This window comes from Vitis vinifera, chromosome 3 (genome assembly GCF_030704535.1).
Source record: "Vitis vinifera cultivar Pinot Noir 40024 chromosome 3, ASM3070453v1".
Lineage (NCBI taxonomy): Eukaryota > Viridiplantae > Streptophyta > Magnoliopsida > Vitales > Vitaceae > Vitis > Vitis vinifera.
Genome location: NC_081807.1, coordinates 15898879 through 15970967, shown reverse-complemented (window position 1 = coordinate 15970967; position 72089 = coordinate 15898879).

Here is a 72089-nt window from a genome sequence, read left to right as displayed (position 1 = left end):
GGCACCAAGGCTTGTGGCAATGCCATTCCGCACCATTTTTTTTATTTTATAAAAAGCTCCTTAGTTTCCTTCAACATTCATGTTTTTCATTAATATTTACTGATTTCTTCGCAACTAAAAATCATGTCCACATATTCTCAAAATTATTAAAATTGATATTTAAAGAGTATAGAATTTAACATAATTTACTTAAGCTCATTTGAACATCCATAACCCCCTTGAATTTCCTCAAACTTTGGATTGGTTGAAATAAGATTGCTTCATTGATCTTCATGTGACTTTGATCCTTTAGTGTTAGGACAAAGCCCTTAAAAGCATGACATATTTTAACATTTTTATACATTATTATTTATTTAATACGATTCTAATTTCTCTTATTATCTATCCATTCCATGCATTACACTTTTTTAGCATTCTAGCCTAACATCTTTTGTATCGTACATGACTTAGGAGCATTAGGAGTTGAATAGAAGATCCAAGCCATGAGTCCTTGCAAGTAATGGATTAGATCATAATCGATTCATAGACTTAGACAATCCATTTGAGGCATAGTGCACTACCTACTACTTAGGGGGATGATTGACATTGTCTATTGGGTAATCATGATCTCACCAACCTACTATATTATATAATCTCTCAACCTTGAGAGGATACTAAGCCTGTGTTAAAGTTTGTAATGTGTTAAAGTTTGTAACAAATTTGGCTTATGGGTGAGATCCTAAGGTGGTCATAAATTCCCTATGATTTGGGTCACTATTGATGGAAGTTAATGGCAACAAATATTCTCAATAGAGGCACCATGATATCTCATGGGACTGAGATAGTATGCCTTCTCATGTGATCTTAAGGATATGTGATCGAGAAAGTTATGGTTGTAGTAATTCCTTGATTGGAGTTTGACATATGCTCTTAATAAGCTCAAGTATGTTCGTTGATCACATAATAAGAAGATTTATAACTCAAGGATAGTAGAGGTAATCTTGAGAGGTAGATAACATTCACATTGTTAGATTATAGACACCAATTCATAGGGAACCTACATATAGTGGATAGTAGGTCATGGACCTGAATTCTTGTATCTCATTGTAATATACATAGGATATTGAAGTGTAGTTGATTCTCTATAGTAGGATATTAAATCGACTTCAAAATTGGATTCTAAGGGAGCCAATATTTGTCTATGGGTCCTAATGGTCCCCTTTCGAGCTTATATTCCTTGATTGCATGGTTTATGAGGGTTAGTTAAGTTTTTTCTTCTCATGTACGCATAAGGTTGTTTTAGTAAATACCCAATGTTGAACAAGAGCTTGTGAATGGTCTATTTAGATTGGACTAATTGATTAATTGGAGACTAACAGGGCTAGTTAGTCAATTAGGACCCAAGTGGAATAATTTAAGTGACCTAAGCCTAGGATGGACTCAAAAATAGCATATTTTAGATAACAATTCTCATGAGTTTCACATCTTTTGAGTAGTAATTATGTCTAAAACACTCAATTAACATGTGGTTACCCTTACAAGAGTTACTAACAAGTTTTTATGAAGTTTTAGAGTCATTTCAAGGTATGATTTTGATAAATTGGTAACAAAAGATATGAATCAAATTGAAAAGAACAAATAATGTTGATGATGATTCAAATGCATAATGAAATAAGTAATGCAATTGGTTTGGACTAGGATTTGAGTTGATTTAGAGGTAGTTGAAGTGGAATCAGAAGAAGGAAATGGAAGAAATGAAAAAAGAAAGCTTAAAAATCAAATATTTCCATTTCGCATGATTATGCGAAATGGGCCAGAAGGTGGAATTGTGTTGCAAACAAAGACGAATTGCCAAGCTGATTTCTCATGACTGTGCGAAATGGTCTAAGAGGCTATAACTGCTACTGCTGAATTCTTGATTTTGCACAACCATGCGAAATTGGTTGAGGTTGTGCGAAATGGTCATTTTGTTGTTAAACTCCAAATTGTTTGATGAAGAAGCTTTCGGAAGAGCTCTTAGATGATGCCAAGTGTCCACTTGACCTTGGCCTATAAATACAAAATTGAATTTCTCATGTAAAGAGCTTTTGGACACTTCTAACTGTAGAATTTTTTAAATTCTCTCTCTTAATAGAATTCTCTATTTTCCTTCATTTTCTCACTAGCCAAACATACCTTATGAGACCAAATCTCCAAGCATGAGTGGCTAAATCTCGTTTTTCTCAAAGGAAAGAGGATCTAGAGGCAAGATCTATAGTGAATTAGAGAAATGAGCTTTAATTGCAAAGGTAATTTGATCCAATTGATTGATTAATTGAATTTTGGAGATTTTTCTCTTCAATTTGTCTTGGATGACTACTACAATGCAAACTAGGTAGATTCATTAAATTCTTAAAGCTAGTTTTGATGAGATTGAATAATTGCATTGTGTGAATCATTTGAAGATAATTTAAGATGAATTGAATATATGATTTGAATTGATCTCTTAGATTAAATAACCTAATTTGAAGATAAATTAGATCTAGACCTAAAGCTAAGTCAAAAATCTGTTTAGATGAGAATTTAGATTTTCAATCTAACTTGATGAAAAATAGATCTCAACATGTATTCACCATAGAGATTGTTTTCTAAAAAATCCTAACTTCGAGAGTTTTTTTTCTTATTAATTTCCTTTTATTTTACATTTTATTGTTCGTCACAATTTGAAATCATTGTTATTTTCAACTTTTATCATGAATTGTCAAATCAATTTCACTTTATCACAATCACTTCTTTTCCTCCCATTTAAGCCTTAATTACCGAGAATAATCCATCCCAGTGGATGACACCTAAGACCGCTATACTACCATAACTTTTGCTAAAAAAACCTTTTTGATTGGGCAAGAGTTACCTTAGCATAGTTGAATTAGGTTATAAATTTTATTTTGATCCAATAAATGATGAAAAATCAATTGATCAGGGATTAAGGCTTCAGTCTTGTGTTCCTATTCACATTGGAGATAAGAACGCACTAGCCACCAAGCCTTTAAGATTACAACCCTCTAGTTCTCAGATTCAAGGAGAAAGAGACATTGTGATAGAAGTTCTCTAGGTTTGTGAGATCTACAATGATTTTGATACTTCTACTTCTTCACCAACTGGATTTGATCTTGGAACATTTAAATCTAAGTTAATACACTAATTTTCTAGATCTAAAGGTTTTAAATGTATATTTGCTTCCGTGAAAGTATCAAGAGAGCCCTAGGAAGATTTGCATGTACCCTAATGGTTTAAAGATAAGGAATGGTGATTACTACTCAAAAAGTGCTATTTCATAGCTTGTAATTAACTCTTTTAAACATTTTTGAGTAGTAGTTATTGCCTTTTAACCAAATTAACATGTTAAGGACCCTTGCAATCAATTCTAATCAAATTGTGTTAAGTTTTGGTGTTTTGATAGCTTTTTGATCACCAAAGCAATCCGAGATTGAGGAGAGTTATTTGGAATCCATGGCAAAGCAATGGAAAGCTCAGAAACATGAAGAACCGAAGCTTTGAAGTCCTTTTCCATAAGCAAATCTGGAATGCAAGGAGGGAAAGCAAAGAGAAATCTGCCATGAAGTATTTTTTATGACAGTCATGTCAGCCACTTTTGGAGCACTTCCTGGAGCCCAATTTATGCATGCTATATGTTGTTTCGAAGCTCAGGAAGTCAACAATCCAATGCTTCAAATGGTGTGCGATTCGGAGTTGAAATGAAGGAGTTACAGCCATTGGAAGGCGATCACTCCAAGCTGAAGGAAGAATTTTGCACGGCTGCGAAATGATTTCGCAGCCATTTTGCACAATGCTGTGGAATTTCTCCTGAAGTTTCCCGATATTTGCGACCGACACTTTTTGATATTTTGCTTTAGATTTTTGATGTCTAAATCCCCATTTTCTCCTTGTAACCCACCAATTATAGGATTCCTTAGTTATTAAGTTTGGAAAAGGGGTGAATAACCTTAGATATTTTGTTTTGTAATTTTCTTTATATATAGCTCTCGGGAGCCTGTTCTAAAAGAGAGGACGAGGAGGATGAGAACCTTTTGTAATAGTAAGGAATATATTTTACAGAGCACTTGCTATGCTTTTCATATATATATTTTTGTTTTCTCGTTATTTTTCTTTCTAGCCAATCAAACTCTGAGGATTTTTCCTCAAAGGATGAGAGGCTAGGCTTTTCGTCTATTGGAGTGAGGAAAGCCGGGTAAGTTTCCACATGCATAATTTGGAAGTTTTGTTGTTTTAGTTTTTAATGAAGAGAAAGTGTGACCCGTTAATGATTTTTATCTTTTTAGTTAACTTAAAACGCCTTGAAGTCACTTGGGCCAACACTTGGTAAGGCAAGTGATCTCCGTCCATGGAGATTGACTAGTTTATCTCTTGCGAGCCTTTGGGAGGTGAATTGAAGGTAGGATTTTCTAGAATAGCCAACACTTGGTAAGCTTTTGGACTCCAAGGAGACATCCATTAGTTATCTCTTGTGAGCTTTTGACGGGTAATCCAAGGTTAAAGATCACCTTGAATGGCAAATGCTAAGTGAGAGGCACGAGCCATTGCAAGATGCATCAGTGAGAGGGATTTAGTGTTTGAACCCATTAATGGGAAGCATCTATACAACACCGGTTAGAGAATTAACTATATGTTAATTCTCTAATACGAGGAAAAGAAACAAGTGACCAGAACTCCTTTTTTGTATGAGGAATCTGAGCCTAGTGATCTGAAACTCCAAGAAACATTTTTCTTTGTAAGTAAAATCAGTTACTATTTTTGGTTAGTTTAAAACCAAACCTTTTTTCATTCAAACATCTTTATGTTTTCTTTTAAAGCTAACCTTGAAATGAAAAGGCACCAATTTAACTTTGAATTAATATCATTTGTGAAGTGAAAACCCATCCTAGTGAACGATCCTAGAGCCACTATGCTGTAGTAGCTTTGTCTTTGCTACCCTAGTTCATGGTGTAATAGGTTATAAATTTTGTTGATTACTTCCTTAATCAAGGAGCACCAGCTGGACATGAATCAGCTGATACACCAAGTGTGCACGAATCAAATGGCGTCGTTGCCGGGGATGGTGCCACTTTACAGTGATATCACATTTTTAGAGTACTTGTGATCTTCATCACAAGTTTGATGACTTTTCTTTTCTTTTTACTAACTCTTATTATTTGTCTATTTTCCTTTGTTCATATTTGAGTATACTTTTTATTTAGTTTTTAGTTTACCTTAATTTTATTTTTTTCCTTTGAATTGTTTTTCTTTTGTTTTCTTTTGTTTTCTCTATTTTTAATTCACAAATTGCTAGTTGTGCATGCCATATTGAATATGAGATAGCAGAGGAAGCCATGAACTTTGATCTACCCACATACAAGCTAGAGCATAAGGAAGAGAGTGAAACAGAGAAGGAAAAGAGGGAGGAAATCAAAGGAAAGAAAAAGGGGAAAAGCATAGACGAAGATGACTATGATTTTGATATAGATGAAGAACCACAGATGATAGTCATCAAGGAATTGATGAAGAAACACATGCCTCCATCTTTCCCCCAAGCTTGGTATGGCAAAATCATACAGAGAAAGCCCCAAGTGAGAAATGCAAGCTTCATATGGGATCTGGGCAAGCTAAATCAGGATCAAATTTTTTGATGGACTTAGTCTTTTTAAAGACTAGCTAGTCCATATCTTTTTGTTTTGTTTTTTACTTGTTTTAATTTTGATTTCAATGCTTTAATTCTAATTTGTTTTGATGTAATATAGGTTTTTGGATGATCAAAATCAAGAGGAATTGCAAAAGAAATGAAGGAAAGTCGTTTGGAGCAAGAAAAGTGCAAAAACAGGGGAAAAACAGGGGTCTGCGAGATTTCGCAGCCTCTGCGAAATCGGCACTTTGCTGCAAAACCATTTCGCAGCCCCAACAAGTTCGCTGCAGAATCGCCACTTCGCCGCGGAATAGTCATTTTGTTGCAAAACCATTTCGCAGCCTCAGGCCCCTCTCTACGAAAATTTTCGCAACTGCGAAACCATTTTTGGCACACGAGTGCCATTTCGCAGCACAGTGGCCCTCATTTTGCAGCTGCGAAACGGCTGCAAAGTCCCAAAATGTGAAAAATCCCAATTTCGCAGCCAAAGCTCCATTTCGCAGGGTATTTCGCAGCTGCGAAACCAACTTTTGGCACACGAGTGCCATTTTGCAGCACAGTGACCCTCATTTTGCAGCTGCGAAACGGCTGCGAAGTCCCAAATCGTGAAAAATCCCAATTTCGCAGCCAAAGCTCCATTTCGTAGGGTATTTCGCAGCTGCGAAACCAACTTTTGGCACACGAGTGCCATTTCACAGCACAGTAAACCTCATTTCGCAGCTGCGAAATGGCTGCGAAACCAACAAAAAAAAAAAAAAATCACAGCCAAAGCCCCATTTCGCAGGGTGTTTCGCAGTTGCGAAACCAACTTTTGGCACACGAGTGCCATTTCGCAGCATAGTGACCCTCATTTCGCAGCTGCGAAACAGCTGCGAAATGCCAAAGCGTAAAAAATCCCAATTTTCGCAACCAAAGCCCCAGTTCGCAAGGAGTTTCGCAACTGCGAAACCACCCTTTGGCACACGAGTGCCATTTCGAAGCCTCGTACACTCATTTTCGCAGCTGCAAAAATGGCCTTTGGCTGCGAAATCACCTTTAGGCTGCGAAATGGTCTGCGAAAATGCCACTTTGCTGTGAAATCATCTCCAAGCTTTGAAATGGCTGCAAAATCACCTCCAAGCTTCAAAATGGCCTTCAAATTGCGAAATTGACTTGCGAAATGGAGGAAGGTTTGCAAAAACACCTTGCAAAGCCAAGGGAAGTTGCTAAAATGCCATCAGAGCCCCGTGACCATGCATCTGAAGAGGAGAGCCCCACGCACCCTGGGATCACACACACCAAGCCTCTCACTCCATTTCTGACCTCCTAAAACCATCAGATCCCAAAGCTCCAACTGAGGAGACTATGCCATCTAAGGAGACTACCAGAATAGAAGTCAAAGTCCTGATCCAGCCCACTCAAGAGGCCACCATAGATGCATCCGCTCCACAGGACCCTACCATTACTTGATCATCTCTTTATTTTTTGTCTTTACATATTATATTAGTATAGATAATTCCATATTTTGATGTCTTATATTCTGGGATTGGATGTATTACTGATGATGCATCATATATAGACATCATTTTTGTTTAAACTTGCCATTTTTCTATTTCCTCTACTAACTAACTCTTTTTTTTTTTTGAAACATGTGGTTTCTCCTATACGACTCAGACTCCATGTCACTCAAGAGGTACCACTTCCTCCCTATATTTTCAATCGCTTTTGTCACATTGAGGACAATGTTCAGCTTGGTTGGGGGGAGAGTTGAGGAAGTAAGTATTGTTAATAATGCTCAGTTATTTTGGTAATTTAGTTGTTTTTTGCTTAATTTTTTAAAAAAATTTAAGTTTTTATTCTACTCTCCATGGTTATTAAGGAAAAATTTTCAAAATGAAATGGGAGAAATTGAATTTTTGTCTTTTTACTTGACTTAGAGTTTGTATTATGCTTACTAAAGTTGATGAATTGTTGAAACTTCTATTGAATTCAACCTCAGTTCTTCCACTTTAAGCTATTCACACACTGTGCACAATAGGTTCCGAGTATAAGATGAAAAACTATTTCCCTCTTGACTTAGGAAAATTTTAGACTTGGTACTTTTGACCTCATTTAATAGTGTTGGGACACCTTATAAAAGGCCAATGAGCCTTTGAGAAGAAAAAAAAGAAAGAAAGAAAAAATGTTTGCTTGCTTTGAAACCCGAGCAAGGTCTGAGGGGTATATGGTGAAAATCTTTAAAACCTGGTGCCCTAAGCCTTCATTGGTTGGGAGTCACCGACCTCAATGCTCGTTACAAGGGTGAATAGGTGGAGTTTAACATACTGTAGGTGCTTAGGTATTAAAATTTCATTCTCAAAAGTCCAGGGTAAAATCCGAGGAGTTAGTGGTTGAAAGATCCTTAAAACTTGATGCCCTAAACCTTAATTGGTTGGGAGTCATCGATGGACCCTCGTTACATGGACAATTTAGAAAAGAATACCTTTAAGCCTTGTACTCCTACAATGAAAAAATTGTGAAAAAAGAGGTGCGTTCTTAGCCTATTGGAGGTTGATCAGTTTGCTAAGCTTTGAAAAAGAACTAGGATGGGGGGAGAGATTAGTTTAACATACTATATTCGAAAGCTAATAAGTAACACTTAGATTTTTGTGGAAGAGTAAGGTTTGGTCCTTTGGAAGTGGAAATGATTTTAAAGCTTAAATTTGCATAATGCCTTCTCTATAAGAATTGTGATTAGACAAGTTATTTGATAACTCTTGTTGAAGTTTGAGTTTTATTTCTTTAATGTTCCATGTGAGAGTTAGATCATCATGCCACTTGAAAATTGTTTTTTTGATCAGCATAATGTTGTAAATTATAGTATTGTTTATTTTTATTTTTCTCTCCTTCATTGCTAAGGGACTAGCAATATGTTAGTTGGGGGGAGTGATTAATACTCAAAAAGTGCTATTTCATAGCTTGTAATTAACTCTTTTAAACACTTTTGAGTAGTAGTTATTGCCTTTTAACCCAATTAACATGTTAAGGACCCTTGCAATCAATTCTAACCAAATTGTGTTAAGTTTTGGTGTTTTGATAGCTTTTTTATCACCAAAGCAATCCGAGATTGAGGAGAGTTATTTGGAATCCATGGCAAAGCAATGGAAAGCTCAGAAACATGAAGAACCAAAGCTTTGAAGTCCTTTGCCATAAGCAAATCTGGAATGCAAGGAGGGGAAGCAAAGAGAAATATGCCATGAAGCATTTTTGATGACAGTCATGTCATCCACTTTTGGAGCACTTTCTGGAGTCCAATTTATGTATGCTATATGTCGTTTCGAAGCTCAGGAAGTCAACAATCCAATGCTTCAAATGGTGTGCCATTCGGAGTTGAAATGAAGGAGTTACAGCCATTGGAAGACAATCACTCCAAGCTGAAGGAAGAATTTTGCACGGCTGCAAAATCACCCTTTTACTGCGAAATGATTTCGCAGCCATTTTACACAGTGCTGTGGAATTTCTCTTGAAGTTTCCCGATATTTGCGACCGACACTTTTGGATATTTTGCTTTAGATTTTTGATGTCTAAATCCCCATTTTCTCCTTGTAACCCACCAATTATAGGATTCCTTAGTTATTAAGTTTGGAAAAGGGGTGAATAACCTCAGATATTTTGTTTTGTAATTTTCTTTATATATAGCTCTCGGGAGCCTGTTCTAAAAGAGAGGACGAGGAGGATGAGAACCTTTTGTAATAGTAAGGAATATATTTTACAGAGCACTTGCTCTGCTTTTCATATATATATTTTTGTTTTCTCGTTATTTTTCTTTCTAGCCAATCAAACTCTGAGGATTTTTCCTCAGAGGATGAGAGGCTAGGCTTTTCGTCTCTTGGAGTGAGGAAAGCCAGGTAAGTTTCCACATGCATAATTTGGAAGTTTTGTTGTTTTAGTTTTTAATGAAGAGAAAGTGTGACCCGTTAATGGTTTTTATCTTTTTAGTTAACTTAAAACGCCTTGAAGTCACTTGGGCCAACACTTGGTAAGGCAAGTGATCTCCGTCCATAGAGATTCACTAGTTTATCTCTTGCGAGCCTTTGGGAGGTGACTTGAAGGTAGGATTTTCTAGAATAGCCAACACTTGGTAAGCTTTTGGACTCCAAGGAGACATCCATTAGTTATCTCTTGCGAGCTTTTGACGGGTAATCCAAGGTTAAAGATCACCTTGAATGGCAAATGCTAGGTGAGAGGCACGAGCCATTGCAAGATGTATCAGGGAGAGGGATTTAGTGTTTGAACCCATTAATGGGAAGCATCTATACAACACCGGTTAGAGAATTAACTATATGTTAATTCTCTGATGCGAGGAAAAGAAACAAGTGACCGGAACTCCCTTTTTGTATGAGGAATCTGAGCCTAGTGATCTGAAACTCCAAGAAACATTTTTCTTTGTAAGTAAAATCAGTTACTATTTTTGGTTAGTTTAAAACCAAACCTTTTTCATTCAAACATCTTTATGTTTTCTTTTAAAGCTAACCTTGAAATGAAAAGGCACCAATTTAACTTTGAATTAATATCATTTGTGAAGTGAAAACCCATCCCAATGAACGATCCTAGAGCCACTATGCTATAGTAGCTTTGTCTTTGCTACCCTAGTTCACGGTGTAATAGGTTATAAATTTTGTTGATTACTTCCTCAATCAAGGAGCACCAGCTGGACATGAATCAGTTGATACACCAAGTGGGCACGAATCAAATGGAGTAATCCATATATTCCTTAAATTTAGCTCTACTCATACCATGCTCTTGCTTTTGAGATGTTCTAAGAGAATTCTAAGACCATCATTATTCATTAAAGAAGTTTTAAACATTAAAAACTACTAGAAAATACAAGAAAACGAATCATATGATAGGTAGCATACAATTAACTAGTTTAGGAGTGCGTTTAATATTGAAATTAAGCTTAAGAAATGATTTTTGTTCCAATTGCCATGAAATTTATGGCATCAATCATAATAAAAAAAAAAGGCATGAAAACAATACTTAACTAAAAAGTAAAAATAGAGCGCTCAAACTTATATAAAACTAAATTGTGTCAATAGTAACATCCAAATATCATTGAAGAGAGTTTAAAACATTAGAATATTACAAAGACCATAGAGGTAGTAGCAATTCCTTAATGAATGTTGAATCTCCCCTAAGGTTCTCCAAAATACTCCATTCATTTGCTCAATAAAAAAGTATTTGCATGTGCTCATAGTTGCCTTAAGTGAAAGTATAAAAACAAAGTAGGAGATGCTAGGGTGAGATGCTAAGGTAAGGTACGAATTATACAAAATAATGTACCCCATGCTATCAAAATGAAATGGCACTAAGGTGGCACAACCACTTGTCTAATTCCATCCTAGAGTGCCATTTTACCTAAAGGTTGCATTTTCCATAGAGGAAGATGGCACTAGGTGAAAGCTAAAATGGTGTTAGGAGCTATGTAGCTTTATCTTTGTGTTATTTTTCATAAAGAGTTAATTAAGCTATCATTTACAAATTCCACTACTAATCCATGCTCCTTCACTTTTCTTACATGTCTTTCACCAACTCTAAAATGCCTTAAAAGCTACATAAAATACCACATTCCAAGCATAAAGTTAAATAATTGGGCTTTCTAAGGTTAGTTCAAAGTCAAATGATTTTAGGAGTGTGCTTGTCACCTATCATGCACCTAAGATGTAATTTTAGTCTAATTAGATATGCAACTTATGACTTTAATCGATTATAAATATCATTAAGCTAATGATAAGTTGTTTCTATTTGAAAAAAATTGTTTTATCTTCAAATATATAGAAAGAATTATGTTGAAGACTATCTTGATGATTTCAATTTAACCATTATGGTTTTAAGGAGTATTGTTGTTAATGCCCATGCAATATGGTAAAGATACTTTTTCCATGGAGAAAGTGGAGCCGATTAGGTGATTTTAGTTGCTAAAGGGAGAATATAAAAGAGTATTTATGGTAACAAAGGTGAATGTGGATACAATATGATGTATAAGAGAAACAAGTACTTTAGTTGTTATAAAAAAAGGTACATCATGGAAAACTATTTAGAGCATAAAGAGCATGAGAAGGAAGCTCAATCAGTTACATTGAAGAATCTTCTTACAAGATCACATAATTTTGTCCATATAAAATATAGTACATCTAAAAAAAAGGCACAAAAAATATATAGGTATACATAGAATTCAAGTTTTGAACTTGAACCTTAAGTAGCAGCTTCATAATCTTCAACTACACCATTATGAGACCAAATATTTTAGCAAATGAAGTTCATCATTTGAATAGTGCAATTTCATAAATATAGATGCCCCAAACAAAATGCTTGGATCTTCTAGTTATTTATGAAATGAATTTCAAATGTCTCTCTTCACACACCTAAAGACAAATCCATGACTACCGAGTTAGATGTTGCTACAATGTTTAAGGATTTCATTTGGTTACTCTAAAAATCGATTGTGAGAATTTCATGTCTCTTTAAAAAGAATCCTTTCTATGTCTTCTATCTCGAATTGGAAATATAAAAAAATAATAATAATACATAAAGGAAAATTACATAATTTTATTTCAAATTTGATAATTTTAGGAAAGTTTTTAATCTAAAATAGAACTTTAGATTATCGAAGATTCTAAAATTTGCAATCAATTTAAAATGGCATGAATTAGGAAGGTTCTACCATCCACTATCACATTGGTGAACTCAAGTTTCTTGCAAGATCAACAATGAAAGATAGTCATTAGTCAAATGGTAAAATCAAGATCAACAATGAAAAATAATCATTAGTCAAATGGTAAAATCTTTTATTCTACCAATCTAATGAAAGGCTTAATCAATAAAGGTTAAGTTTTTATAATCTCATTTTCATTTATCCTAATTTAGTTCTGTTTAATAAAGGTTTCTTTATTAGAAGAGGTTGACCACATAGATATTGGCTTTAAGAAGAAATGTGGTGGACATTGCATTTGCCCTACAGACAATAGTGATTCCATCCCTTTTTGAATCTGACCAAAGGAGGTCTAATGATTTATATATCATTATTTTTTTAGAAAGCTTCAAAATCTAGTCATTAAACCAAAACCCTCCAACCATCCTATATAATTAGTCGAGGAAGAGGTAAGTTATCTATCAAGATGGACCAAGACCACATTAAGGACCAAGACCACGTTAAGGACATCAAGCCTTACTACCAAGTGAGATGAAACTGAAACATTAGTTTACATGTTCATAGGCACCCTAGAAAGAAATGTAAAATATGAGCTTACCAATGAAGTGATAATTCTTCATGATCCTTGCACCAAATGTATCCCCTTGATAGAGTAACTAGGTGCTTACCTTTCATGGCCTCTTGGAAAGAATGTTAATTCATATAACCACTTTTTTGAGAAGTTATGAAAATGATAATTGAAGGAACCCTTGATGAAGTAAGAAAGTTCCAATTAAAGCCAACTAGTGAATGTTAATTGAAAGGATCTAACCTTGACATGCAAAGTACACAACTAGCAATATCTCCTTGAGGCACTTAGCATGCACAGATGGGATAGCCACATAAGCATGTCCATGCTTGACTACTTCTTCATATATAGATATATACATACACAGAGCACATGTGAATGGATGTCATGACTATACCTTTCACTTAAAATTAATTTTTTTCTTAAGACTCAAGACTAAAGTTTTAAAGATCAAATTTACAAGTAACATGATTTACCAATCATGTTCCTTAAACAACTACCCTCTCCATATATATCCATTATTGGAATGTCCATCCTCGAACATTTTTAATGAAAAAAATTAGACTTCACTTTAATGATAGTTTGTTTATGACTTATGTCAGTATGGGAAGTTGAAATCTTAACTTTTACTTGAATTCATAGTTATCATTGTACTTGGATATCTTTATTTGAAAGCTATCAAGTTAACTTTTAGATAGTTTCATGTACTTAAAAGGAATATTTAATTATATAATAGCATTTTGTTTTATTTTTTTAATAATGTGAGGAGCATGAGAATGCAGAAACATTTTTCTACCTATTTGCATTTAAACCAAATATCAACAAGGAGAGTGGAAGGAAATAAGCATACCCCACAGGTAAATATAAAATTCTATTATATTTTAATTTATAATTTTCACCTAAACTTACTTGAACTATAACTTCAATGCTTAGTCACATGAATGTGTAAATGGCTATGATGGACTTACATTTCTAAGTGTTTCTACAATGGAATACAATGATCAAATAAGTACCTTGGACTCCATAGTACAAGTGGATGATAATAAGATTGAGGTGAATTACTATGTTCAACCACTTTAACTTTACATGTTGTTCATAAACCTTCCAACAACTTACCAAAATTTGAGATATCAAATTCAAAAGAGGTTTAGCTTAAGGAAAGGGATGATATGGATAAGAACACATACTTGTCATAACACTATAGATGTCATACAATTGAGCAGGCCTATTTGGTACATATAGTGTGGTAAACAACCTATAGATAGTTGAAAGCATTTTGAGAACAACAACAATGTCCTTTACCTCTTGAATTTTTGCCATGACCTTGAAACGGGATAAATAACCTTGTTCAGAAGTATTTTATGAAGAATAGTGCTCTCAAAATTAAAAGGAATATCAACACACAAAAATGGTGTTGTGTTATTCTATACATAGTTGTTCTAAGTGTTTTCAAAGGATCATAAGTGAACTTGAAAACATTCCATTGAAGTATCATTAAAATGGTGGTACAGTTTGTAAATGTTGAGGTTATGTTCATATCGAAGACTATAGAAATCATTTGTTGAAGATTGGATTCATGTATAACTTAGACAAATCATATAATAAGTATTTTTACATGTTTAAGATAAATTCACCAAATTTTTTACTACCCTGTATTAATGCATGTTTAAAAATCACCATAAAAAAATTTGATAATTGCACATGAATAAAGTGAAAATTGGCATTCAATAGCATGTCAAATAAGTTGTGTGGTAAGGAGATCAACATGTGTAAGGATTTAGAGAGTAGTACTAGTATCTATCTAGTAAGATATAGAATTTCATTTTTTTAGGCCATGTATAGTTTGATATTTGAGTTCTTTATATTATCTTTAGATATGGTGTATTGATGAAGAGAAGAAAATGCTCTAGTAACATAGCCATCAAGGTCATAACCTTTGAGTGAAGAATTTGAGATTGCCATAGTTGATGAATTTGATAATCTAGTTTGATTGATAAAAGATATATGATGTTGTCATTTAAAGAAAGTTGATAACAAGAAGTAATAACAATAGAAACAGAGACTATTTGTTAAAAGAAAACAAAGAAGTGGAAAGGAAAGTTATAAAAATAGGGCATCTTCTTAAAATGACTTTAAATTCATAATAAACTAATAATTAATCCCAAAATCTTGAGTTTTTTAGATAATGAACCTCTTAGCTACTAAGTGGAACCCTATCTTTATGCTATTATAACTATCATATATTAAGGTAACAAAGGTTTTTCATATTATGTAGGTTGTACTTGATTGATCATCATTGTGACTTCTTTCTCTTGTATGTAGCATCAGGTCAATCGTTCGCCTTAACTTGCCTTGCTTTCCTGATAGACCCAATGTAAAAAAAAAAATGTAAGTTCTCTTTCTTAAATGTTCTCTTTTATGTCCAAAGAGAAGAGTGATTTATTCTTATGGCTGCAACAAGCCAACCTTATGATCACATCATTAGATGTCTCATTGAAGAATCATAGTTGATTTTGATGTACAGAAGAAATTTAAAGATCCTTTTGTAAATGATGAGATTCTTGAAGTTATTTGTTTTAGAGATGCATGACATGGAGATGATTTTCTTCCTTCCAAAGATCAAGGGGAATGTCTTGCATAAGTAGTTAGAATGCACTTATATTTTCCTTAAACTTGGAACTAGGCAATGTTTTAAGGTGTTTGAACTCAAGGATTTTCATAAAACAAACTTACAAATATGAAGTCTTAATCTATATTTGGATATTCATACTATAATATTAAATAAGTAATCAAATAAGAAAACAAGTAAAAATTTATTGTGGAAACCTAAAGGCTAACCAATAATACTATTATACAAAAGAAATTTTATATTTAGTGTTGATGTAATAGAACTACCAAAGGGTGTGTGAATATATAGTCCTTCAATTAATCCCAAAATTTTATTCTTAATTACCTACTTAGTTTGTCCCTTTAAATTAATTTTTTAGTGAGTAAAAATTTCAAGCATAGATAAATAAAATTGATTCTAACAATACATTAGGTATAACATAAGAAAACCACCTAACAACCTACTAAGTGTGAAAACCACAGGTGGTCTCTCAACCACAAATGATTCACTAAATTTGAAAAGATAGTACATAGTTTTACCTGACTAAATACGCCTACTCCCTAGGGTCTTAGATCCGCAACACCACCTATCTTCCACATTCCCGGTAAAGCATTCCCATGTGCTCCTTAGTGAATCCCTTAAAGCTCTCATCGAGGTTTAGTCGTTCAAGTCCAAACTTTTGTTGAAACCTAGATGAACTTTCAAGAGTGATCTTGAAAAGTTTGAGAGTTGGAGGATGAAGCTTTGAGATGGTAGTTGCTCTCTTAGGGCTCTTTCACTTGGAATTTTCTTGGAGTCCCATAATTTTCAATTAAACAAATCCTTTTATATTTGAAACACCCGAGACTTCCATTATAAAAAGTTTCCTAATTATAAAACATTCCAAAAACCCTAGTAACCAATTAGGAGAGTTTCCAATTTTTAAAACATTCCAAAAATCCTTTCTTAAATCAAACTACAATTTAGGAATAAAAATGATTTTAAAACTTCAAAAACAACTTTTGGAATTAAAAAAGTAATAGAAACCAAATTAGAAAACATAAAGTAATTTTCATCCTAATTTCTTGTATTAGTTATTCAAAAAGTTTTACCAATCATAAATACATACTTACTTAGAATTAGACGACTTTGCACCTTCCTGAACTCAATTCCATAGAAGATTAAAGTTTTCTTAACCATTAAGACAAGTTGTATCTAATAAGTAAGAATTGAATAAAATTGTCAACTAACCAAAATACACTAATACTATGCATTTATATTCTAGATTGACAACTTCTACACCCATGGTGACAAGTTAATTCTTAATTTTCAATTGAAAGACTGGTTGATTAAAATAACTTGAAGCAATTTTTTCTATTGTATATCCCTAGCTATTTAGGTGTGGAATAACTCATAGTTTGCAAGGATACACCATCAATTCAATAATCTTTATCAATAATTTTCAATTATAGAAATATTTAATGTTAATCAAATACCTATTACTCATTAATTACATGGTTTCATGATAAACAAAGTCATCTCATAGAGAAAATCTGATCCTATTTTAGTTTAGGAAATTAATCTATCCTAATTTTTATTATGTCATAATAGTGATCAAGACTATAAAGAATAAAATCTATTAAGATATGATTTATTTTTACTTTCCGATTCAAGTGGGGACAATCCGGTTTGAGCTTTACAATAGTGCAGTCAGCCACATCCATATGAGCATTGATGGGAATAGATGGAAACACCCTCTCCCCATTGAGGATGACAATAAGGTGATTGAGATTTATCATTCAGGAAAAACAAGAGTGTATGTAAATTCCAATTCAAAATGCAAATTCAAATAGCTTCATATGAGAATGTTTTAGAAGAGTTGAGTAGTATTCTCAGTTTCATGGTTTAACAATCTAGTTGAATTGCTTTAGTAGCGAATAAATATTTATATAATTGCTATGCAACTAAGTAGATGGAGATAATTGTTTTTCATTTCATAAATTTTGATGAGAAAAAAGAATTTTATTTTCTTGATCATTATTTATAGATATTTTATACTCTAGATTGCAGCTCTAAAAAACAATGGAGGGAGCTGTTTGGTTTGGGTTGGTCTTGGTTTGGTATGCTTAAATAGAGGGAGACAAATTTGAGAATCACCATTCCTAGAATGAGAAACTGTTTATGCTAGGATTTTGTGTATGTACGGCTGTTTTCACCAAATAAAAGATGCAAAAGAATTAAAGAGAAAAATAATAAAAGAAAGTAAAAAGTATATGAAAGTCATTTATAATTGGAATGAGCAATAACTTTTGTGGATGGTCCCCTTCTATGCTTCAAACCTGCAGGTTGAAGTTTCACTGCAGTGTATATATATATATATACATATTTGAAGATGGATGGTATTGGGAACAACATTTTACCGCTTGACAACAGAGTAAAGCTTCGAGAGTGAATGTGGAGCTTCTATTTTTTCCACATGATAAAAAAAAAGGTTTGTTACAAAAAGCAACACGAGAAATATTGTCTTTGCTTCTAATCAGGCACTTTGTAAAACTACAATGATTTGATTACAATTATTCAAACATACATAAAAGTTCTTATTCCGATAAACTGAAGTCAATTCAAACAAGATTTGAATAAATAACAAAAATAAAATAAAAAAACTTCTATTCAACAATATGATGAGTAGTACCATACTTTTCTACATTCTAGCAAAATAACTAACTCTTCTTTTATTTTGAGACTTACTATAATTTGTAAGGCCTATCTTAAGTAATGTTTTTGTTTTGTTTGTTATTTTTATTTTCAAATTTGGGACATGAAATTATGTTTAGCTCATTTCCCCTCCAAGGTTTATATTGTTAATTATTTACTATTTGAGATTAATGCTTAGTTTTAGAAGAAAAGTATTGAGTAAAGAAAAAACAATGTTTAAAAATATTATTCTCTTATATTTGGTTTACCATGAAAAATATTTGAAATATAAATAAAATTAATTAAAATTTTATGTATTTTCAAATTATTTAATCTTTTTATATATATATAAACAAAAATAAGTGAATTAATTTGAATCAGCATATAAAAATAATTTTACAACTAGCATATTGCCCCCCTTCAATGCAGTGCAAACCCCTACCCTACACTTAAAACTGTACCCAAAAAATAAAAAATAAAAAAATAACTTCACAAAAAACAAATTGTGAGAATAACTTGACACAGATGGAACACTGTTATAGTCATCTTCATTAGATATGAAACCCTAATCATCCAAATAGGTGATAGCACACGCTAAGAGATTAGCAGCAGGAGAGAGAGTTGCAGGGCATGTACCTGTTTGGGTCAGCTCAAGCTGTTGATGCAGAAGGCTCCAAATAATGATTTTAAACTCATTCAAAGAACGATGACAAAGAAAATATTTTGCACAGGAAAGAAATGAGAGATTTCTATCACCAAACTGAACAAAAACCTATCATACCACAATGTAAAGACTAAAACATTTAGTAAACTAGATTATTCCTTGCAAAATAATCTAACTGGAAATCTACGAACTTAATAAAAAATAGTTTTTTTATTGAAAACTCTGTATAATAAATGTATGATCTTTTTTTAAAAAATAATTCAGTTTTATTTATCTTAATTATTACAAGAGAGACAACTACAAATTTTTTAATCAAGTTATTCACTATTTATTAAAAGGTTTAAACATTTTGGTAAAACAAAATGATGAAATTATTGAATTTTGTAAATATAAACTAGTTTTAAAACTTTTTTCAAGAAAAATTCTTACTAAATTTTTAGTGAAATCAAGACTTTCATTTATAATTTTTAAAAAATAAAACTATATATTCATCATAATTAATATATATATATATATATATATAATCGGTTAGTGAACGGTGTCGATAGGTGAAACAATGCCTTTGTCGGCTTAGAAAGAATTCCCCCGATAAGCGCTGGTTAAATGGCTAAGCCCAATTCCTGAGAAAAGCAAGCGCTATAGAAAGAATAGCTTTGAAGCCACGTTTAGAATGGGATTCCAACTCAACACTTTTCTTTCTTTTTTTGAGAAGAATTGCTCTTTGGAGAGCACTGTACGATGAAAGTTGTAAGCTACAAGAACCAAATTCTTAATGTTCATAGACACTTTGATCAAAATTGTGAAAATTCACTCTTTTATATATATATTCAATTTCAAGAAAATTTTAAAATATAATAAATAAAATCTTTCTCAAAATCTATTAAATATTCAGATAGTTTTTATTTTTTTTAAGTTGCAACCATTATCTTTATTTATTTTTTATTAATTTTCATTTAATCATTATTACTTTTTATCTTAAAATTTTATGTTTAAAATTTAATTAAATCACATGTAAAAACACATAAAATATAGGGAAAATTTGGCTGTTATCCTCATATGAAAATATTATTAAAATCAAAACCTAACTATTCTTATTTCAAATTAACAACTTTATTTCCAAAAATATTTGGGTCTTCATGCACTCTCTTGGCTTATGTGTTTTTTAATGTCAAAAATGTCCTCCCTTTGCCACGCAAGACTCCAGCTAACCTGCCCACATGAGAAAAAAAAAAAAGGGCAAAACAAAACTCCAACGTTCTTTTTTCTTCATTTTATCTATTGAGCACTGAACCAAACAAAAAAAAAAATCCCCATCTCCTATTCTCCCTATCAGAAACCCAACTTCGTGAAACCCAACGTTATTTGGATGCATTGTTTTTTTAAATTATTATTTTTTATTTTGATTTTGTAAAAACATTGTAAATTAAATTTATATAATATTAATTAAATTTTAAACATAATTCACTATATAATATTAATTAAATTTAATAAAATTCTTATTGAAAATAAAATTAGTTTTGTATTTAAACAAAAAATAGATTTTAGTAAAATAGGAATGGTAATATTATTATATTACAATCACAAATTTATATATTTTTTTTATAAAAGTTATACCATTTTACCCTTTATTATGGAAATATGGATATAATTGATTTTTTATTAAAAAAGAATAACAATGTTTTAAAAACAATAATTATTAATTATATTATTTAAAATGAATTTATTATACTATTTTCCTCTTTATTATAGAAATATGGATATTGACATCTTTGTAAAATAATAATTGATTTTTTTATTAAAAATTAATAATAATATTTAAAAAATAAGAATGATTAATAGTATTATTTAAAATAAATAAATTCAACAAAAAATATTGTTTTATTTCAATTCTATTTTTCTAGTTAAAGAAATTATAATAATATAACTATGTTCATAAATAAATAATAGAATAGATCATTTTTTATCCAAAAATTTATGGTATTAATTGGTTAACTATTTGATTTAATTTTTTTTTTTTTTTACTATTATTTAGACTTGTTAATAAATCAACCGCATTAAATTTTATTTAATTTGAAGGTTATATTTTTAGTAAACAATTTTTTTTTTTTAAAGATGATTTTATATAGAAAATAAACAATAAAGTTATTAGTTTTTTTTTCATAGATTTATTATATTAATTTGATCACTATTTGAGTCAAAGGGTCACAAAGGAAAGCTCGAGGCTTGGAATAGGTAGAACCCAACTTTAATTGACGTAGTACCTAAGGTCCCTTAAGGTAATACCCAAGGTAGATTAAGGTAGTACCTGAAGGATAATAAGGTAGTACCTAAGGGCTATTAAGGTCCCAAAAAAGCAAAGGTGAACCCCTTGACCACACAAAAGAATCACATAATGGCATGGTCTAAGGGTCACAAAGGTCCGAGGATTGGGAAAGGTAGACCCCAACTTTAACTAAGGTAGTACCTAAGGTCCCTTAAGGTAGTACCTAAGGGCTATTAAGGTAGTACCTAAGGTACAGGCCTAAAAAAGCAAAGGTTAACCCCTTCCCCACACAAGAGAATCACATAATGGCATGGTCTAAAGGTCACAAAGGGAAGTCTGAGGCTTGGGAAAGGTAGAACCCAACTTTAATTAAGGTAGTACTTAAGGTTCCTTAAGGTAGTATCTAAGGTACATTGAGGTAGTACCTAAGGGCTATTAAGGTAGTATCTACGGTATAGGCCTAAAAAAAGCAAAGGTTAACCCCTTCCCCACACAAAAGAATCACATAATGGCATGGTCTAAGGGTCACAAAGGAAAGTCCGAGGCTTGGAAAAGGTAGAACCCAACTTTAACTAAGGTAGTACCTAAGGTCCCTTAAGGTAGTACCTAAGGTATATTAAGGTGGTACCTAAGGGCTATTAAGGTAGTATCTAAGGTATAGGCCTCAAAAAAGCAAAGGTTAACCCCTTCCCCACACAAGAGAATCACATAATGGCATGGTCTAAGGGTCACAAAGGAAGATCTGAGGCTTGGGAAAGGTAGAACCCAACTTTAACTAAGGTAGTACCTAAGGTCCCTTAAGGTAGTACCTAAGGTACATTAAGGTAGTACCTAAGGGATATTAAGGTAGTACCTAAGGGCTATTAAGGTCCTAAAAAAGCAAAGGTAAACCCCTTGACCACACAAGAGAATCACATAATGGCATGGTCTAAGAGTCATAAAGGAAGGTCCGAGGATTGGGAAAGGTAGACCCTAACTTTAACTAAGGTAGTACCTAAGGTACATTAAGGTAGTACCTAAAGGCTATTAAGGTAGTACCTAAGGTCCCTTAAGGTAGTACCTAAGGTCCCTTAAGGTAGTAGCTAAGGTCCCTTAAGGTAGTACCTAAGGTACAGTCCCAAAAAAGCAAAAGTGAACCCCTTCACCACACAAGAGAATCACAAAATGGCATGGTCTAAGGATCACAAAGGAAGGCACAAGGCTTAAGATAGGTAGAAACCAACTCTAACTAAGGTAGTACCTAAGGTCCCTTAAGGTAGTACCTAAGGGCTATTAAGGTAGTACCTAAGGGCTATTAAGGTAGTACCTAAGACCTTTTTGGTTCTATTTTTTGTAGTTTTTTTAGATGAATGTTAGTATGGTTCATATGGAGAAAGGTGAAAAAATTATTGACAATAATAGCCCTTAGGTACTACCTTAATGTATCTTAGGTACTACCTTAAGAGACCTTAGGGACTACCTTAGTTAAAGTCGGGTTCTACCTATCCCAAGCCTTGGGCTTTCCTTTGTGACCCTGAGACCATGCCATTATGTGATTCTCTTGTGTGGGGAAGGGGTTCACCTTTGCTTTTTTGGGATTGTACCTTAGGTACTACCTTAATAGCCCTTAGGTACTACCATAATGTACCTTAGGTACTACCGTAATGTACCTTAGGTATTACCTTAAGGGACCTTAGGTGCTACCTTAGTTAAAGTTGTGTTCTACCTATTCCAAGCCTTGGACCTTCCTTTGTGGGCCTTAGACCATGCCATTATGTCATTCTTTTGTGTGGGCAAGTGGTTCACCTTTGTTTTTTTGCGGACTGTAACTTAGGTACTACCTTAATATCCTTCAGGTACTACCTTAATCTACCTTGGGTACTACTTTAAGGGACCTTAGGTACTACATCAGTTAAAGTTGGGTTCTACCTATCCCAAGCCTTGGGCTTTCCTTTGTGACCTTTAGACTCAAATAGTGATAAAATTAATATAAGAAATCTATGAAAAAAAAATTAAGAACTTTATTGTTTATTTTCTATATAAAATCATATCTCTTTTTTTTTAAATTTTGTTTACTAAAAATATAAGCTTCAAATTAAATAAAATTTAATGCGGTTGATTTATTAACAAGTCTAAATAATAGTAAAAAATAATTTTAAAATCAAATAGTTAACCAATTAATACCATAAATTTTTGGATAAAAATTGATCTATTCTATTATTTATTTATGAACATAGTTATATTATTATAATTTCTTTAACTAGAAAAATAGACTTGAAATCAAACAATATTTTTTGTTGAATTTATTTATTTTAAATAATACTATTAATCATTCTTATTTTTAAAATATTATTATTATTTTTTAATAAAAAAATCAATTATTATTTTACAAAGATGTCAATATCCATATTTCTATAATAAAGAGGAAAATAGTATAATAAATTCATTTTAAATAATATTATTAATAATTATTATTTTTAAAACATTGTTATTCTTTTTTAATAAAAAATCAATTATATCCATATTTCCATAATAAAGGGTAAAATGGTATAAATTTTATAATATATATATAAATTTGTGATTGTAATATAATATTACCATTCCTATTTTACTAAAAACTATTTATTGTTTAAATACAAAACTAATTTATTTTCAATAAGAATTTTATTAAATTTAATTAATATTATATATTGAATTATGTTTAAAATTTAATTAATATTATATAATTTTAATTTACAATGTTTTTACAAAATAAAAATAAAAAATAATAATTTTAAAAAACAATGCATCCAAATAATGTTTGGGTTTCACGAAGTTGGGTTTCTGATAGGGAAAATAGGAGATGGGAACTTTTTTTGTTTGGTTCAGTGCTCAATAGAGAAAATGAAGAAAAAAGAAAGTTGGAGTTTTGTTTTGCCCTTTTTTTTTCTCATGTGGGCAGGTTAGCTGGAGTCTTGTGTGGTAAAGGGAGAACATTTTTGACATTAAAAAACACATCAGCCAAGAGTGCATGAAGACCCAAATATTTTTGGGGATAAAGTTGTTAATTTGAAATAAGAATAGTTATGTTTTGATTTTAATAATATTTTCATATGAGAGGATAATAGCCAAACTTTCCCTAAAATATATAGGTTGAAAACATTTGAAAGTTCCTAAAAAGACTTTTTTCTAAAAATATTATATAACTATTTTTCACTAGTTTTTTAGGACCTATTTTTTAAAAATAATTATAAAAATATTATAAAAAATAAATAAATCAAGCTCTACATATTAATATTATTTTTTTTTTTAAATATTTGGTAAAACAAAAAATAGGTTGAAAATATTTCTAAGTTTTCAAGCAAGCTTTTGTTCAAAAGAAATATTAGATAACTATTTTCTAAAATTGTTCTCACTATGTTTTGTAATATGAAATTAATTCATATTTTAAATTAAAATGTAATTTTAAATTTTAAGAGTTATTTGTTGGTCAAATTTAACCTTTAGGGAAAGATTTTTTTTATAAAGAATTGTATGATTCTCGCCATTTTGTGGACCCCGCGTTTTCACATGCGTTCTCACTCAACAGCGTGACTCGCTTTTTTATTTGTTTAGTGAAAATTTTATTTTTTGAAAAAGACTTGGAGTCGCCACTTATTTTTATTTTATTTTTTAAGGGAAAAACAAAATAAGAAAGAAAAACCCTAAGTGTGACTCCTGAATGGCTTTCTAGGAAACAAAAAAAAAAGAAAAAAAAAAGAAAATTAAGAGTAGAACAAAAATGGAGAAATGGGAGGAAGATGGGAGAAGAGGGGGGAAGAGAAAAGGGCCGCATGGTGCATATCTGGAAGTGGGGTATGGTAGAGGAAGAGAAGGAAAAAAAATGGAGGGAAAAATATTGGAAGAAAAAATGGGTAGGAAAAGAAGAAAAATAAAATAAATAAAGAAAAAAAATGAGGTGGGGGGGGGGGGGGGGGGGAATGGGGGCCGGCCAACCTTGGGAAATGGAGGGAGAAAAAAATAAAAAAATAAAAAGAAAAAAGATGATGAAGAGTGGAGATTTGGACGTGGGGGTACGGGTGGTAGGTGAGGGTAGGTGGAGAAAGAGAAGAGAGAGGAGAGAGAGAAGAAAGAGAAAATAATAAATATATATAGGAAGTGAGTGTATACACAAAAGAAACGAAGTGAACTTTGCCGAAGAACAAGAAAGACTACCAAATTTGTCCCAGTATGACATGGGCTCTCTTAAACCAAAACAAGAACAAAGAGACTCTAAAACCTTACAAAAATGAAGTAGCATGAACGGAAACTCCTAATGTGCCCCTAAAGTTACACTATTGATCCAAACTACCCCTGAAAAGTCTCCAAAAGTGGCTCGAAAATTGATATCGAAGTCGAGTAACAATCAAACCACCAAAGAGCATAGGAACGAGCATAATAGGAAAAACCATACATGCACCATACAAGGACATAGGGCGTAGGGTGTCTAACAATACAATCAAGACACAAGCTACGAGCTCAAAGAGCCATATTAAACACAATGGAGAATGACAAACTTTAGAAAATCACAACTTCGAACGCTTGAAATGCGGCTCTAAACGCCAAGACTAAGACGAATGATTTTGAACAACTAAACTATGGCTTTGAATGTCTAACTGTGAGCAATGGCTCTGAATGCCAAACTATGGAGAGATAGTGGCTCTGAACGCCTGAAACTGGAAGAGATGAGTGGCTCTGAACACCTAAAACTGATGAAAGAAATGGCTTTGAAAGCCTAAAATTGGAAAAGATGGCTCTGAACACCTATGAAGGAAAATGGTGGCTCTGAACACCTAAAGGGTAAAAATGGCTCTGGATCGTGCTCTAAATGCTAAGAATGACTCTAGGTTATAAATGAGAAGAATGACTCTAGGTTGTGAGCTCAGGACTCTAAATGCTAAGAATGACTCTGAGTCATAAATGAAACGACTCTGGGTCGTGAGCTCAGGGCTCTAAAAGGATAGCCAATCAGGATGCTTTCCGGCTCATGGTGTCAAGCCAAGGCCACTCATAAGTGGTTAGAATAATGAAAATGAAACATCTCAAGGATGTGAAAGATAGGAACGACTCTAGGTTGTGAGCTCAGGGCTCAAAATGCCATGAATGACTCTAGGTCATGATGCAATGAGTAACTCAGGGTTACAATGAATAGCTCAGGGCTATGTGAACAACTCAAGGTTATGAGCTCCAGGCTCTATGACTGATCGGTTAGAAAGAGAATGCGATACGCAAACTCCAGGTCATACCACTCATGGGTGACCAAATGATGAAGGCTCGGCTTAGGGTTGGAAAGACTTTGGGTCTTGAATGAGAAAAATGACTCTGGATCTTGAGCTAAGGGTTCTAAATGGAAAGAATGACTCTGGGTCATGAATAAGAAGAACGACTTTGGGTCTTGAGCTCAAGGCTTTAACTAGAAAGAATGACTCTTGGTCAAAGATGAAATGAGAGACTATAGGTCGTGAGCTCAGGGCTCTAAATGGAAAGAATGATTTTGGGTCATGAATGAGAAAAAAGACTATGGGTTGTAAGCTCAGGGCTCTAAATGGATAGCTGATTAGGATGCTTTTTAGCTCATGGTGCCGAGTCGAGGTCACTTGCAAGTGGCTAGAATGATGAAAATGAAATGTCTCAAGGATGTGAAGGATGCAAATGGCTCTAGGTCGTGAGCTCGGGGCTCTGGATGCTATGAATACTCTGGGTCATGATGCAATGAGTAACTCAGGGTTACAATGAATAGCTCATGGCTATGTGAACAACCCAGGGTATGAGCTCTAGGCTCTATCATTAATCAGCTAGAAAGAGAATGCGATACACAAACTTCAGGTCTTACCACTCATGGGCAACCAAATGATGAAGGCTCAGCTCAGAGCTAGAAAGACTCTAGGTCTTAAGTGAGAAAAAATGACTTTGGATCGTGAGCTCAGGGCTCTAAATGGAAAGAATGACTCTAGGTCATGAATAAGAAGAACGACTTTGGGTCGTGAGCTCAAGTCTTTAATTATAAAGAATGACTCTGGGTCATAGATGAAATGAACAACTCCGGGTCGTGAGCTCAAGGCTCTAAATGGAAAGAATGACTCTGGGTCACAAATAAGAAAAACGACTTTAGGTCGTGAGCTCAGGGCTCTAAATGGAAAGAATGACTCTGGGTAATAAATAAGAAGAACGACTCTGGGTCGTGAGCTCAAGGCTCTAAATGGAAAGAATGACTCTAAATGCTAAACTAAAAGAAAATGACAACTCTAAATGCTAACAATGTGGCTCTGAACGCTGAACTAAAGGAAACTGGTGGCTTTAAATGCCAGGCTAACTAACGACTCTGAATGCCAAGCTGACCAATGGCTCTGAATGCCTGACTGTGAACGATGGCTTTGAATGCCAAATTGTGGAAAGATGGTGGCTCTGAACGCTTGACTGTGAACAATGACTCTGAATGCCAAACTGTGAATGATGGCTATGAAAGTCAAACTAAAGATACGATGGCTCTGAACGTCAAATTGAAGATATGACTCTAAACGTCAAACAAAATAAAGACATGATGGCTCTGAATGCCGAACTAAAAACGAACAATGGCTATGAACACCAAACTAAAGATGTGGCTTTGAACGCCGAACTGAAGGTGTGGCTCTGACTGCCAAACGAAAAGAAAACATGATGATTCTGAATGTTGAACTAGAAACAAACAACGACTCTAAAAGCCAAAATGAAGATGTGGCTCTGAACGCCAAACCAAAAAAAATGTATGATGGCTATGAATTCCGAACTAGAAACAAACGACGGCCCTAAACGCCAAAAGGAAGATATGACTCTGAACGCCAAACTGAAAAGGAGGTGGCGCACAATAAGTCAGACACCTCTAACTCAAAATGCTCCGTTGGAGGAGTCCATCGTCATCTCAAATGAATGATCCAATGGGGAGTCTCAAGAGAATAGTCTGTCGGGGTAACTAGTGCGACCTCAACACAAAAATCTACTGAAAAGTCATGGATAGCGGGGTAATCAAAACCCAGAACGTCGTGCTCCTCTAGAGGCTCATCTCGGCCAATCACCGAAACTATGACCAATAATGCAAAGAAATATCCCTCGTCCCAATAATGAAGACTGTAATAGGTCTGTGAGAAAACAATCATCTCCACAACTAAAAGAGGGAAATATACCCTAGTATAGCAACTAGAGCATCCGGTTTGTCCTAATAACTCGAGAATAACTCAATGAGGATGTATAAGAGATCTGACATGTACTCCACTGAAATGATGATAAGGGAGTCTGTGCACCAGAGATAACTCCATCCAAGAATCATGACAACATCAGAAAGTATGAGCCTGACGAAATGACTCAAGAAAGGCTCCACCAAAGAATCAGGACAAAATGAAATCAAATCATCAGCTTAGTGTGTATCTCGTAACTGGGGATGATCATGCAAATCAATGGAGATCTACAAATCTCAACCGAAACGAAAATATGCCCCAATATGGCATTTGATGTGTGGTAAGTCAGAAAATCATATGGCACCAAATCATCCACCACTAAGTGTGTAATCCTAGTCATCCATGTCCATTACTGCATCATACCCACATATAAAAAAGAAGTATCCCAGAAGAAGAAGTATGATGACATCCAAATGCTGAAAAGTGTGAGTATGACTGAATGGCTCAAAAGGGACTCCACTAGAGGATCATGACAAGATAAGGAAAGATTATCAACTCAACATGCATCTCGTGAGTGATGAGGATCATGTGACTCCATGAAGATCTACAAATCTCAATCGAAAAAGAAATATGCCCCAGCATGACATCAGATGTATGGTAGATCGAAAAATCAGACAACCTCAAATCATCCATCATCAAATGCGTGATCCCAGTCATCCAAATCCACAGTTGAATTGAATCCACATATCAAAAGACGTTTCTCAGAAGAAGAAGCATGAGAACATCTAAATATAAAAAAGTGTGAGCCTAACCGAATGGCCCAAGAGATACTCCACTGAGGGATCATGATAAGACATCAAACAGGTCATCGTCTCGGTGTGCATCTCATAGGTGGAGATGATCGTGCAACTCCATGAAAATCTATAAATCTCAATCGAAAAGGAAATATGCCCCAGTATGGCATCAGATGTATGGTAGATAAAAAAAACCAGACAACATCGGATCATCCATCATCAAATGTGCAATCCTAGTCATCCATATCCACAACTGAATCAGGTCCAAACATCAAAAAGGCGTCTCCCAAAAGAAAAATCCTAATGATATCTAAATATCAACCAAATTTCAAATACCTGTCCAAGTAGGGGCTGTCGAAGACGACATCTGATCCCATGGCCTCAAAGTGGTCTTAAGACACAGGACGTAACATAGGTTAAGGTGATAGGGTAATAGAAATGAAGGGAAACTAGGCCCAAATACCCAATGATAAAAAACCCATGCCCTCATGTATAAAATGCAACATGTATTAAAAAACTCATGAGCCATGGACCTAAAAGTGCCCAATGTGAATATAATATCAATAATGAGATGATGAAGCAAATCAAACTGATAATGAAATGCGCAAGAATGATGCAAGGGAAATATCAAACCTGGAATAGATCAGTGTAAGAAAAGAACAAGGGAATGAAGCGAATGGGATGAATCATAAGCAATGACAAGGATGATAGCAAAACAATGAATATACAAAGAAAAGTGATGATCAACTCAAGTCAAACATGGAGTGAAGTCACATCAATAATGAATGTAACGATGGAAATGACAATGACCCAGAGTCCCTAGGAGAAGGTCACTCATCTCACTCTCAAAGAAATATGACAAAGTAAATACAAAGAAAATAGAATCTCAAAAAGCTCACATGCGAACTCTCAACAATAGACATACTAGATAAAATGACCCTCAGATATCAATATGTGCACTCAATGATGGAGAATACTATGCACATACACACATGTGGTTTTTTTTTTTTCTTTTCCTTTTTTTCATTTCAATTTTTTCAGTTTTTTTTTTTTTTTTTTTACATGTATACAAATGCACATGCCCTGAACATAAACAAATGAACCCTAAAGATGATATCAATAATGGATAGACACACTCTTAAGTGCTAAGGTAACAAAAACTCTCTTTGACGAGATGACCTTCTCAAACTAAGGATCTCTAAATCAGTGTCCGTGGGATAGATAGTGAAAATGATGTGACTTTCCTCTATGTAATAAACGGAGGAGGATCACCACTCAGGGTAGAGAGAATATGAAGCGACATAAGTAGTAGATAGAATAAAGAAGAAGAAATGAAGAACACGACCAATGAGATGTGATGAAATGCAGTAGTGTCATGGTAGGAAAAAATAATGAGAGAAAAATGCACCCGTAGGCCCAAGGCTCATGAAACTCCTGAATGAAGCATGCATACACTAAAGGGCCCCTATCCCGGTGTAGAAGTGTAAGCAAGATAACAAGAAAGAAAGGCTCAGATTCACATGCGAGGCTTAATGGGCTAACAACGGTTTGTATATCAAAAGGGGATAACAAGGTATATGGCTAATTGAAGTGATGGCCACCCATCCTACAACCATGGTCTCAAACATAATACTTCTTCAGCTGATCTACATTAGTTGGTTCCGAGAATCGGTTTCCATCTAGATCCATCAACCATGCAGGGCCCTCTAGGGTCAACTCCCTGATGAAATAAGGTCCGCTCTAACTGGGTCTGAATTTCTCTCTAGGATTTCTGATCAATCCCCTGATGACCCTCAATACTAAGTCATCTCTCTGTAATGGTCTATCAACAATCTCTTCTATCTTTCCCTGCCAACGGGGAATGAAGGAAGAAATGGACTCATTTGATATCTGTCTCAAAGCCTCAAGTTCTCTCCTCGACACATCTACAACAATATTAAATGAAAATTATCGCAAAAACTCCTAGGCTAAGTTGTCCCATGGCCTGCATCATGAGGACTCCAAATATGCAAACCAACGCTGGGCCACTCTACTCAGATAATGGGAATAAACTGATCATTTGTGACTCATCTAACCCATGGACCCTCATCACTACACTGTAAAGTCGGAGGTGAATGCGAGGACAACCAACACCCGTGTACCTCTCGATCTCAGAGAGGGTAGGAGAAAAGTTGGGGAAGAAAAAGAATCAGGGGGACCGACTGTTCTTGGGAAAATGGGAGAAAAGGAAAAATGGAGAGAATTGGAGGGAAAAAATGGGGGGGGGGGGGGGGGGAACGGGGGCCGGCCAACCTTGGGAAATGGAGGGAGAAAAAAAAATTTTAAGGAAAAAAAATGATGAAGAATGGAGATTTGGACGTGGGGGTTATGAGTGGTAGGTGGAGAAAGAGAAGAGATAGGAGAGAGAGAAGAAAGAGAAAATAATAAATATATATATATATATATATATATATATATATATATATATATATATACATATATATAATTGATTACTACTCAAAAAGTGCTCTTTTAGGGCTAGTTATAAACTCTTTTAAACACTTTTGAGTAGTATTTATTATCTTTTAACTCAATTGGCACATTAAGGACCATTGCAAGTATTACTAATCAGTTTTTGGCAAGTTTTGGTGTTTTTGATAGCTTTTTTATCATTAAAACAAGCCAAGAATGAGGGAGAACTTGGTATAGTTCATGGCAAAGCAAGATTGAAGCTAAATTACATGAAAAATCCAAGTTATGGAGAGCTTCGAAGCCTTTGCCAAATCAATCAAGTATGCAAGGAAGAGAAACAGAAAATGAATCTATCATTCAAGAATTTCACAACCTTTTGCGAAATATTCGCAAGCTTGCAAATTGGCCAAGAAGGAATTTCGCAAGACTTGCAAAACTGATGAATTTCGCAACCCCTTGCAAAATGTTCATGTAATCTTCAAATATTTTTGCATTGACTCCATTAGATTTTTATCTCAAGATATTTTGTGTAATTACCTATTCTCTCCTTGTAATCAGCTAAAGATCTTTTTAGATGTTTAGGATATCTAATCGAAGGGCTAAAAATATCTCTCTATATATGTCTTAAGATATCTTTTTTTTTAATATCTTAGAATCTCGGAAGAAATTCTTGGGGATCACTTGTACATTTTTAGTAAGAAATATACAGAGCCTTGCTCTGCCTTACCTACTCATTTTGATTTTATTTTCTTTCTAGCCAAACACCCTCTAAGGATGTTTTCTCGAAGGATGAGTGGCTAGGATTTTTGTTTCTTGGACTGAAGAAAGCTAGGTAAGGGATCCGGATACAAAAGTGGGAGTTTTCCTTGTTTCAGTTTTTAATGAAGAGAAGTTGTGACCCGTTAATGGTTTTTATATTTTTAGTTAACTTAAAATCCCTTATAATCACCTGGGCCAACACTTGGTAAGCTTTTCGGACTCAATCCATATAGATCCATTAGTTATCTCTTGCGAGCCTCTGGGAGGTGGTTTAAAGATAGGATTACCTAGAATAGCCAACACTTGGTAAGCTTTTCGGACTCCCTAGAGACATCCATTAGTTATCTCTTGCGAGCTTTTGAAGGGTAATCCAAGGTTAAAGATCACCTTGAATGGCCAATACTAGGTGAGAGGTATGAACCATTGCAAGATGCATCGGTGAGAGGATTTTAGTGTTTGAAACCATTAATGGGAAGCAATGTAACACACCGGTTTGGGAAATAACTATAGGTTAAATCCCCAATGCGAGGAAAAGATTCGAAATCTCCCCTTTTGTATAAAGAACCTGAACCTAGCAATCTGAAACTCCAAGAAACATTTTCTTTGTAATTAATCTTAGTTACTATTTTTGGTTAGCTTAAAACCCCTTTTTCAACCATTATTATGTTTTCTTTTAAAGCTAACTTAGAAAAGAAAAAACACCATTTCAGAGCTTTAACAAATATCATGTGTGAGATGAAAAACCATCCCTGTGGACGATCTTAGAACCACTATGCTATGCTAGCTATGCTACCCTAGTATATGGTGAATTAGGTTTATAAATTTTGTTGATAACTCCCGTCTGAGGACTGAATCAAGAGTACACCAATTGGGGACGAATCAATAATATAATATAATATAATAATAACAAATAAAAATAAAAATAAAACAATTTACAAAATAATAAAAACTAAGAATTAAAGGGTGAAAGGGCAAAAAATATCACATGTAATCAGGATTTAAAATCTGAGGACAAAATTGGGGTCAAAATTAATGTAAAAATAAAAATTGGGACAAATTTTGGGGTCTACACATGGGCTTCCTTTTTATTGGCTAGGGGCCCTCAAAATTAGGATTCAAGGAATGACATGAACTTTCTTTGGATAAATGGAAATACTTTTTTTTTTATTTAAAAGAAAAAACACTTCCACCTCTCCTTGCCATGCCTACAAAGAAGAAAATAATCTAACTCTTAGGCTAAGTTTAGTTCCAAAAAATTTTAGGGAAAATATGAGGGAAAGAAAATAGAGAGAAAAAATAGAAGGAAAGAAAAAAAAAACCAAGAAAATAAAAATAGATTTGAAGTCAATAAATTATTTTTGTATGTTTCTTCAAATTCATTTTATTTATTTCCCTCCGTAATATAAAGATTGAGTAATTTTAAAATTTTAAAATTTCTAACTAAATTTAATTAAATTTGATTTTCTTTCATATTTTTCATAATGAAATCAAACATAAGAAAATAATTTTCCTTAATAATTTTTTCTTTTCTTAGTACTTTCCGAAAACCAAAACATAGTCTTAAACAATGTTGAATAAAGAAAATCTACAAACTTAATTGAAAAAATAGATTTTTTTTAAAAAGAATTTGTATGATATATTTAAAAAAATCATATATTCCTCTTAACATTTAATTTATTTTTATTCTTTTTTATCTTCTACAATTTAAATTATCTTAGTTATTATATGAAAGAAAACTATAATTTTTTTAATTAAAGTATTAACTGTTTATTAAAAAGGTTTACACATTTTGGCAAAACAAATTAATGAAATTATTGAATTTTATAAATATAAACTACTTTTAACACTTTTTCCCTTGAGAAATCAAGACTTGTATTTATAATTTTTGTTATTAACATTATTGATTTGTTAATAAATTATTATTTTTAAAATATCTTTTAATTTTTCTATTGATTTTTTTTTCTTTAAATCATCAAAATCAATAAAACTTATATTTGTAATCTATCATTTCATAAAATTTCAAATTTTTTTTTCATGAAAAATTTTAAGCTCCTTTTTATTTGAAAACACATGTAGGTCAAATTTTTGCATTCATTTTTTATTTTTATTTTTTTGTTCTTTTTGAAGTGACATAATTTTTAATTTGAAGAGTTATTTGTGGGTCAAATTCAGTCTTTAAGGAATACTTATCAAAAAAAAAAAAAAAATTAGTCTTTAAGGGAAGAAATTTATTTTTAATTAGTACTTTATTAAAGTATAAAGAGGATTCTTTGTTGAGACAAAGGAATGCATAATCATCAAAGGCCAGTGGATGTATAACAACTATTCTTTGCTTAAGCACACAATTATATACAAAAGAATGAAGAGCTTTCCTTTCCCTGTTGCTTGTTCTTTTCCCGTCATCAAGTATGTTATATGTCTAAGTATTAAACTAGATCAATGAAATAAGAACTAAATTCTTATCAAGTAAGTTAGACACACAAAGATTCGCTAGGTTGATGAACAAATCAATTCTTGAACAATGCAAAATGAGTTGAACATAGGGATAAATATAATTGATAATTGGTAGACTAGTGAGCACGCCATTGAAGGAGTTATTCCTTCTGTTTAAAAAGATCTTGAAAAACTCTAGGTTATCAAGAATCTTACCCTTAAAATGCGAATAATCTCTCACAAAATAGGAACAAAATCATTGATTTCTTTCATGTGGGTGATGTCAGTTTGGTACTTTTATTCCATTTAATTAGTTATGTTGTCCTTGGAAACATTTATATTGAAAGTGGCTTTAACCACAATCTCATATGTACATATAGCAATGCCCTTGGTCTTCTATAGAGTATCAAAGTTAGCATGTGAATTGGAAGATAAAACTAGTGCATGGTAACTAAGCTATTAAATAAAGACTTGATAGACTTTGAGAAAAGTTTGGAGAATCATAAGAAGATAGGTAGTGCTAGGAAAGAATGCAATGGATAAGGTGAATAAGATTTAACCTTAACTTTTAATTAGTAGAATAGTCAACTACACCACCTTAAGGTAATTCTTTAGCAATAAAAAAAGATCTCCAATTTTAGGTTTGCTCTTGGCTTGCATTTGTAGAAGAAGAAGTCTTATGAAGCCATTTTTAAGCAAAACTCATGAAAGAAAATGGGGTAAGAGACTCAGGAGACCAATAGGTGGATGAATAAAAACGGTTGAAAAATGAATATATTTAGGAGCAAATTTAAGTAAAACCTCTCCATAAACTAAAAAGGATGTTAAATGGGTAGGATAATTTTTTTTCCCTAGCTACAGAAAATAAGTTTACAGTCATAAATAATTAAGATCATGACTTTCCAAGCATGTTTATTTTAAAATTTCTATACTAATGTGATAGTCACACATTATTTAATTTTGCTAAACCACTCATGAGAAACATATCAATGAGTATTGATTCCTCAAACATAATCTCAAATTAGAAAGAACCATCCTTTAGCATATTAATCATTATATGCATTAATGCTTCAAGTGGATGAAAGTTTATTTTATTGTTTTAGGACTGATACTTCTTATAATAATACTTTTTATAGGAAAGTGACAGAATTTCATGCAACATTTTGGAACTACATTATTGGTAAGAGCTTTATTTTACTCACTTTTTCCCTTTTCTTCTAGGTTATGTCTTTATTCTCTATCAAGATTCATTGTTACATAGATGCATTTTTGAAACATTAACCTATATTCCAAACCTTTTAGTATTATCTTGTTTTCTCTCTTTGTTTCATGAGACTAAGAAAATAAGTTTCATACTATCTTTTTATGTTGATTCATTCCACTTTAATTTTTAAATTGCCTATTAATTATATAGCTATTGGGTTATATTTATACTCATTTATATACAAGGCTTACTTATGAAGGAGCTCTAGAAGATAGCTTTTGCAAGGTAGCATAATAAATTGTTGCTTTGACTTTTCAAATTTGATAAAAATGCATCATTTTAATTAACTTGATTTTTCTTAGTGGCCTAACAAACAAAAAAATAATTCATATTAGTCGGTAATAGCGAGCATAATGTTATGTCATGAGAAATAAATTTGCAAAAACAAAGAAATAGTCCAAAGGAAAGAAACTATGAGTAGATCATGTTGAGGAAATAGAATAATTTTGAATATTTAGTCAATTTCAACATTGCTTGTTCAATAATCATTACAACATTTTTCTATTAAGATTTGAGATATTTTAAAACCTTCAAACTTATTTACCCATGATAAAAAATTTAAAAGATTATAACATTTGTCCACTTTGCTAATCTATATCCAATACCAATTGATAGGAGAGAGACATATGTGCATTAGTACAGTTATTGGTAGCTTTATATTCATGCATAATCACAATGAATCAACAGTTTTTATAAGAAGCATGCATTTAATCCAATAGTTATTAAACATATCTTGTCTCATGGGTTTCATAGAGTTATTTTTCCTTTTTAAAATTATAAGAAATTACGAATCCTAAAGTAGGAATAATTTCTTAAAATTCATGGATGCATTGCTCTAATATTCTCCTTAGAAGATCCTCCTCATCTCGATATCAAGGTTTTTAGCCACTTATACTTAATCTAACAACTGATATTAAATTCAAGGAAACTAATTAACAACTACTAAAAAAGAAAGAACGTAAATAATCACCAACCCACCTTATTAAAGACCCTAATGTCGGTATTCGTGTATACTTCTTAACCCTAAAAACATTAATAAAATGCCTAAAATATGAGAAAATAAATAAGTAAAATAGAATAATTATTAGAAACAAAATAACAAAATGCACAATTGATATCAATTTTTTGATAAAGGGTCTCATCTTTCAACTGCTTGTTTCAAACTATGTATCAAACATGATTTTGAAATTTCTGGTGTTGGTACCAAAAATTGGCAACTTCAAAAGTATCATTCCTTGTGTGGCTTTCTTTGATTGGTTAGACCTTAAACACACCCTAATCATCACAAATTACTCATTAAAAAGACCATTATTATGGAATCAAGTTGAAAAAGAAAAATTGCATACTTATATCAAAATTTTGGATGAGAGATCATGCTAGCATTAAAATTTTGATAATTAGCTAGAATAATCTTTGCCAGAAATTGATAAATGAGTATATTAGTAAAGGGGGTATCAAATCTTTGATATTAAGGATTGCTTGTATCAAATTTGTATTCGAAGTATTGTTAATTATAATAGATAAATGACACTAAGGCTTGACATCTCTAAGGCCTCTATCAAAATTTCAATAAGTCTAAGTCATGTATCAATTTGGTTTTGATATAGACCATTAGGCTTCTAAATGCTATTGTTCACAAGTTGGGGGTTTTACCAAAATTTAACATTGCATTCTATACAACATGCCCCTTGTTTCAAAATGCTTTGAATCATTCCCTTCCTTGTTTTAGGTGTCGAAGTAAAGCTTTAAGTATAGATTTGGCTCTTGCATTTTGACAATACCCTTTTTCATTCCCTTTTTCATATTTTCTTGTAAAAAAAAAACAAAAAAGGATCTAAACTTCTACACCTTGTTTCCATCACCCTTAAGACTCTCAATTGCCTTGACACTTCCATGAGTTTCATGTTTTATTTTGTTTTCATTGCATTCTTTACTAGATAAATATATTCATACTGAAGTTGTAGCTTAGCATATATTTAGGCTAAAAAGAAATGATTAGCAGTCATGATATATGAAAATCCATATTCTTTAGCACATATAAACTTGCTTTGAGTTAAAACCAATATTTTTTTCTCAAATCTACTAAACTAAAAATATGATCATACTAGCCAATGGGTTGTGTGGGACAATTGACAGTACTAATATGCTAAATCTCTATACTAGAAACTCGATTAGAGCTAATATAGAAACATCAAACCTTCATTAGAAGTATAAGTCTTAATATTCCCTAGATTCAATTTGTCACATCAGCACAATTATCTTTAATACCTAAAAGAGTTATACTTGAATCTCAAGATTTGAATGAATTGTAAGTTAGATGTCATAGGAAATAATCTCACTTTCCCTTATAACATTTAGATCATAACTAGTAAATTTGCCAACAATGTCCATTAAAGTTAAATCATTCATGACCTAGGCAATGTTTGAAAGTAGCTAAACACTATTTCTTTTTTTGATGGTGTAGCCAAATTTGATTAAAGCATAAACTTGATCATCATCAAACAAAAGGATTTTTAGGAGTGAGATGATGCGAAGAGGATTCATGATTTTCTTACCTTTACTCCTAATTTATTGGCACATGTAATATGAAATACATGCTATAATGGAGTACATCTTCCTACAATGGAGAGTGCATGTCATTATCTCATACTCTGCAAATCATAGTCTAGTCATTGTATCTTCTTGGCATTTAAGGTACAGTTAGATAAATTTTATTTTCACTTGGCTACTACTATAGGCATGAAAGTTGGTAGGATTATTTTTTATTTTTTTACTATCTACCACTAAATCTATTGTCGGACCTTATTAAGGTGATATTTTTAGCTAATTAACATGCTTCCCAATTTTTGTGACACATATTAAGTACATCCCATTCTTTCTAGTTTTCAAAGAAGAAAGAATGAAATTATTGCTCGTATTCATGGTTGGTGATGCTTTATTAAGCCATAAAAATTTGATTTTGTGGTATTAAACCTAAGATAGAAATGAATGTGCTTGGGGATGACATTCATAATGAGGAAGGGATGAATGTGCAAGGGTTATAATGGGGAAGGGGGAGATTTAAGAGGTGAATTTGGACCAAAAGATTTTCACAAACATGATAACTATACAACAATCTTGCTTTTAACAATAAATAAATATACAAATTCTAAACCTAAAATTTTGAAATCAAGTCATGGAATATATAGGCTAAAAGTTAAAAGCTCAAACACCCAAATTATCTAGAGCATTCATAATCATTACTTGTTTTTCTACAAAAATTATTTTTTTAACCTATTTTTATCCATCAACTGACAACCTTTAACTCTATATCTAGTCAAGTGTGCTCCTGGGATATGATTGTTATGGTGAAACTCTATTTTTTTTTAAGGTTGTGAATTATGTGGATTTTATATATTAAAGTTGCAAAAAATTAAGTTCCTGAAGTACTTGGGTTTAGATTAAATGCAACTAGAATATACTTGTATTTTTGAGTTCCAATGTTTCACATAAATTATAGCTTTTTGAGTACATTTCCCTCTCCTCTAGGGCTTGCTTCAATTAGTAAATGATATAATATAACTATTCATTTGTTTTTAAGTTTTTCAAGGCTACTATGCATACTTTCATATCACATTTGAAAAATTTATGGCCTAGTTTTTCGATTCATTTGGAACGTTCTTTTATTTTACTTCAAACTAAATATTCTACCTATGAGATATTTAGTGGGCTTTTGTTTCCTAAAATTGATCCAACCCATGTCTAGTTATATTCACCTCATTTTAGAAATATACATTTAATCAAACATTTATTGCACTTAACAATAAATTTATGTTTTTATACTAATTTCTATTTTTGTTCCCTCTAAATCATTGCATTATGAGTTTTAAGCTAGTCAATCAAAAAACTCCTAGTTCATGAAAATCAAATCAAATTAACTCATATTACATTCTTGATTGATTGATTTGGCATGTTTTTGTTAGGATTGGATGCTGAAGAATCTTTGCAGAAAAAATATGAATGTTGTGGTAGTTGTTATTTTAAGCCTTGGCCAAGGTGATTGTTTAATAATGATATTTTCAATATTTACATAAAATGGTATTTGTCTTTATTTCCTATTTCTTATAATGCTCTACTTAATTTAGAATTACAATTATGTGGCTTGATTGATGTTTACTTAGTTTTGTTGAGATGTATCTTAGATGTATGTTTGTTTTGTGACCTAAAAACACATTAATTATAGTGAAACTATCTTTAGAAGTAAAGAGAGGCTTAAGAGAGAGAGAGAGAGATGGAGAAAATGAGAAAGAGAAAGAAAGAGAAAATTTTCATTATTTGTATTTCTTTATTTTTTTTATTCCTTATGATGCTGTAAGTAGATTAGAATAAGCAAATTTTGAGATATATTTAAACATATGTTCGTTTGATGACCTAAAAGTACATTAAACTAAGGTGTGACCTTCTCCTTAGAGGGGGATAGAAGGGAAAGGGAAGATAAATAGTGTGAGAAAGAAAAAGAGAATGAATAGGGAGAGAGAAAGAGAGAGTGATTTTTATTGGTTTTGGTATTGAAATTCTAAAGTCGTCAAAAGACACAAAACTATAGGATACTTTTGTTCAATATTTGGTAGTTCATGATTCCTTGTGACAAAAGTCAAAATAATCATAACCTTAAATAAGCATTAAATTTGTTTGTGTGTGTTTTATCTAGGTATCTCTACTTATCTTCGAAATAATCATGTCTTCAAGTATTGGATTATGTGAAACTTGAGCTATGTCATCTTGAAGACCTATTGTCATCAAATTAGAGAATAATAGCCTAGGATTCATCTTTAGACTATTTTTGATCAGTAAGATCATGCTAGTATCCTTGAGATGAAATCCAATAAACAAGAAGACATGTTTAACATGAACCTTCAAATGATAGAGCATTAGAATTCATCTTTAGATGGTAAATGAAAAATCCAACTCTTTTTTGTTAGCTTCCTCACTACTTGCAATCCAAATATATAAGAAAATAAGGCTTACCATTTGGAAGATAGTGAAATCTATTAAAAATAGTTTGGAAAGGATCCAAATGTGTCAAACCACATAAATCATTGAGCATTAGAATTCATCTTCAGATGGTAAATGAAAAATCCAACTCTTTTTGGGTAGCTTCTTCACTACTTATATTCCAAATATATAAGGAAATAAAGCTTACCATTTGGAAGATAGTGAAATCTATTAAAAATAGTTTGGAGAGAGTCCAAAGGTGTCAAACCACATAAATCATTGAATCCTTCTATGATTATGATTATGATTTATTCATAATCATAGATAAAGGTAAAGACTCTTTAGCTGTGAGAATGTCCTATATGAAAATTAATAAACTCATATATTAAGCATAAAATGATATTCCAATATTCTTATATGTTATCAATAGAGTTGGGAAGCTTATTGGAAACTCATAAATGAGTATACCATATTGTACAGTCCCTAAATGTAGAAAGGAGTTGTAGTTAAGAGTCTTAGTAAGTTGAGCATCATCCATGAGGAGATGGCTTTAGGGGTACAAGTGAGTGAAATTTTTTATGGTGACTCTTTCATTTAGTTGTTAACCAAAAAAAAAAAAAAAGTTTCATAAAACTTCTCAAAAACAAGGGGGAAACTTAAATGAAACTAAGATGAAATTAGATTTGAAAATTCTTGCAAAAGTGTTGAGTATTGAGGGATCCATTGGATTCCCTTACTTCTATGAAAAGACCTTCAATCAAATTAAGATATTAAAATTATCTAAAAAGTATTCTTAGCTAGAAGGTTTTCAATACAAACTTAACCAATTTGAAAGTCTCACACTTGTGAGTTACACCTCTATATGTGTCTTAACTACTTATTTGCTTGCCAAGTCATATATCTAGGAGCACATTAAAAGTCATCTTACATCAAAAATGGTTTTTGACTATTATACACCTGAGATACTCTTAAAAAGGCTCATAAGCTACAATTTCTTAACATCAAGGACTAACACTCTAATCGAAACAAGGAAGTCTTGATCACAACCTGATTTTACCAAACATTTAAGATTTGAGAACATTTCATGGGCAAAAGAGAGGTCATAAGGGTCTCTATCTCCTCAACCTAGGTTGCTACTTAAACTACTCCCAAATGTGTATGCCAAAGTGCAGTTTCTAAGTATAAGGAGTCAATTGTAATTTTAAAATTCCAGTGAATTGGGTGTCAAACTACAAGGAGGTGATCTTAGATGAATAGGGGAATTGGAAAGATTTGAGGAGGATTAGAATTTTTTAGGCAAAATCTTTCACTTAATTGCTTGAAAAAAAGGTTGATGAATTTTATAAAATCTATATATATAAATATATATATATATATATATATATAACAAGTGCATTTAAATTCAAATTTGACTTAACATGATTTACAAAAGTACTAAGGAGTCCATTGAGCTCTCTTCTTACCATGAAAAGAACCTTAATTAAGTTAACACAACTAAAACTACCTATAGGTGCTTTAGTTGGAGAATTTTCAACACAAGCACGATCTAACTAAATCCCTCACAGTTAATTTTTTTTGCCAAATTATATAATTAAAGGTTTAATAATGGTCATCTCAAATAAAAATGACTCTCACCACCAAGTGCTTAAGATGCCCTCAATGGGGGTCTCTAAACTCTAATTTCCAAGCATCAAGGCTTTGTATTCTAATTAAAGTGGAGTGTTCCAACTAATAAGTTGAATAAATCATGACTTCCTTAAGATTTGAAGGTCATTTCATGGGCACAAGGGAGATCTTAGAGACCCACTTCTTCTTAGACTAAACCACTACTCAAAAGACATGAAAATGGAGTGAAAATGAAGAGCAAAATCATACGGTAAGGAAATCATCATTAAAACTCAAGATTCAACTTCAATATTGTATTAAGCCAAAACTTATAAGTATATATGAGAATAATTAAAAGAAAGAAGTATAAGATATTAAAAAATAACTAAAAGGAGAAAAACATTACAAGGATTGAAGTTATAACAATAAGTCAAAAAGTTGGAGGTTGAAGAAGTGCTCCTTACTAAGGGGACTTCCCCAAAATCCCCATTTACTAGTTGAAAAATCTCTTTAAATAGGTTCTCTTATGTTTCCTAAGTTGTATACCATGTCAAGGCATCTAAAACAAGGTGAGAGATCTAATGGTGGCTTGAGAGAAGTCCAAGAATGTGGATCTCATGACTTCTTGGAGTTTCAAAACAAAATGATGGCAGTTTTAGTGAAAATGGTGCTAGGTTATAAGGTTGCACCATCTTGGCACCATTTTTTTTTTAATAGGTGGACTTCTTCTACTCAAAATGGCACTAGGTTTAGAAAATGGCACCAAGGCTTGCGGTGGCACCATTTTGGCACTATTTTTTATACAAAGCTCCATAGTTCCGTTAACATTCCTGTTTTTCATCAATATTTACTGATTTCTTTGCAACTAAAAATCATGTCCACATATTATCAAAATTGTTGAGATTGATATTTAAAGAGTCTAGAATTTAAAAGAATTTACTTAAACCCATTTGAACATCTCTAATCCCATTGACCTTTCTCAAACTTTAGATTGGTTGAAATAAGATTGTTTCGTTGATCTTCATGTGACTTTGATCTTTTAATGTTAGGAAAAAACCCTTAAAAGCATGACATAATTTAACATTTTTATGGATTTATTATTTACTTAATAAAATTATAGTTTCCCTTATTATCTATCTATTCCATGCATTATACTTTTTTAGCATTCTAGCCTACCATCTTTTTTATTGTACATGACTTAGATGCATTAGGAGTTGTATAGAAGATTCAAGCCATGAGTCTTAAAAGTAAATGATTAGATCATAACTAGTTCATAGACTTAGGCAATCCATTTGAGGTTGTAGTGCACTACCTACTATTTAGAGGGATGACTAGTCTTGGTCATTAGGATGGGGTTACTATGGTGAGCATACTAATGTGTATGGTTACACATTAGATTAAATCTACAATAAGTCATGACATTGGCTATCAAGTAATCATGATCTCACCAACCTGCTATATTATATGATCTCTCAAACTTGAGAGGATACTAAGTTTGTGCTAAAGTTTGTAATAGCTTTGACTTACAAGTGAGATCCTAAGGTGGTCAAAGATTCCCTATGATTTGGGTCACTATTGATGGAAGTCAATGACAATGGATATTCTTAACAAAGGCATCATGATATCTCATGGGATTGAGACAGTATGTCCTCTCATGTAATCCTAAGGACATGTGATTAAGAAAGTTATGGTCATAGTAATTCCTTATTGGAATTTCACAAATGCTCTTTATAAGTTCGGGTATGTCCTTTGATCACATAATAAGAAGATTTGTAACTCAAGAATGGTAGAGGTTGATAGCGTTCACATTGTTAGGTTATAGACACTAGTTCATAGGGAACCTACATATAGTGGATAGAAGGTCATGGACCTGAGTTCTTGTATCTTGTTGTAATATACATAGGATATTAGAATGCAGTTGACTGTCTATAGTGAGATGTTGAATCAACTTCAAAAATGGATTTTGAGAGAGCCAATATTTGTCTATGGTCCCAATGGTCCCCTGTTGAGCTTGTATCCCTTGATTTCACTATTTATGAGGGTTAGTTGAGTTCTTTCTTCACATATGTGCGTAAGGTTGTTTTGGTAAATACGTAATATTTCACAGGAGCTTGTGAATGACTTATTTAGATTAGGCTAATTGAATAATGAGAGCTCAATATGGTTAATTAATCAATTGGAACCCAAGTGAGATAGTTTAAGTGATCCAAGCCTAAGATGAGCTCAAATTACTTGAGCCCACTAGAAGCCTATATAAACTCCTTTTAGTGGTTAAGGCTTTAGTCTTGTATTCTTAGTCACACCAAAGAGAAGAAAGCTCTAGCCACCAACCTTTTAAGAGGATTACATCCCTCTAGTGCTTGGATTCAAGAAAAAAAGACATTACAACAAAAGATCTCTAGGTTTGTGAGATTTACAATGATTTTGATACTTATTCACCAATTAGATCTAATCTTGGAACATCTAGATCTAAGTTAATATACTAATTTTCTAGATTTAAAGGTTTTAAATGTCTATTTGCTTTCGTGCAAGGATCTAGAGAGCCCTAGAATACCCTAATGTTCTAAAAATAGGGAATGGAGTAATCCATATATTCCTTAAATTTAGCTCTACTCATACCTTGTTCTTGCTTTTGAGATGTTCTAAGAGAATCATAAGACCACCATCATTCATTAAAGAAGTTTTAAACATTAACAACTAATAGAAAATACTAGAAAACCAATCATATGATAGATAGCGTATAAATGAACTAGTTTGGGAGTGTGTTTAATGTCGATATCAAGCTTAAGAGATGATTTTTGCTTTCATTGCCATGCAATTTATGGCATCAATCATACTTAAAAGACATAAGAATAATACTTAACTAAGGAGTATAAATAGAATATTCAAACTTAAAAAAAACTAAATTGTGTTAATAGCAACATGCAAATATCACTGAGGAGAGTTTAAAACATTAGAATATTAGAAAGACTATAGAGACCGTAACAACTCTTCAATGAAGGAAGAATCTCCCCTAAGGTTCTCCAAAATACTCCATTCATTTGCTCAAAAAAAGTATTTACATGTGCTCATAGTTGCCCTAAGTGAAGGTATAAAAAACAAGGTAGGAGATGCTAGGGTAAGCTACGAATTATCCAAATAATGTACCCCATGCTATCAAAATGAAATGGCACCAAGGTGGCCCTACTGCTTGTGTAGTTCCATCCTAGTTCCATTTTGCCTAAATGTTGCATTTTCCATAAAGAAAGATGGCACTAGGTGAAAGTTGAAACGGTGTCAATAGTTATGTAGCTTTATCTTTGTGATATTTTTCATACAGAGTTAATTAAGCTATCATTTACAAATTTCACTACTAACCCATGCTCCTTCACTTTCCTCACATGCCTTTCACCAAATCTTAAATGCATTAAAAGCTACATAAATACCACATTCCAAGCATAAAGTTAAATAATTGGGCTTTCTTAAGGTAGTTCAAAGTCAAATTATTTTAAGAGTGTGCTTGTCACCTATCATGCATCTAAGATGTAATTTTAGTCTAATTAGATATGAAACTTATGACTTCAATCGCTTATAAATATCATTAAGCCAATGATAAGTTGTTTCTATTTGAAAAAATTTGTTTTATCTTCAAATATATATAAAGAATTATGTTGAAGACTATCTTGATGATTTCAATTTAACCATTATGGTTTTAAGGAGTATTGTTGTTAATGCCCATGCAATATGGTAAAGATATTTGTTCCATGGAGAAAGTGGAGCCAATTAGGTGATTTTAGTTGCTAAAGGGAGAATATAAAATAATATTTATGGTAACAAAGGTGAATGTGGATACAATATGATGTATAAGAGAAACAAGTACTTTAGTTGTTATAAAAAAAGATACATCATGAAAAACTATTTAGAGCATAAAGAGCATGAGAAGGAAGCTCAATTAGTTACATTGAAGAATATTCTTACAAGATCACATAATTTTGTCCATATAAAATATAGTACATCTAAAAAAAAGGCACAAAAAATATATAGGTATACATAGAATTCAAGTTTTGAACCTTAAGTAGCAGTTTTCACAATCTTCAACTACGCCATTATGAGACCAAATATTTTAGCAAATAAGTTTATCATTTGAATAGTAAAATTTCATAAATCTAGATTCCCCAAAGCTAAATACTTGATCCACTAGTTATTTATGAAAATGAATTTGAAATATCTCTCTTCACAAAGCTAAAGGCAAATCCATGAGTACTGAGTTAGATGTCGCAACAATGTCTACGGATTTAATTTGGTTACTCTAAGAATGGATTGTGAGAATTTTATGTCTCTTTAAAAAGAATCCTTTCTATGTCTTCTATCTCAAATTGGAAATATAAAAAAGAAATAATAAATAAAGGAACATTACATAATTTTATAATTATTTTAAAATTGATATTTTTAGGAAAGCTTTTAATCTAAAATAGAATTTTAGATTATTGAAGATTCTAAAATCTACAATCAATCTAGGTTGGCATGAAATAGGAAGATTGTATCATCCTCTATCAGATTGGTGAACCTAAGTTTCTTGCAAGATCAACAATGAAAAATAGTCATTAGTCAAATGATAAAATCTTTTATTCTATCAATCTAATGAAAAGTTTAATCAATAAAGGTTAAGTGTTTATAATCTCATTTTCATTTATCCTAATTTAGTTCCTTTTAATGAAGGTTTCTATATTAGAAGAGGTTCACCACATAGATATTGGCTTTAAGAAGAAATGTGGTGGACATTGCATTTGCACTATGGACAATAGTGGTTCCATCCTTTTTGAATATGACCAAAGAAGGTTTGACAATTTATATATCATTAGTTTTTTAGAAAGCTTCAAAATCTAGTCATTAAACCAAAACCCTCTAACCATCCTATATAATTAGTAGAGGAAGAGGTAAGATATCTATCAAAATGGACCAAGACCATGTTAAGGACATCAAGCCTTACCATCGAGTGAGATGAAACTAAAACATATAGTTTACATGTTCATAGGCTCCCTTGAAAGAAATGTAAAATATGAGCTTACCAATGGAGTGATTAAATTCTTCATGATCTTTGCACTGAATGTATCCCCTTGATAAAGTAACTAGGTGCTTACCCGTCATGGCCTCTTGGAAAGAATGTTAATTCATATAACCACCTTTTTGAGAAGTAATGAAGATGATAATTGAAGGAACCCTTGATGGAGTGAAAAAGTGCCGATTAGAGCTAACTAATGAAGGTTAATTGAAAGGATTTGACCTTGACATGCACAGTACACAACTAGCATTATCTCCTTGAGGCACTTAGCATGCATAAATGGGATAGCCACATAAGCATGTCCATGTTTAACAACTTCATATATACATATATACAAACATAAAGATCATGTGAATATATGTCATGACTATACCTTTCACTTAAAATTAATTTTATTCTTAGGATTCAAGACTAAAGTTTTAAAGATCAAATTTACACTTTTCAATGATGTACAAGTAACATGATTTCCTTATCATGTTCCTTAAACAACTACCCTCTCCATACATATCCATTATTGGAAAGTTCATGCTTGAACGTTTTTAACACTAGAATTAGAATAGTTTATTTATGGCTTATGTCAACATGGGAAGTTGAAATCTTAACTTTTGCTTGCATTCATAGTTATTAATGTGCAAGGATATCTTTATTTTCAATCTATCAAATTGAATTTTAGATGGTTTTATGTACTAAAAAGGAATATTTAATTCTATAATAGCATTTTGTTTTATTTTTTAATAATGTGAAGAGCATGAGAATGCAGGAACATTGTTCTACCTATTTGCATCAAAACAAAAGATCAACTAGGAGAGTGGAAGGAAGTAAGCATACCCCACAAGTAAATATAAAATGCTACTATATTCTAATTTATAATTTTCAATTAAACTTCCTTTAATTATAACTTCAATCCTTAGTCACATTTCTAAGTATCTCTACAATGGCTAGGACGGGCTTACATTTCTAAGTGTCTCTACAATGGAAGACAATGATCAAATAACTACCTTAGACTCCATAGTACAAGTGAAATGATAATAGGATTGAGGTGAATTACTATGTTCAACCACTTTAACTTTAGATTTTGTTCATAAACCTTCCAACAACTTACCAAAATTGAGATATTAAATTTGAAAGAGGTTTGGCTTAAGGACAAGGATGATATGGATAATGACAAGTAAAAATGTCGTACAATGGTGCAGGCCTATTTGGTGCATATAGTGTGCATGGTAAACAACCTATAAATAGTTGAAGGCATTTCAAAAACAAAAACAATGTCCTTTACCTCTTGAATTTATGCCATGACCTTGAAAAGGGATTGGTAACCTTGTTCAAAAGTATTTAATGAAGAAAAGTGCTCTCAAAATTAAAAGGAAAATCAACACACAGAAATGGTGTTGCACTATTCTATACATAGTTGTTCTAAGTGTTTTTAAAGGATCATAACTGGACTTGAAAACATTCCATTGAAATATCATTAAAATGGTGGTAAAGTTCATATATGATAAGGTTATGTTCATATGGAAGATTGTAGAAATCAATTGTTGAAGATTGGACTCATGTATAATTTGGACAAATCATATAATAAGTATTTTTACATGTTTAAGATCATTCACAAGTTTGACTACCTTGTATTAATGAATGTTTAAAGATCACCATAAGAAATTTAGATAATTGCAAATGAATAAGGTGAAAATGGGCATTCAAAAGCATGTAAAAAGATATAAAATTTTCATTTCTTTTTTTTTTAGGCCATGTATAGTTTGATATCCGAGTTCTTTATATTATCTTTAGATATGGTGTATTGATGAAGAGAAGAAAATGTTCTATTAACATAGCCATCAAGGTCATAACCTTTGAGTGAAGAATCTAAGATTGTCATAGTTGATGAATTTGATGATCTAGTTTGATTGATAAAAAATATGCGATGTTATTTAAAGAAGGTTGATAACAAAAAGTAATAGTAATAGAAAAAGAGACTATTTGTTAAAAGAAAACAAAGAAGTGGAAAGGAAAGTTATAAAAATAGGGTATCGTCTTAGAATGACTTTAAATTCATAATAAACTAATAATTAATCCCCAAAAGCTAAAGTTTTTTAGATAATAAACCTCTTAACTGCTAAGCAGAGCCTAGCCTTTGTGCTATTATAACTACCATGTATTAAGGTACTAAAGGTTTTTCATATTATATGGGTTGTACTTGATTGATCATCATTGTGACTTCTTTCTCTGATATGCAACACCAGGTCAATCGTTTGCCTTAACTTGCCTTGCTTTCCAGATAGACCAAATGTAAAAGAAAAATATGTAAGTTCTCTTTCTCAAATATTCTCTTTCATGTCCGATGAGAAGAGTGATTTCTTCTTATTGTTATAACAAGCCAACCTTATGATCACATCATTAGATAGCTCTCTAAAGAATCATAGTTGATTTTGATGTACAGAGAAACTTCAAAGATTCTTTTGTAAATGATCAGCTTCTTGAAGTTATTTGTTTTAAAGATGCATGGCATGGAGATGATTTTCTTCCTTCCAAAGATCGTGGGGAATGCCTTGCACAAGTTAGTTAGAATGCATTTATATTTTCCAAAAACTTGGAACTAGGTAATGTTTTAAGGCATTCGAACTCAAGGATTCTTACAAAACAAACTTACAAATATGAAGCATTAATCTATATTTGGATATTCACAGTAGTGCATTAAATAAGTAATTAGGCAAGAAAACCGGTGAAATTTTATTGTGGAAACCTAAAGGCTAACCAATAATACTACTATGTGAAAGAAATTTTATAGTTAGTCTTGATGTAATAGAACTACCAAGGGGTGTGTGAATAGATAGTTCTTGAATTAATCCCAAAATTTTATTCTTTATCACCTACTTAGTTTGTCCTTTTCAATTAATTTTTTACTGAGAGTAAAAATGTCATGCATAGATAAATAAAATTGATTCTAACAATACATAGGGTATAACACGAAAAACAACCTAGCAACCTATTAAGTGTGAAAACCATTAGTAGTCTCTCAACTGCAAATGATTCACTAAATTTGAAAAGATAGTACATAGTTTTACCTAACTAAATGTGCCAACTCCCTAGGGTCTTAGATCTACAACCCCACCTATTTTCCACATTCCCAATAAAGCACTCCCTTATGCTCCTTAGTGAATTCCTTAAAGCTCTTATCAAGGTTTAGTCGTTCTAGTCTAGACCTTTGTAGAAAACTAGATGTACTTTCAAGAAGGATCTTGAAAAGTTTGAGAATTGGAGGATGAAGCTTTGAGATGACAATTGCTCTATTACAGCTCTTTCACATAGAATTTTCTTGGAGTTCGATAATTTTCAATAAAACAAATCCTTTTATATTTGAAACACCCTAGACTTCCATTATGAAAAGTTTCCCAATAGTAAAACATTCCAAAAACCCTAGTAACCAATTAGGAGAGTTTCCAATTTTTAAAACATTCCAAAAATCCTTTCTTAAATCAAACTAAAATTTAAGAATAAAAAAAAATTTTAAAAATTTGAAAACAATTTTTGGAATTAAAAAAGTAATAGAAACCAAATTAGAAAACACAGTAATTTTCATCCTAATTTATTGTATTAGTCATTTGAAAAGCTTTACCAATCATAAATGTATGCTTACTTAGAATTAGACGACTTTGTACCTTCCCAAACTCAATTCCACAGAAGATTAAAGTTTTCTTAACCATTAAGACCCAAGTAAGTAAGTTGCATCTAATTAGTAAGAAATTGAACAAAATATCCAACTAACCAAAATACACTAATACTATGCATTTATATTCTTGATTGACAACTTCTACACCCATGGTGACAAGTTAATTGTTAATTTTCAATTGAAAGACTGGTTGATTAAAATAAGTTGAAGCAATTTTTCTATTGTATATCCCTAGCTATTTAGGTGTGGAATAACTCATAGTTTGCAAGAATACACCATCGATTCAATAACCTTTATCAGTAATTTTCAATTATAGCAATATTTAATGTTAATCAAATACTTGTTACTCATTAATTACATGGTTTAATGATAAACAAATTCACCTCATAGAGCAAATATGATCATATTTTAGTTTAGGAAATTCATCTCTTCTAATTTTTATTATACCATAATAGTGCTCAAGACTATAAAGAATAAAATCAATTAAGATATGCTTTATTTTTATTTTCCAATCAAGTGGGATCAATCCAGTTAGAGCTTTACAATAGTGCAGTCAGCCACATCCATATGAGCATTGATGGGAATCGATGGAAACGCCCTCTCCTCATTGAGGATGACAATAAGGTGATTGAGATTTTTTATTTAGGAAAAACAAGAGTGTATGTAAATTCCAATTCAAAATGCAAATTCAAATAGCTTGATATGAGAATGTTTTAAGAAGAGTTGAGTAGTATTCTTAGCTCCATGGTATAACAATCTAGTTGAATTGCTTTAGTTACCAATAAATATTTATATAATTGCTATGCAACTAAGTAGATGGAGATAATTGTTTTTCCTTTCATAAATTTTCATGGGAAAAAGAATTTTATTTTCTTGATCCTTATTTATAGATATTTTATACTCTAGATTGCAGCTCTAAAAACCAATGAAGGGAGCTGGTCTTGGTTTGGTATAGTTAAATAGAGGGAGACAAATTTGAGAATCACCATTCCTAGAATGAGAAACGGTTTATGCTATGATTTTATGTATATACAACTATTTTCACCAAATAAAAGATGCAAAAGAATTGAAGAGAAAAATAATAAAAGAAAGAAAAAAGTTTATGAAAGTCGTTTATAACTAGAATGAGTGATTACTTTTGTGGATGGTCCCCTTCTATGCTTCAAACTTGCAGCAGGCTGAAGTTTCAATGCGGTGTATATATATGAAGACAGATGGTATTGGGAACAACATTTTATTTTATCGCTTGACAACAAAGTGAAGATTCAAGAGTGAATGTGGCAATGACTACAATGACTTGATTACAATTATTCAATTATACGCAAAAGTTCTTATTCGGGTAAACAGAAGTCAATTCGAACAAGGTTTGAATTAAAAAAACTAAAAAAAAAAACACTAAAACTTCTATTCAACAATATGATGAACTAAGGGAACTCACCTAATAAGGACCATACTTGTATACCTCATCGCAAAATAACTAACTCTTATTTTATTCGGAGACTTACAATAATTTGTAAGGCCTATCTTTAAGAAATATTTTTGCTTTGTTGGCTATTTTTATTTTCAAATTTGTTTTAAAAATATTATTCTCTTGTATTTGGTTTGCCATGAAAAATATTTGAAAATTAAACAAACAAAATTAATTAAATATTTATATATTTTCAAATTATTAAATTTTTATATATAAAAAAAACAAAAATAAGTGAATTAATTTGAATAAGCAAAAAATAATTTTACAACTAGCATCTTGTCCCCCCTTCAATGGAGTGCATAAACTAAATGACTTTATTTTAAAGGAGAGTTCGAAAACTATACAGCAGGAATAACTACAAACAGAGAAGATATTAGCATCTTTCATTTCCATATATATTCTTTAGGTTCATGATGTCAGAGACGAGATAAAGGGATGCACCACCTCTTCTCTTCCACAGATAATGAGATAACCAATCAAGATTAAAAGCAATTCAATTCAAGGGCAGAAACACACACAAATTGAAGAACACACAATCAGAAATCTTCTTATAGCACAGTTTTATATCGGTTACTAACACCGGATTGGAAAAGCAAACCCCAGCTGAGATGAGCCCGCCCCTCTTCCCTACGCTTAAACCAAACATGGAAAATAAATGGAACTAACTTGTCAAAACCACTTCTGTTCATATCACAACTAAGATATCATGGAGAGCCACTATCAGAACTACAGTTCAAGTGTCAGACCAGCCCCTACATGCCTTGTTGTTGCTAAAATAGACATCACGAATAGGTGGCACGGAGTTCAATTAATTGTCCCTGCAGTAAGTGTAAAGCACCACTTAAAGTAAATTATAGAAGAAGAAATATCTTGAGCAACAAGTTACACACAAAAAATGCCTGAATTGCAATTTCAAAGGTTTCCCTTCTTCACTCAATTTAATGGCCCGTTTACATAGATCATTGAAACGTTGCACCCTACAATGAAGCCCATTTGATACTTCATCTATGGTTTGCCCCATCTTTGGGTCTGTTGTCCAACGCTTCAATATATAGTGAGATGGGACGTTGGATACACCGGATATTTGAAGAATAAGCAATGCATGTCACCCATTGTAGACATGTTCACTAACATGAATTCCATCAGGGAAATCAACAATATCATGATTCGTCTTTGATCCAGTTGTTGAACTTGTCCTCTTGGCCTGAAGGCAGTTCGAGATCAATCTCCATAGAGAAAATTACTATCTATAAAATTAAGATCTAAATCAAGCTCTATATTTGTTTCATGCCCAAATTCCGAAGTAATGTAAGTACAGCATTTCCAAGCTTTGTTGGCACATCCATATTTTGGATATGATTATTCACCATAGAAACAAGGTTGATACTTGTCTGAAGCATATTCAGAAGAGAGGAGAATTAATTATGATGGTTGTACACTAAGCAACTTGAGGCAGCCAGTCATTTTCTAGTAATTTGATATGGAAAACCAACAAAGAAAATGGAAATATATATATATATATATATATATATATACATAAATTCATAATTTACAAATTTGTACATGTTTTATAGAGTTGTAATTTAATTAATTTTTTTAAAAAAAATTAATTTTCAAAATAAAAAATAATAACAATGGAACATTAAATTAATGAAAATAAATTAAGATAAACATGTTTTATAAAATTGTTATTTAATTAAATTTAAAAAAAAAAGTGCAAAATTTTATAATAACAAATACTAATAATGGAATGTTAGATGAATGAAAATTAAATTAAGATAAACATTGTGTTATTTAATTAAATTTCAAAATAAAAAATAATGATAATTGAATGTTAAATTAATGAAAAAAAAATTAAGATAAACATGTGTTATAAAATTGTTATTTAATAAATTTTTTTTAAAAAAAAGTGCAAAATTTTATAATAACAAATACTAATAATGGAATGTTAGATTAATGAAAATTAAATTAAGATAAACATTGTGTTATTTAATTAAATTTCAAAATAAAAACTAATAATAATAGAATGTTAAATTAATGAAAATAAGTTAATATAAATATGTCTTATATAGTTGTTATTTAGTTAAATTTCAAAAATAAAAAATTATAAAATAAAAATAATAATATTAATAATCAAATATTAAACTAATAAAAAATAAAGTAAGACAATGTTGCAACTTAAAAAAAATAAATAAATCATATATGAATACTAAATAGATTTTTGAAAAAAAAATTATTATTATTTAATTTTTCTTGTAATATTAATGTATTAATTATTATGAGTACTTAATTGTCCAATTTTAAGAAAGACTCTTAAAAGTATTTTGGGTATTTATGGATAATACATTAGCGTTATAATTTCATAACTTCTTTTAGCTTTTAACACTATTTATGTAAAGTTTAATCCTTTAGAGCAATTTTCACTCTCATCCATCTCTAAAGCATAATTGTCCTTTTTTTTAAAGGTACAATCTCTATTAACAACAAATAAACCTAAGGTCACATAAAATACATATTTGGGCTCAAAATAATGAAATTTTATAAATTTGGATGATAGATGTCACATAAACATTGCAACTATTTAATATATTAATATTTATCCTTTAAGTATTCCCCATAATTAACACATTAAATTTCAAGAAAATTTTAAAAAAATATTTAAAATCTTTCTCAAAATCTATTAAATATTCAAATAGGTTTTTTTTTTCAAGTTGCAACTGCTATCTTAATTTATTTTTTAATAATTTTTATTCCATAATCATTATTTTTATCTTAAAATTTTATTTTTGAAATTCAATTAAATAACAATTGAAAAAGGCATGTACACACACATAAAATAGGTCAAGGACATTTCAAAAACTCAAAAAAACTTTTCTAAAATTGTTCTTAAAAACTGTGTTTTTTAATATGAAATTAACTTATTTACTAGTGCCGAAACTAACTTCCATATCATCTTATGATTCATTAAACATTTATTTTTTACCAATGTATAACCTAATAACATATCTAGTTTTTAAAGATTAAAATCCAAACTTCCAAATTGGATCATAAGCATTTTATAATTTAAAATAAGGTTACGAGAATAGAATACACCAGTCACTAAGTCCAAACTTAAACCCAAGAATTACATAATAAGGATGTAGCAACCTAGATCAAGAGATAGAAAAACTAAGCGACTTCATGATTTAACCTACACATGTAGGAAATAAAGAATGGCCAAATTTCTCCGAACTTAGAATTTTCAGCACGTGATGTGGCTCTCAAATTCTGTTAGGGTCTTATTTTGAGCTCATCTTCATGCTCAAATTCTTCCTAATGCTTAAGGCATCTTCCTGAACATTTTTGCACACTCTAAAAAGGAAATAAAACATGTAAATATGCCGAAAATAAGGAAAAAAAAATGAAAATGGCTAGACATGTTGAAATAGATATAAAATGATCGACTATGAAATGAGAATACTCAACAATGCTCCAAAAATATATTAAAATACTACAAGTAATGAGCAATTTTGAATATTAATAAGACATGAAAGGTGTCTTGTTGGTTGAAGATGTAAAGTTGTAGATTTATGAAATAATGAATTTTCATTTATGAGAAAATCAATGTAAAAAATTAAACTCCATATTTATATAATTACTACTAATCCAATAAAGTAAGATTTTAAAATAAATAATTGAATTAAATTTTACATTAAAAATAATGATATAAACATAGTAAAAAGAGTTTTTTATGTAAACTAATTTGTAGAGAATGTTGAGATTTATTTGAATGTTGAAAATTGAAAAATTAAATAAGTAAATAAAAAGAACTAAGAATGGTGCAACCTTAAAGTGATCTTGTTATGGTGTAATAACATCACTCTTAATCCTTGGAATGGATCACTCAAATGATAATTCTTAGAATAGGTCCCTGTGGTATGATGTCAAATATTATAAAAGGTTTTACTTATCTTCACTAAACATCAATTGGTTTTTAGATAAAAATAGTTAAAACTTGATTTAACAATTGGTATCAGATCCAAATGTCATGGGTTCAAGTCACGTGGAGTAATGTCAAATACCATATAAGTTTTTATAACTTTATTTAAAAGTTGGTTTTTATAGTTCTCTTATGTACTATCTTTTTCTTTCTTTCCATATTTAGGTACAATCTATTTTTCTATTTGATTCTATTTGAAATATACGAGTGAACATGGTACATATAAGAAAATTATAAGGAAGATTCATTATTTAAGAAAGAGGCAATCATCCTAGGCATAAACACCCATAAAATATAAAGAGAACCTTTACCTCCTTTAATTTATTCCTTTTATTGCTCTTTATTCTTCCCCATTTCCTTCAAACATACTAAATTCTTTCTCTAAAACAAGGAAGGCTTATAAAAAATATTATATATGTAAGGTCAACAAAGGCAGTATTACCTTTACAATAGCTTTCATTTGTGGGCTACTCCATGCATTTCTTAGTGCAATGCCCAAAAGCAAATCCAATGTGGTACTAATAAATTACTAAAATAATGTTCTCTTGTGAGAAAATTAAAATATGATTTGTATGGTCTCTTCTTCTCTTTTGTAGCTGAAAAAAGGTAAATTTCAAATGAATATTTGATTTTAAAAAAATAGAAACACATTTTGTTTCTCAGTTATTTTCAAAACAAGTTTTTTAGAATTATTTTAGGGGTTTTTAAAAAAAAGTAATTATACAAAAAATGATTAAATATAAAACACTAAATATAAAATTTATTTTCAAAAATATAAAACAGGTTGAGAATATTTCAAGTTATTTAACAAATTTTTATTCTAAATATATATATATATATATATATATATATATATATATATATATATATATTATGTTTTGAAAATTATTTTCAAAAATATTTGTAAACTCATTTTTTCTTTCTTTAATAAAAAAGTGGGCATATAAATATAACTAAACTTTTTCAACAAAGAGGCTATTGCTAAAATTAATTTATATTTTTTCCTTTATTTTTTGAATTGACATGTGATTTTATGCCATGGGCCAACTTCCTTTTTATAGGCCACGAGGCCCCTCAAAATTAGGAATCAAGGAATGGTATGGGCTTCTTCTCGATAAAAGGAAGGGAGAAATTCAAATAAATAAAAAGAAAAACTTGCCTCTCCGCCTCTCCTTGCGTGGTGATAAGAAAATAATTTAATTGGATATCTACAAACTTAGTAAAAAAATAGGTTTTTTTTTTCTGGAAAACAGAAATTGTATAATACATTTAACAAAATTAGTTTTTTTTTTTTTAATTTTTTTTAATTTAATTTATCTTAATTATTACAGGAGAGAAAACTATAAATTTTTTAATCAAATTATTCACTCTTTATTAAAAAGGTTTAAACATTTGGTAAAATAGAATTACGAAATTATTGAATTTTATAAATATATGGCAGTTTTAAAACTTTTTTTTTCAAGAACAAAATTCTTACTAAATTTTCTAAAAATTATTGAAATCAAGACTTGTATTTAAATTTTTTAATAAATTTTTATTTTTAAAATATCCTTTAAAAGAATTTTTGTTATTGAATTCATTTTTTTTTTTTTAAATTATAGAAATCAAGAAGACTGAAATTTATTAAAATAATTTATTTTTTTTAAACAAAAAAAAAAACAGATTTCCAAAATGATGAGTGATAAAAGCAAGATGGTGAATTTTGAACTTTGAAGAGTAAAAGTAGGCAATTAATGGTATTCCTTGTAGCTTTACTTGTTTGCTTTAGGGTTATGTGCCCTTTCTCACTTCTCAAAAATGTTCCTTGCGATGGAAGATGCCTTTTGTGAAACCCAATTGTCCACGAATTAAGAATCTCAACACTTCATCAAAATGGAGGATTCTTTGCTTAAGAAGAAAGAAGAAATTTCTTTCTTCGTAGAGGAGGAAAGCACAATATATGCAAGGGAGATTGAGAACTTTTATTGAGACCATAAACCTCGCCATTTTAGCAAATACATCTAACCTCATCATCAATTTGAATGTCATCTAATAAAATGTCTATTGATCATTTTCAGTTTTTGAAGAACAAGTTCATCGAGCACTTGGAAGACATGGAGGAGGAATATACCGAGAAAAATGAGATCCCCTAGGCTCTCATTTTCTGTATGTTAGAGATAAAATGCATTAGAGCAATTTTCACTCTCAATAATCCTTAAAAGTATAATTGTTCCCCCTTCTTTTAAAGGGACAATCTCCATTAACAACAAGTGAGTTTAATGTCATGGACTTAGTCTTTCCCTAAACTCGTACGACACTTAGACAAGTGAAGACACTTAATATGTGAAGCATCTTGTGACACTAATTTCATATAAAATGCCTATTTGGGCTCAATTAATGGAATTTTATAAATTTGGATGATACATGTTACACAAGCATTGCAACTATTTAATATATTAATATTATTCCTTAAGTACTCATCATAATTAATATTATTAAATTTCAAGAAAATTTTAAAAAATAATAAATAAAATCTTTCTCAAATTTTATTAAATATTAAGATATTTTTTGTTTTATTTTTATTTTTTTTAAGTTGCAATTGTCATGTTAATTTAATTTTCATTTGATTATTATTATTTTTTATCTTAAAATTTTATTTTGAAATTTATATATAAATAACAACTATAAAAGGCATGTACAAACACATAAAATAGGTTGATAACATTTCAAGTTCCCAAAAAGACTTTTTTCTAAAAATATTAGATAACAATTTTTCACTTGTTTTTTTAGGGATTATTTTAAAAATAAATTACTGCGTATTAATATTATTTTTTAAAAATATTTGGAAACACATAAAACAAGTTGAGGATATTTCTAACTTTTCAAATAGATCTTTGTTCTAAAAAATATTATATAACTATTTTTTAAAATTGTTCTCAACATTTGCATTGTGTAATATGAAATTAATTTATATTTTTTTAAATTTTGATGTAATTTTAAATTTTAAGATTTACTTGTTGGTCAAATTAAACTTTTAGGGGAAAGCTTTTTTAGAAAGAATTGACATGGACTTCCTTTTTATGGTCCAAGGCCCTCAAAATTAGGATTCAAGGAATGTCATGAACTTTCTTTGGATAAATAGAAAAAAATAAAAATAAAAACAATAAAAAACACTTGTCTCTCCACCTCTCCTTGTCATGCCTACAAAGAAGAAAATAATCTAACTCTTAGGCTAAGTTTGGTTCCAAAAAATTTGAGGGAAAATATGAGGGAAAGAAAATAAAGAGGAAAAAGGGAAAAAAAATAAAAAATAAAAAATAAAAAAAAGAAAAAAAATTCAAATTAATAAATTATTTTTATATGTTTCTTCATATTCATTTAACTTTTTTCCCTCAATAATATAAAGATTAAGTAATTTTAAAATCTAAAAATTTATAGCTAAATTTAATTAAATTTGATTTTCTTTTGTATTTTTTATAGTGAAATCAAACATGAAAAAATAATTTTCCTTAGTATTTTTTTTTCTTTCCCTAGTACTTTCCACATAGCCTTAAACAATGTTGAATAAAGAAAATTTATAAACTTAATAAAAAAATAGAATTTAAAAAAAAAGAATTTGTATGATATATTTAACAAAATCATATATACCTCTTAATAGTTAATTTTTTAATTCTTTTTTAGTTTCTAAATTTAATTTATCTTAGTTTTTATATGAAAGAAAACTATAAAAAAATTAATTAAAATATTAACTATTTATTAAAAAGTGTTGCCCCAAGGGTTCTCCTAATTACGTTTTGATGATAACAAATCATGGTTAAGTTGCTAATGATTTTGAATTAGAAGAGTTTTGAGTTTTGATTTGATAATTCAAAAGGATATTTAAGAAAATCATCAAAGGACCAAATGAATGCAAAAAGACTTTTTAATCTTAGGAAATATAGCTAAGGTGAAGGCATGAGTGCACCTAGGTTTTTCATACTAATTCATGCATAATTAAAAAATCGGTTTATGCATTAAAGTTAAATTTCAATTAAAACCCAAGTTTTCTCATACGAATCATAGACAAACTGTTTTAAAATTGACATATCAATACTGTTAAAGACCTTGTCTAAGTGTTAGAAGTGAAAGGAACAGAAAATAAAATAAAATAAAATAATATATATATAGTTTTTTGGGCCAAAATAGGTGAATAGGTTAAGGGGACTGGTGAATTAGCTCAACCAGTCATGGAATTGATCAATCGACTAAGCCTTCTCGATCAAGAACCGACTAAGGGATGCACAAATCTTCTCTCTCTTCTAATAGCCTTGCATTCTTGGTCAAGGTGAAACCTCTCCCAATCAAGGGGTAGGTCTTCCTAGTCGAGGCCTAGTTAAGGCCCAATGGTTATCTGTCATGAAGTTAATGCCTAACGACTAGTCAACCAGTCAAACCAAAGCTCAATCAATCAAGGCTGTTTTTTGGCATTTTTGGGGCCCAAAGTTAGAAACCTAAAAATTGAAAGCTCCATTTCATTTATGAATTAGAGAGCACTTGCAATCAATTGCCTACCTACCTATTCTTCATTCATAGCTCTCACTTCTTTCTTTTGGTGCATTAACTCTTCACTTGCATACCATTTAGTGCACCTTTGTCATTCATCCTTGCTTTTCCTTATATTTGAGCATTTATTAACCTAAGTTGTGATTAAGTGAGGTTGTGTGTATAGAATTCTTCAAGTTGGTGATTACTTAAAGAATTGTGTAAGAGCCCATTGAAGCTGGAATCTAAGTATAAAGACTTTTGAAGCTTGGTTGAAGTTTTAAGAATAGTGGAACCCTAACTTGATTAGGAGCTTGAAGAGAGTGGACGTAGGCAACGGGTGTGAAACCATTATAAAATTGTGTTTGATCTTTCTAACTCGATTTCTTTACATTTGTTTGTTATTTTGCTTAAAATTGTTGTGCTTGAAAAAGTTTTTCAAAAACCCAATTTACCCCTCCCCCTCTTGGGTGTTTTTTCTTTTTAATTAGATTAGCCTTATTTTCTCAATTGGTATCAAAGTTAGGCTCCTTGTTTAAGACTTAATCGTCTAAGAGGTAATGACTAATCTATCAATTTCATCTCACTTTGAAAGTTTTGCAACCAATAGACCTCCATTTTTTACTGGAACCGATTATCCTTATTGGAAAACTAAAATGACTTGGTTTTTACAATACCCCGATCTTGACCTTTAGGATGTCATTGAAGATGGTCCCACTATTCCTTCAAAACTTATTGATGGGGTCATGGTTCCAAAACCCAAACAAGAATGGGATGAGCGTGATAGAAGAAATATTCAATTGAATGCTAGAGTCATTTATACTTGAGTGTGTTATAGATAGAAATGAATACAATAGAGTTTGTCAATGCAAACTGGCTAAAGAAATTTGGAGATTACTTAAAGTAACTCATAAAGGAACAAATCCAGTCAAAGAGTCAAATATCAATTTACTTGTTCATAGTTATGAATTGTTTTTATGAAAGATAATGAAATTATTGTTAAGATGATTAGTAGGTTCACCGACATTGTCAATGGTCTTGAAGTTGTTGGAAGTCTCGTAAATCCATGATCTTTTGTCTGATGACTCAACCTTATTCTTAACACACTTCCAGTGGAAAGAAAAGGAGGGTGGAGGTTATGGCTCTCTTTCTCTTTGGATGGTGGAAGACAAAAATTTATGGAAACCCTAACTCCTATGAAGTATTTATAGGATTCCTAACTAAGGTTAAGTGACTTGAGCCCATATGGGCTTAGGTCACTTAATCTAACCTAAAATGGGTTCTAATTGATTAATTAACCCAATAATGCCTACTAATTAATTAATTATCCCAATCCAGACACCTTGTTCACTTACCCCTATGCAATCTTGCATAGTTACCAAAACACCCTTATGCACAAAAGTGAACCTAGAGCCAATCCGACCCTCATAATCGGTGCTAACAAGGTATATGAACTCAAAGCGGGGACCATTGGGACCCATAGGAGTATTGGCTCCCTCATAATCCAACAATAAAATTGATTCAACATCCCACTATAGAGATCAATTGAACTCTAGTATCCTATGTAAATAAGAATGAGACACTACGTGCTCGAGTATATGACATGCTATCCATTATGTTCAATCTCCCCATGAACCAATGTCCATAGTCTAACAAGATGAAACCTATCAACCTTTCAAGACTACCTCTACTATCCTTGAGTTACAGATCCTCCTATTGTGTATTCAACTGACATGTCTTAGTTCTCAAAGAGCCTATGTCAAGTTCCACTTAAGGAACTACTATGGTCATAGTTTCCATGAAAACACCTCCTTAGTATCACCCAAGGGGACACACTATCTCAATCCCATGAGATATCATGGTGCATCTATTGAGAATACCTATTGCTACCAATTTCCATCAACAGTTACCCAATCCATAGGGAATATATGATTAGCTTATGATCTCACTCGTAAGTCAAAGCCACTGCTAACTTTAGCATAAACTCAATATTCTCTCAAGGTTGAGAGACAACACAATGAAGCAGTTTGGTGAGGTCATGACTCACCATAGGTCTTTTCCAATGTGTAACCATACACACTAGCACACTCACCATGGGAAACCCATCCTGATAGCCAAGAACAATCATCCCTCCAATTAGAAGGTAGTGTACTACAACCTCTAATGGGTTGCCTAGACCCACAAATTAGTTGCGAATAAGTCATCTATTTGCAATGAACCCATGAATTAGATCTTTTGTACAACTCCTAATGCACCTAAGTCACGTACAATGCAAAAGATGCAGACAAAAAATGCTCATAAACTATACTACATGGAATAAGGATAGATAAAAGTTAAACTAGAGCATCATTATATAAATAACGAATTCCAAATTTATTACATCACTTCATGCTTTTAAGGACTCTATCCTAACTGAAGGTTCACTTCTAGAATAGACTTCTTTGAAAATGAATTTTCATCAAATGGTGACAAAGAAAGATGAGATGAGAAGAAGGACTTGGTGTGCTTCAAGTCACGGAACTAAGACACGTTAAATGTGATTGTCCTCTCTAAAAAGTTGAAGCCAAGAAGAGAACAAAGAAGACAATGATAGCCACATGAAGTGAAAATGAAGATGAATCCTTTAAAGAAGAAAATGAGAAAGAAGTGGCAAACATGTGCTTCATGGCAATAGATGAACTCGATGAGGTAAATTCTAATATTAGCTATGATGATTTACATGATGCCTTTGAAGATTTATATGAGGATCTTGAAAAACTTGGCTTGAAAAATGCTTATCTCAAAAAGAAAATTCAACAACTTGAAAAAAACTTAGAGAAGTAAAAGAAAAGTTTTCAAATGTTGAAGTCTCTAAATCTCTCTTGAAAAAAAAGAATGAGATTTTGAGAAAAAAAAAAAATGAATAGTTGACCTTCTCTCTTTCAATATTTTCTTATGGACAAAAATATTTTAAAATGATCCTAGCTAGCCAAAAATTTATCTTTGATAAACAAGGGCTAGGATTCAAATCCTTAAAGAATCAAAAGTATTTTAAAAACTATTTTGTAAAGAAATCCACAAGTGCAAGTCTTTCCACTACTTGCAACTTTTGTGGAAGAGAATGACACATTAGTTGCAAATGTACTCTAAGAAGTGGTTCTCGATCAACAGACTTTAAATACAAAAACTAAGGAGATCTAGGTTAAAAAATCCGAGGTCACTAACTCTCAAGGACCCAAAAAGATATAACCACCTAAATCAACTTGAGTTATGTGTTGTAGGGCTTAAAAAAGGACAAGTGGTTCTTGGATAGTGGATGCTCAAGACACATGATCGAAGATGAATCTAATTTCACTTTCCTTACAAAGAAAAATTGAGGATATGTTACCTTTGGAGACAATGCAAAAATAAAAATCATTGGTCAAGGAAATATTGGTAATTGGCATATCCTCTCTCATTGAAAATGTTTTATTAGTAGATGGTTTAAAACATAATCTTTTAAGCATTAGTCAACTTTGTGACAAAGGTTTTAAAGTGATTTTTGAAGCCTCTTATTGAATTATCAAGGATATTCAAAATGACAAAATCATCTTCATAGGAATAGATGTGACAATGTTTACATTATAAATAACTCAAAATATGATGACCATGATAGATGTTTTTCAAGCATGCATGATCAAAATTGATTGTGGTATAAGAGGTTGGGACATGCTAACATGGACTTCATTTAACAACTCAAAAAAAATGAACTTGTTAGAGACCTTCCTAAAATAAATTTTCAAAAAGATAAAGTTTGTGAAGCTTGTCAAGTGGGAAAGATAATAAAAAACTCTTTTAAAAACAAAAACATCATTTCTACATTTAGGCCACTTTAGCTGTTACATATGGATTTATTTGGTCTATCTAGGACACCAAGTCTTGGAGGAAAGTCTTATGTTTATATTATTGTGGATGACTTCTCTAGATAGACATGGGTCTTGTTTTTAAGCCAAAAAAATGAAGTTTTTTTTTTATATGAGATTTTAGAGTTTTGCAATAAGGTTCAAAATGAAAAAAGTTTTACAATCACTTGCATAAGAAGCGATCACGGGAGAGAATTTAAAATATTGATTTTGAAAACTATTGCAATGAGCATAGAATTTACCACAATTTTTCGACTCCTAGAACTTCTCAACAAAATAGGGTAGTTGAAAAGAAAAATATAACTATACAAGAAATGGCAAGAACCATGCTAAATGAAAGTAACTTACCAAAATATTTTTGGACCAAAATAGCTATGTTTTAAATTGAGTTTTACTAAGGCCCATACTTAAGAAAATTCCCTATGAGCTTTGAAAAAATAAGAAACCCAACATTAGTTATTTCAAATTCTTTGGATGCAAATGTTTTATTTTAAACACCAAAGACAACCTTGGAAAATTTGATGCAAAATCAGATGTTGGAATTTTCCTTGGTTACTCAACTTCAAGTAAAGCTTTTAGAGTTTTCAACAAAAGAACCATGGTTGTAGAGGAGTCCATCCATGTGATTTTTATGAATCGAACAATTCTTTTCAAAGAAAAGATAGTGTTGATGATGAGTTAGGTTTGGATGACTCCATGGGAAGATTGCAAATTGAAAATAGAAGATAACAAGAAGAGAAAGAATTAGATCCCAAGAAACAATGATCACCATTGGCACTACCACATCCTCAACAAGTGCATGGAAATCAAGTCGAGACCTTCCTAAATAATAGAAATTCGTCATCAATAATCCACAAGATAAAGTTATAGGTAATCCATCTAGTGAGGTAAGAACTAGATTTTCTCTTTGAATAATCTAGCTTTTATTTCTCAATTTGAACCTAAAAATATAAATGGTGTTTTAGATGATGAAAATTAGATCATTGCTACGCAAAAGGAGCTAAATCAATTTCAAAGAAGTGAAATATGAGAATTATTACCAAGACCTTCAAATCAAAGAGTTATTGGAACTAGATGGGTCTTTCGAAATAAAATGGATGAAAATGACATAATTGTTAGAAACAAAGCAAGGTTAGTAGCCCAAGGGTTTAATCAAGAAGAATGGATAGATTATGAAGGAATGCTACTTACCTTTGCATTCTTTAAACACTTTGTGTTATATCAAATTGATTTGAAAAGTGTCTTCTTAAATGGTTTTATAAATGAAGAAGTGTATGTTGAACAACCACCTAGTTTTACAAGTTTTAACTTTCCTAACCATGTTTTTAAACTTAAAAAGATACTTTATGGTTTGAAACAAGCACCTAGAGCATGGTATGAAAGATTAAGAAAATTCCTTTTAGAAAATGGTTTTAAAATGAGTAAAATTGATACAACTCTCTTTATAAAAACCTATATATATATATATATGCTCTTAGTTCAAATTTATGTTGATGACATTATATTTGGTGCTACTAATGTCTCTCTTTGTGAATAATTTGATAAGTGCATGCATAGTGAGTTTGAAATTAGCATGATGGGATAGCTCAATTTCATTCTTGGATTACAAATCAAGCAATTAAGGGAATGAACCTTCATCAATCAAGCAAAGTACATCAAAGATCTTCTCAAAAAGTTCAACATGGAGGAAGTCCAAACAAGGAAGACTATAATGAGTTCATCTATCAAGCTTGATAAGGATGAGAAAGGTAAATCCATTTACCTAACTATGTATAGAGGCATGATAGGTTCTTTGCTAGACTTGATTGCTAATAGACCCGATATCTATATGTTTGTATGCTAGATTTCAATCTTGTCCTAAGAGTGATAACTTTGAATTAATTGGTTTTTCGAATGTCGATTTTGTCGATTGTAAGGTTGAAAGAAAAAGTACTAGTGTCACATATCATTTCTTAGGACACTTACTTGTTTCATGGCATAGTAAGAAGCAAAATTCAGTAGCTTGTCAACAGTTGAAGTCGAATACATAATAGTCAGCTTGTGTTGTGCACAAATTCTTTGGATGAAACAAACACTTCATGATTTTGGTTTATCTTTTTAGCATGTTCCTAGTAAATATGATAATACTAGTACTATAAGCATTTCTAAAAATCTCATGCAACACTCTAGGACTAAGCATATAGAGATTAGATATCACTTTCTTAGAGATCATGCACAAAAGGGTGACATAACACTTGAATTTGTAAGCACTAATGATCAATTTGTTAATATCTGATTACCCGACTCTTGGTAGCTTGGCATGTAAGGGTATCAACAAAATTTATACCTAACGTCCTTACACTAAAGTAGCAAAGCTACTATAGCATAGTGGCTCTAGGATCGAACACTGGGAAGGGTTTTTACTTTAACTGGTGAAGTTCGGAGGATGGAGTGAACTTTTCTTAATAAAAATAAGGTTAAGATGAAAACATAAAAAGATGAAGGTGTTGTAAACTAAACTAATATGAAAATAGGTTAAAAAATGGAAAAAGAAGTTTCTCAAAGCTTTGGATAGCCATGCTCAACTCACTGTGTAAAAATGGAGATTTTGGAACTTTTCACCTCGAGTTGGGGAAGCAACTAAGGTGATGCTTACTTCCCGAACCGGTATGTGTTTAACAACTGAGTTTTAGTCCTTCAAAACTTACAAAAAGGGTAGCTGAACCTCATAAATGCTCTTTTAATGATATAGGTCATCTCCTCGACTTGCAATACAATGGCTCGTAGGAGATAACTAATGAACGTCAGTGGATCTAACAATAAGAATCCACTGAGACCAAAAGGTTATCAAGTATTGGCCATTCAAAGCAAGTCAGAGGGATTAAAAGCTTTACTTTGAATGAAAACATTTATGACGCTCAGCTACTTACATTCATGGCTTGGAAATCTCCATCTTGACACGGGAGCTTCACATGGCATCCATTACTTCAAGAAACTAAAAGGTTTTAGCCTCTCATCCTTGGGGATTTCATCCTCCAAGGATGTTTGGCTACTAAGAAAATAGAAAATAGTAGAGAGAAAAAGAAAGCAAAAGATACTCTATATTTCACTAAGTGTAAAATTTACATAAGTTGGTCTCCTGGAGAAAGTTCCCCCAACGTCATAAAATGAAAATTACAAAACAATATATAACAGGTTGTTTACCCCTGTATTCTTGCTTAACAACTAAGGAATCATCTAATTGGTGGATTACAAGGAGAGAATTGGGATTTAGACAACAAATATCTGAAGCAAAATATCAAAAAACGTTGGTCGCAAATATCTGGAAGCACTCAGGAGAATTTCGCAGGCGCACAAAATGGCTGCGAAATTTCGCAGCCGAAGGCTGATTTCGCAGCCCTGCGAAATTGGCCTTCAGCTTGGAGTGATCTGCTTCCATTGGCTCTAACTTCTTCATTTCAACTCTGATTTGCGAACCGTTTGAAGCATTGGATTGTTGGCTTCCCGATCTTCGAAACGACATAAAGTATGCATAAATTGGACTTTAGGAAGTACTCCAAAAGTGGCTGAAATGACTGTCATAAAAAATGCTTCAAGGTAGATTCTCTCTTTACTTCTCCTCCTTGCATTCCGGATTGGTTATGGCAAAGGACTTTAAGGCTTCAAAGCTCTGATTCTTCATGTTTCTGAGCTTTCCATTGCTTTGCCATGGATTCCAAATAACTCTCCTCCATCTTGGATTGCTTTGGTGATCAAATTACTAACAAAAACACCAAAACTTACACAAAGTGATTAGAAGTGATTGCAAAGGTCCTTAATATGTTAATTGGGTTAAAAGGCAATAACTACTACTCAAAAGTGTTTAAAAGAGTGAATTACAAGCTATCAAATAGCACTTTTTGAGTAGTAATCAATATCTTTACAAAACTTCTAAGTGAAGAACAATTTGTTGATATTAGAAGACAACTAGGGGTGATTTCATTATGATCTAATTCTTTTTTATGAATGTCTAATGATTATGCCTTCTAATTACATAAATTTCCATGTTACATGCATCATATAGAATATCATATGGACTCACACTTAGAAAATGGTCAATTTTTAACCAAAAATTAAAATTCTCTTGGCATTAGACATAAAAAATTAGGGAAACCATTTGAAAAAAGAAAAAAGAGGATCAAGAAATGAAATTTTGCTCAAAATTGGAAAGTTAAGGAGCATTGACCAAGCGGTCAACCAGTTGATGACTGGTTGACCGGTTCGTCGGGCTAGGAACATAAATAGTCTTCCCTCGCCTCTTCCTCTATGCTTTCCTCCTCCATTCTCCAAGGGTCTTACCGATTTTGTCTTTTGGAGGTTGATTTTGGTGCATTTTAGACTTTTTAAGCTAATTTTTGGAGAGATTTTCGGAGGTATTTAAGTAGTTTCTTCTTCCATCCAAGCCTCATAATCATTTTAGCTTCTAGTCCCATTCACTTTCGTAAGTATTCGGTTGTGCACAGGCTTCTTAGCCTCCTTTCCTAGACGAGAGTCAACTACATTAGGGCTCAAGGCAAGCACTTTACTCAATCTTCACAACTAGAGGCATGTCGAAAGGCGCATTTTGACATTGTCTTGTTTAGTACCACGGAGGAGTACCAGTGGTACAAACAATATTTCTCTTGTAGGCATGTAGTTTCGGGGAGAAACATCAATTTTGCCATATTTTAATACTTTGGATTTGAGGGATTGTTTACTAGGATGGGTTGGTTGTTGATTGTTACAATTTTTGAGATGGTTTTTCCTATACTGGTACAAGCATTCCACTTGAGAATGACTCACTATATGGGTGGCCCGATCTCATCCACTGTCAAAGAAGTAGAGATTTGCTCAGATTGTATCTTTGATGTTGCTCTCGATGAACTCAAAGTATATGAGTCCAAGATATGACCCACTATCCTAGGATTTGAGCCTAAAAAGGTTATTCAAAGGATTTATGGACTACCAAATGCTCATGGGATGGGCAAGCCCTAGACACATAGCTTGACTATCATCAATAGAGTACTCCCTCATATGTTATGTTTCACTTTTCTACCACAAGGTAGACACTGAGGGTATCCTATTATGAGGTATTCTTTATAGATTCCATTCTAACTATGAGACAAATTCATTTGGGATACCTAATAATGATGCACATAATTGCTTGTTGTGAGAGCATGACTCGTGTATTTCCCTATGGTCGCTTCCTTTCTAGAGTCTTCAAAGATTCTAACCTTAACCTTAGTAGAAAGACGGATTTTGAGGTCCCTAGTATCTATGACACATATGATGATGAGTTCATGGGGATGAAATTTGAGAAGGCTCCAGACGGTTCTTGAGCTAGAAAAGCAGAGATAACACAAGCACATGCACAAGCTTAGCCACGAGGACAAGGATAAGGATAGATACACCTTAGAGTTGAGAAGGAGGCAGAGATTCGATAGATGGAGGGTGGAGTAGACCCTGAAGTTGGCTTAAAACCTCAGAGTGGCTGGCAAAGTGAGCTTGAACTTAATATCCCCCCATTTCAGACAGAGATTCTTTCACAGATTGAGACTGTTCGGTTCAAGTCTAACTTTTTCTAATTTGATGATGACTGAGCTTGCCTATACAAATGGACCTTCTACTGATCATGCTCCATATACTGAGTCTGACTTCTCTAGACTAGCATACGCCAAGCCTACTTCTACTGAGATACCATAACCATAGGCACCTTCTATTCCTTATTACGCTCCATGGATGAACCTATTAGCTAGTGAAATCAGCTCCCTTGGTACTCATATGGAAGAGCTTGTAGTGGTTAGTGACACATTTTTATTTCATGGAGGATAGGATGGACTAGTATCAAAGTGGGCTCACCTCTCAGTTTGATTACCTACAACAGAGGATGGATCAAATAGAGGATCGTCTTGCTCGACATCATAAGGAGATGATGACCTATTTATGATCCATTTTTCCTCCTCCTCTTTCTCATCCTTAATCGCTATTTGGAAACCCATCTTGTTCATTTTTTATGTTTCCAAATAAGGAGATATTTTAGGATCTAGGAGGATGATATAGTAGATTCACTCATTTTGGACATGACATGCATATCATTTTCGTATTTTGGACAAATATATGACTTGTTGATTATTCACCACTTTAGGATAGCATGGGTTGTACCATTTTGATAATGATATTTGATATCTGATATGCCTATATATATTTGATACCTACATTAGATGCTTAGATGACTTATTGTTTGATTATTTTTTGTTTCAATACTCTTAAGCTAAGTAAATCTAATTAACATGCTTGATCATTTTGTTTTAAATTTTGTTAATATTAAATGATCTATTATTGGTTTAAAGAGGAGATGCATTTCCTCCTAGATAACCAAAGTTTTTCATCATAAAAAAGGGGGAGATTGTTGGTCCAAGGGTCCTCCAAATTATGTTTAGATGATAACAAACCATAGTTAAGTTGCTAATGATTTTGAATTAGAAGAGTTTCAAGTTTTATTTTGAAAATTCAAAAGGATATTCAATAAAATCATCAAAGGACCAAATGAATGCAAGATTAAGCATGCAAGAAGAATTTTTAATCTTAGGAAATATATGTAAGGTGAATGCATAGGTGCACTTAGGTTTTTTATACTAACTCATATATTATTAAAAACTCAGTTTATGCATTAAAGTTAAATTTCAATTAAAACCCGAGTTTTCTCATATGAATCTTAGGCAAATGGTTTTAAAATTGACATATCAATACTTTTAAAGACCTTGCCTAAGTGTTAGAAGTGAAAGGAATAGAAAAAGATAGGTTTTCAAGCAAAAATATGTGAATCGGTCAAGGAAACTAGTGAACTAGTTCAACCAATCATGGAATTGATCTACCGATAAAGCCTTCCTAATCGAGGATTAGTCAAGGGATGCAAAAATCTTCTCTCTCTTCTAGTAGCCTTGCATTCCGAGTCAAGGTGAGACTTCTCCCAATCGAGGGGTAGGTATTCTCTATTGATGCCTGATCAAGGCCCAACGGTCACCTGCCATGCATTTGGTGCTCTTT